The sequence below is a fragment of the Nicotiana sylvestris genome, chromosome 11 (assembly GCF_000393655.2).
Source record: "Nicotiana sylvestris chromosome 11, ASM39365v2, whole genome shotgun sequence".
NCBI classification, from domain to species: Eukaryota; Viridiplantae; Streptophyta; class Magnoliopsida; order Solanales; family Solanaceae; genus Nicotiana; species Nicotiana sylvestris.
Window position 1 is genome coordinate 44,792,876 of NC_091067.1, and position 72,089 is coordinate 44,864,964.

The window sequence follows — 72,089 nt, forward strand, 5'->3', positions numbered from 1 at the left end:
AGAACCACGGAACTCGGGAATGCCTAACACCTTCTCCCGGGTTAACAGAATTCCTTATCCGGATTTCTGGTACGCAGACTGTAATATGGAGTCATTCTTTTCCTCGATTCGGGATTAAAATTGGTGACTTGGTACACCCTAAATCTCCCAAGTGGCGACTCTGAAATAAATAAACCAATCCTGTCTCGATTGTCCTTTAATTGGAAAAACTCCCACGCACCCTCGCGGGTGCGGAAAAAGGAGGTGTGACAACATAGACTACCCGAGCCCTGGCAAAAATCTTGTATACATGTGTAACCTTGTAGCAGATAAGTATTTTGTCCCTTATTTTTTTTATTTTTATATTTAGTCCCCTAAAGACATCGAATCCAAGGGCCACCTTACTTGGGGACTATCGTCCAAGGCAGGCTCGGACGGCCCGGGATATCGAAGCCTGGGGGCACAAAGCCTATTTGGCAGTGCCCGAACTTTAAAGGCTGCGGCCATCCCCATTCGGGGACAGTTGTCTTGGGTAAGCCCGGATGACTTAGGGTAACAAGACCATTGGGGAACACCCGAACTAAAGAGGCTCTGACCACCCTAGAATGGCTCGGAGACGTCCGAGACCCATAACCAAAACATAAGACCTTCAAAATCTCTAAACCAGTTCAAAAGGCTACCCTCGGTAAATTGTAATATAAAATATTCTAAGTACTTTGGGGAAAGATTCCGGTCATACTGAGCCCCCCACGAGTCTTAAACAAAATAATGTCAAGAACGAGGCATGTTCGAACCTCCGAACAAGACCTAATTATTACGTGCTAAGGCATTCGATATCTTTACAATCATAAAAAAAAGAGCAAAAGAAAACAAGCTTGAAAACTGTCGAAGGGAAAAAGAGTCTTATATATATATAAAGATCTTTACAAAGGCTAAATGGCCTCAACAAAAAGTACAAAGGTGCAAAAACAAAGAAAATTCTACAAGGCATCTAAGCAGCCTGGTCTTTCCCGGAGCCAGCTTCGTCATAGAGACCATCGGGGTCTTCTCCGCCCCCGGATCCATTGAAACCCTTAGAATCTTCTTCTTCCTCAGGATATGCTAACTTCTTGGACTCATCCTCAAGCCCCTTTGCATTTTTGATCTCGGCCAATAAATCAAAACCCCGGGTATGAACCTCCTCAAGGGCCTCTCTTCGGGACTGTCGTTTTACATATTCAACGATGTCTTTCAAGCGATCCTGAGCTGCCTCTGCATCAGCTTTGTACTGGGCCACCATCTCATTGGCATCGCCCCTAGTTATCTCAGCCACTGACTTGGCTGCCTTAAACTCCTTGGCAAGGTATCCCGATCGGCAACAGTCGAGACCAGTTGAGACTGAAGGTCCTCAATCTTTTGGGATCGACATCAGCCTTCTCCCCCATCGCTCGAAGTTTAGCCTCCACCAAGGGCAATTGCGCCCGGGCAGTTGCCTTTTCCGAGGCCAAGCAGTCCATCTTCCCTTTCCATTCTTCGGCCTCGACCTTGCTTACATCCATCTTAGTCCGAAGCTGGTCAAATCCAGTCAATCTTCTATTGGACCTGCAGGTTCTGACCATTAGTCACCGTGTCTAGCTCATCATCACTAACTTTAAAGATTTTTACCTATTGCACCAGATCGGCGTGTTCTTTTCGAGCCGTGTCCAACTTAGCTCGAAGGCTCTTAGCCTATCCTTCACGTTGCTCGGTAAGAAGTTTGTATGTGTCTCTCTTCTCAGCAAGCTCTTTGGCTTCGGCCTCAAGTTGGCTCAGCTCATCCCGACACCGGAGGAAGGTTTCATGGTGAAGCACCGAGGCCTGCAAGTACGAGAAGAGATATTAGGATCATCAAGAACTAAAGTTGAAACATAAAAAAAATAAAAAGTTTGGTAACACCTTACCCGATTCAGCGGCTGTTGTGCTTCGTTGAATAGGCATGAGGCATCCACCCCGTTCATCTTAGCCTGATCTTCGTCGGTTACCAGGCACTGGAGGTAGCTAGCTACCCCGACGGGGGCAAAAAGAATCCGAGCATCCTCCAGGATAATGAGGACGATTGACCGCTTCTGGCTCGGATCCGTACTCGGGGCCGGGAACTGGTTGACCAACCTCGGGCTCGAGTGCGGCCCGCCAACCTCTTAGGATGGACTTCTCCTCAACACTTCTAAATCACCTAATCTGGTTAAGTCCTCCAGGGTGGACGAGTGTATGCCGTCAAATAAGTGACGAAGGGGTTCGTCCACTCCGCGGGCGCCCTCGTTCGCTCGCTCCTTCGTCGATAGGTCTTCGTCGAACATTGATTCCGTGAATGAAGGCGATCATATAATGTCTATCACACCGGGTGGGGCAGAGCCGGTATCTCAAGAGTTCTCGGCCCTCACTGCAACATCAGCCTCATGAACTTGAGAAGGGTTAGCCTTCATCGTTTCCTCCTCCACTACCGCCTGTTCTTCGGGGACTAATGGCTCTGAGGCCACTGAATGTTCGTCCTCCTCAGGCTCGTACCTGAGTCGGAGGAGTGATTCCGAGTCAAGCAGTCTGGAGCTGGAGGTTTCCTTTGACTTGTGAACCAGCCTCCTTCTTGATTTCTTTTTCTCTAAGCTTGGGGAGCTCGGAGCCCTCCTCCTTTTCCTCTCTCCGGCCTGCCTCGGAGCAGGAGACTCAAGAGGCAAGTCCTTACCACTGACTGGAGGCCTAAGCTCGACATCTGTAGGCAAGCTTGCAAAAGGAAGTAAAGAAAATAAGGACTCGATGTTAAAAGAAGAAGACTAACACAACCTACTCGGGAAAGAAATACTACCATGGGAACGGGCCTCCCAACGGCCCTTCGAGAGATTGCGCCACAAGCGCTCGGAGTAAGGTATCTATGAAACGATACCTTCGACCCATTCCTTGAGTCGAGTGACAGCATTTGGGACTCGAGCGACAGATGCACCACCACGAATACCAATAAACGAAAGAGAAGTAAACATAAAATCAACATTCGAAGGAAAGTTCTACTTACGTGACATATTTCACTTCTCGGGGAATGGCCTGCATTCAACCGGAATCAAGTATGAAGTCCTCACTCGGACAAAACGGCCTTGCCAACCTCGATCTCGGTCCTCATCAATACTTGAGAATGGGGCTTTATTGGCCCGGCACAAGCTTTATCAGTCCCCCTCGGGATATTTGGGGATTGTACATGAGTAAGTGATCCATAGTAAACTGGTAAAAGTCGATTTTGTTCACAAAAAACCGATGGAGGATCATAATCCTCCACAGTGAAGGATGAATCTGACTGAGGCATACCTTGTATCTCTTGCAAAAATCTATAATGACCGGGTCCACTAGTCCCAATGTAAAGGGATAAGTGTAAACACTCAGATATTCCTCGACATGGGTGGTAATGACCTCCTCTGGGTCGAGGACCACTATGTTTTTATCGGCCTAGTTGTAGTCTTTTCGGACCGTGGGGAGGACCTCTTCGGTAATCGAGCAGATGTATCTCGAGACCTCCTCACATCGCACATGTATGGAGGAAGCTTCTCAACCTTGAAATCGTCATTGACCGAGAACCCCCGGGGATGAACATTTTCAAAGGGGGTTTCGGGTACTGGTTCATCAACAGCCACGCCCGGAGCGATCTCCTCGACCTCAGTGGTCGGCCGCGAAGTAGAAGAAGATTCTTTCTGGGGAACGATTTTGGAAGTCTTTGCCATTCCTTTAGAAAGTAAAAATGGAGGAAAATCTGGAAAAGATGAAAAAATAAAGGAAGTTGAAGGATTAGACTTGTTGGCTTGAGAAGAAGATGGATAAATTTTTTTGCAAAGGGTAGAATTGATGGAAAGTGAAAATGAACAAAGGAGAGGGTATTTTATAGAGTTTCCGCGACGTTTCGCGTCCAGGAACGGTTAACTGGCAGTTGACACGCATTTAAGGCCATTATGACATGATTGACGAGGCGTTTCGCGTTTTTGTCGTTTCTGACACGACGTATCGAAGAAGGAATTGGGGAGCTCATGTCGTTTCTCGTCAACTTATCCTCTGAGAAACGAGGGGACTATCTGTATACGAATAAATTAAGCTCATGGTAAACATCGGGGTCATGGTTCGGATCGGTCCTAGCCTTGAACGACTTCGAAGAATATTGTCGGATAATCAAGCATAGCCAATAGAAGGCCGAAATATTCGTAACCTATCGGATATAGACTCTCCACAAAAGTACAAAATTCGTGGTTCTCACACCTTCCATCGATTAGGTCAAAATCCATTTGAGTTTGAAATTTTCGTCATTTTTGTTCACATCAGTACATTGTCTTTTCAGTTTTTGATATATTATTCTACTTTTTCCAATCTTTAGCTCCCAATATTTAAGCTCATGTTTGTTACGAAATTGTCACCGCTCGTTCCCACCTAAATAACAACAAATAGTATATAGTTACTCGGATCAGTTACTCGTATTATGTTTGCTAACTTTATTTGTAAATGACCATTGGAGTATATAGGTCAACCCTATACTGGTAATGACTTAATCCAAGCCAAAGAAACACACACAGCCTTTCAGTCTCGGAATTTGAGGTTCTCACGCTTCGAATGTTTGAGTGGGTCTTAGTCTAATTAAAAATAGTAGTCGTGATAGAAATTGCTCAAGTTATACCTTATAACCGTATATTACGAAAAATGTTAAGTTTGAAATTCTATTTATACATTTTTTGTAAAACCTATATTAAATTATTTCCATTTCACGGTGCTACTAATTAATTAGCTATGCATGTCGTCATAGTTCATGCTCATGGACGGTATTGCAAAATCTCGTAAAGCCTATTGCATTTAAATTTGACTTATTATTAATTAGTTTCATGTTTCTACAATTTTAGAAAGTTGTACAAACTTTTTAAGTGGCCGACCATATATATCTTATAAATAGTCCACGCTAATACTAGTCCTCTCTTCAAAAAGTTTTTAAAAACGACTTCTGGGATTTATATATACACATTCAAGTCTACTAATATGAAAATTAAGAATGATACCACAATTTTCAATCTCTCTCAAAATCCATAAATTGGAAACCAAATAAGTGAAGGTTTTGGGAGTAATCATCCAGCTAGCTATGATTAGAACCACTCTTCTGCAAGTTAATTTCAACTGTGTCCTGTGCAAGAAATTTGTTCTGCAAGCCATTGCAAGACGTGAAGGTAATTAAATACCCCCACCCCCAACAAAAAAAAGCAGAAAAAAGAGAAATATTAAAACTAAGGCAATAGTTTTTTTATTTACTTCACCATGTAGTTACTTGATATTTAAATATGTTACTTCCTTTTTAATTTATTTATCCCTTTTTCTTGAATTTAATTCTATGATATAACAAATGTCTATAAAATCGACAGGGGCAAATCTAATGTATAAGGTTCAATGAGCTTATCTGAACCTAATAATTTTTGCCTAGCCATTTAGATTCTTTATTGTGTTTGAGAACCATCTAATAAAATTACAAATAATATATGTCAAATTCAGTAAATAAAATGAGATGTGGTAGTCTCAAACACGAATTCGAGCTGGGTTACTTATTAGGTAATTACAAATAAATCTCTTGATAAGAATTTAAAAATGGTAAATAACATATCATCAAAAATTAAAATCACTAATAATATATCTTCAAACTGACAATGTATATTCCTTCCATTTCAGTGTATGTGAACCTTTACTAAGGTCAAATTGACTAATTTTCAATATGAATTCGAACATAGAATTTTTAAAATTTTGAAATAAAATTTACTATATATTTGAAAATTACATAAAAAAGGTATTATAAGTCACAATAATTAATAGTTCAAAGTATTTAAAAAGATTTGCAAGAAACGTGATCAACAAAAATCATATTTGACTCTTCACATAGTAATAGGTAGATTCACATAAATTGAAACAAACATAAATCCTTTACCTTTTTTTTGGAGTCGCTAATTACTTGTCATCGTTATTGGGTTAATAGGTATAGATTGTGTGAGCATAAAAACAGGGGAGAGGAAATTGGTAGTGGTTGGAACAGTACGTCCGGAGTTTCTTGTAAAGGAAATAAAGAAGATTGGAAAGGATGCGGAGATAATACAAGTTAGAGAGCATAGACGGAATGGTGATGATACACAAGCGACAGCGGCAGCGGCAGCTCCGACTAATGATGAAAATGTTGAAGGAAATAATAACGTAAGACAGTTGCCAAGAATGTGTAGAGAGTGCCAGAGTCGAACTGGGGTTGAAATTGGTTGTAGGCCTTAATTGGTCATGATCCACACTACTAAATGATTAATATAGTTACCAGAATTGCTGTTGTTTAATTATGTAAATTGTTTTAGACTGCTAATTTCGTGCTCGAAAAAAGATTGATGTTTACACCAAATCATATGATATTATATATTCATTTAGGAATATTCAATGACTTAATTTATGATAATGAGGATAATTTTTTATTTGTTATTATGTGTTACCGTCCATTTGCCCCGTTATGTCTGGTTACGTAATGAATAGAGGGGTACTTCTTTTTCGACTCTTATACATAGTGCTACTAGGTTTGATAATCAATAAGCTTCTTCATTAACTTTATAAGAATTAAATTCTTTTAAATCAACATAATTTAAATTTATTTTTCTCCTTTGAATTGATGATATATATAGCAATTTTGATTGAATTTATCAGTCAAAGCAGGAAAAAAATATACCATGATATTCTTGATTATTTTTTGATTCAAAGAGTCATTATAATTAAATTATTATTGTATTCTTAAATTCACTCCAATTAGTAACCCTAAAGATTGCCTTAGTTAGTTTGGTATAAATTTGGGTGGAAATGATTTTTTCTGCCCAGACCCTATGGTGCACACCATTATGCGGGAAATACGAGGCTGGCTTTGGTGGTTGTATTTGAGAATATGAACAAAATGAGTTTTTGGTCTTAATTTGGCCACTTTTTTAACTTTTGGAAGAAAAAAATGTGATAAGTTTTTAAAAGGTTGCCTAACTATAGGTATTCACTTTTTAATTTTCTTTCCTTTTTGCGCATTACTCATGCCAAATGACTAAAACTAATTAGCTTATGATTAACATCGTCTTTTAAGAAGACAGAGCTAAAGTTTAATTTAATTGGACTTTGTAGCTAGTCTGTTTGAGTCATTCTCTAGCTAAATCAAAAAAAATATCATTGTTATGTTAAAGCACATATCCGAAATGTAAAACAATAAGAGCTTACTCGACTTTCCGAATAACAAAAAAAGGGAGGCTAAAATACCAACGATCCTTCAAATTTGATACCACCTCTTGGTTATAAATTTGGTTTCAAAATTTCAAATAGTATTTGAAAATTACTTTAAATTTTGCTTAATTGACCAATAATTTCAATTGCAAACTTAAAATATAGAATTTGAAGTTTTAAAAACAAATTTTAGGAGTTTTTTATAACGTTTTTACTCACAAAACTTTAACTTTCATTTTCATGTTCAAATGCAATCAAAATATACTTTTTTAGCTTCAACTTCAAAAAGTAGAATTTTTCAATCTCAATCAAATTACTATGTTTTTATAACTTAGATACTAAGGGGTCGTTTGGTTGCTAAAACGGGATAGACAAGGATATCTCATGATTCTCGGAATTAATTAATCACATGCGAAATAAAATAACTCCGTATTTTAAAATTTTGGCACTGATACAAAATTAAAGAGAAAGTTTATAGTGTTGACAATTTAAAATTCAATATAAAAATATTGTTTTAGCAAAGTATTTAAAAATCCTACTCGGTAAAATTAAAGAGAAAGTTTATAGTGTTGACAATTTATAATTCAATATTCTGAAAATATTACTTTATCAAAATATTTAATAAGGTTATTCGATACTCCCTCACTCCTAACGTGTCTTTCATCATGTATTGGTTTTTATATTTCCATATTTCTGTGTCTACACTTTTTTTACTCTATTCATCTCTTTCCCTTAACCCATGTTGTCCTTGAGTTACTGTAGGAGATGAATTTTCATTGTATTGTCTTTTTCAAATGTCTATTTATTGCATTATCGTGCTGGTGTCATAGTCTTTCATTTCATTCCCCACTATTTTTCATTCTAGTATCAGAGAAATAACTCCGCATTTTATCCCATAATATAATTTTTATCCCTTATCCCACCAACCGAATTAATTTAGTCTGATACCAAATTAAAGAGAAAGTCTATAGTGCCGACAATTTAAAATTTAATATTCTAAAAATATTATTTTATCAAATATTTAACACTCTTACTCGGTACTCCCTCACTTTTAAAGTGTCTTTCATTATGTATTGATTTTTATATTTTCATATTTCTGTGTCTGCTCCTTTTTTTAAGGGATTTTTACCTATCTATATCATATATCAAACCTTATTACCCTCAATGTTTAAGGTTTGTGTTTATTACATTTAAGCATACCAAATTACCATTTCTATACCATAATTCAAATTAGGGATATAATTAAGGGTTCATTTATATTAGGCATAATTATAGGACTGTATCTTCCCACTTTCTCTTTCCTTTCATCTCAACTGTTCACAACACACACACAACTCACGATGCTCCTATGCTTTCTCTCGTTGATCATCCCCAACTTCCCACCACCGTTGAAGAATATCATATTTTCAGATTCACAAGAAAATTTTAAATTCTTTGATCCAACCGCTTGAATTCCCACTGGAAATAATAATGGCAGAGAGTTCGAAATTCTTTGACCTCTTTTTTTTTTGGGCAGTCGTTGAAAGTTACTGGTTAACACAGTCGATTGAAATTCGAAGAAGAAGAAGAAGAAGAAGAAGAAGAAGAAGAAGAAGAAGAAGAAGAAGAAGAAGAAGACATATTTCCAGAATTTGTAGATATTTTGTAGTCAAATTAGAAAAATTGTAGATAAATTGTAGACTGTTTTTTGCAGAAGCTTTAGTCGTTTTGGATTTGTGAAAACAGAAAATAATGCATCTACAATCAGAATACAAATAATCTACAATTTATCTACAATTTATCTACAAGATATCTACAAAATAGATACATTGAATTTTAATATCCAAATTCTCATTTCAATTGTAGCATAATTGGCATTTTCGACATAATTGTAGAAGATTTGTAAAAGTTTTAGTCTTCCCAATCTACAATTCATCTACAATATATCTACAATTTATCTACAATATATCTACAATTCTACAATTTAACTACAATTTATCTACAATTTCTGGAAATACGTCTTCTTCTTCTTCTTCTTCTTCTTCTTCTTCTTCTTCTTCTTCTTCTTCTTCTTCTTCTTCTTCTTCTTCTTCTTCTTCTTCTTCGAGTTTCAATCTAAAATTCAGTCAAAACCAAGTCTAATCTTCACCAAAACCCCTCAAAATTGAGATATAAACTCCTAAACATATTCCGAATTATTTACAACAACACTCAATCCAAACAAATAATGATTTTTGAAAACCCAAATTTGAATTCAAAGCTTTCAAGCTTTTTAATGGCTATCAATGGTGGAAAATATATGGAAGAACAGATGAAGATGAAGAACAGAAATCTCCTTTCCGTTTGATTACTGGAGCTTCAGTAGCTTGCGTTTTTTGAGAATTGTAGTTGAGTGAGAGAAGAGAGATCTCTTTCCGTTGAGGAAGGAGAGAATTACGCAGCAATTCGAATTTGATGTTGACAGAATCACACGCAGATCTGGTGCCTTCATTTTAGCGCGTTTTTTATGGCAAAATCTACCTATTTTTGGATTGGTATATAATTTGTAGTAAAAGTGTGGACTACACGGGTAAATAACAAATTATGAACATTTTTGGTAATAAAGTTTGATATATGGTATAGATAGATAAAAATCTCTTTTTTTTAACCCTGTTCATCTTTTTCTCTTTAACTCATGTTCTTAATTTAAGTCATTTCAAAGTCAAGAAAATACTATTGTCAAAACTTGCTCTTAATTCAAATAGAGGTTATGTTTTGATGGACGTTGAGGAGTCTGGTCTTAATCAAAGTACGTCATTTACATATTGCTGAAAAACTTTGGTTAAAGTCTAATACTTTACTAGCTTTTTAAATGCTTGCTAAATGATAGTAGCAGGGTAAAAAGTGGCTATTTTTAGCAATTTTTCGCGCAACCAATCAAGTGGTCAACATAATAATATCTGTGCTGGAGGCGTTCTTCTATGGGCCAGAATCCAAATGTATTTAAGGATTGGGCCCAAATCCAGTGGCATCTTCTCCTCTCCTAGCTCCTGAACTGAAAACCCCCCAAACCCATCTCCGTATCCACCGTTCTCTCCTCCGCCGGCCGCCACATCAAAGTCCTCATTTTCCTCTATTGAAAGGTGAGAACCTTGGCTTCTTTCACGTTCTCTTTCTTTTTTTTTTTTGTGAAAAATCAATTTAGTTCCATTTTAATGGAAAAGTTCAGTGTTAATTTCATGAAATTAATGGAGATCAGTTTGGATCAGGAGAAGGATGTCGTTCATGAAAGGTGATTTGCTGAGTAGAACGAGAAAGCTTGTCAAAGGCTTCGCCAAGGCCGAGCCTGTCTGGCTCAAGGCTATGGAACAGTGCGTTCCTACTCTCCCTCTTTTTATTTTTCCTTTCGTTTTTGTTTTACAGATTTTTTATTTTTTATTTTTTATTTTATCAGTAAAAGATAATTTTATTAAATAACAGCATTATAAGTAGGTGCTGCAGTGTTACAAACAAAAGTAATTACATTACTTTCCTAATTCTGAAGCTTGCTAATGAAATCCAGCATCCTCAATATAATCATTCTTGCACCAGAAAGACAACACTGTTAGCTAGGAATTTGTATTGTATCCCGACTGATTGACTCTGCTTTGCTATCAAAACTCCTAACATTTCGTATGGTTCCACCAAATACAAGCCGCAATTGTTACCTGTATCTTCTCTTGTGTTGTTTGCTCAAATCAGGTTTATACCAGCTTTCCAGGAAACTATGTTGATGTTGGCATTGACCATTTCACCCCTATATATTCAGGAACATGTTCCATAATTCTGCAGTCACTTCACAGTGAAGGAATATGTGGCTATTTCCTTCACTTTCCTCTTCACCTAAGTAAGCACATGTTGTATCCTTTCCTTTGCTAACTTCTTGGGATGCCAACCATGAAAAACATTTGACCTTGTAGGGAGCATTTGTTTTCCAAATCTTTTCCATCGCCGCTACCTCAATTGTGTATTTGTTAGTGTTAGGGCCTTGTAACAGGATTTGGCAAGGGAAGTTTCCTTCACTTTGATGCTTCCAGAATAACTTATCCTTCTTGGTATGCAGCCTTGGTATCCCTGTAAAAATAAAAGAACTCAGTTTGTCTAGTAGAACCCAGTCATTGACATTCCTTCTCAAAGTTATGTTCCATCCTGTGTCTGAAAAGTATCAGTACAACTTTGCCTCCTTGTGCTAGCTAATTGAAAAACTTCAGGCAATTGCTCCTTCAAAGGTAAGTGACCTCTCGAATTGTCGTGCCAATCTTTCTTCCGTTACCTGGACTTTGATGAGCAACAAGCTTCTAATAGAAGTGTTAAAATGCTTGTAGGATTCTTAGGCATAATTTTGCTATAGATTTTATCCATTTTGCCTTTAAGTATGAAATTGTGCTCATAATGCTGGTTGTTGCTTGGAATTTTGTTTGAAACCAGGGCTCCACCGGCAACATTCCCTCGTGCCGAAAAGAAACTGAAACCCGTCAGTTTACCAGAGGATGTCTATATCAAGAAGTTCTTCCAGAAGCATCCAGAATCTAAACACGAGGATGCTATTAAGTATGGCTTCTAACCTATTCATGGTTCTGAGTATGTGTTTTTGAACTCCTACAATCATCAGATAGTAGCATTATAATGTGCTCAGATAATAAATTACCCTTGAGGTGTATGCCGTGTTATACTGTTATCCTTTAGTTTAGGGTCTCAACTTGAATGTGTAGGCTTTAATCTTGATAGTTTTACATGCAATATGCTGCCCGTCAAGGGAAGAAATAGGGAAAGGTGCTACTAATTACATAATATGAAAAGTACTATATCGAGAAGTAAAAGTAAAAGATCATCTATGGTCTCAGCACATCTTATGTTGTCCACTCGAGGATAGAATCAGTATTTTATGTTATTCGTTATTTTCCTATAGGAGAAGTTGGCATGCTGAATTTACCTTTTTGCACAATAGAGGCTTTATTTTCTTGATACTTCTAACAGGATTTCCGGATTTGATCCTCCTCCAGCCCGTATATTTGGGGGGCGAGTGCTCGATTTAAAGGAGCAGGGGGTCAGTGAAGAGGAAGCAATGGCTGTTGCTGATGTACGTATTTCGTCTTTCTATATTCAAATTCGTTGAGGCTCAATCTTCTTCTAGGATCTCTCGTTTAAAACCGGTGTGGCTTTGTTGTTATAGATGGAGTATCGAGCAGAGAGAAAAGCAAAAAAGAAAGCATATTCTCGACTTAAGCAGATTGCACGACTTCAAGGGAAGAAACCACCTCCTAATCCATATCCAAGTGCTATCAAGGAGATACAAGCTGAAGAAAGAAAGTTTGTGCACGATCGTTTCTATAACCGAGATATTCTTAAAGTTGTGGAGAAACTGAAAGAGGAGAGGCAAGCGGAGTTGCAAGATAGAAGAGGTGGAGGTGGCTGGTAAAAGCACATGGTCTTGCTCAGTTGTTCTAATAGGTTTCCTTTTCACTCTTTTGATGATTCAATTGTCTATCCTGAAATATTTAACCCTCTGTCCAAGTGATTATACTTGATAAATTTATGATATCATTTCATCATGGGTTACAAAGAAAACATTTAATTTCTTGTTTATGTGGTAGGCATGGAATTCCTTTTTCAATTAAATTTGAAGAATAAGTGAGTGTTATCTCTCATCTGCGTTGGACAAATTTTGCAGGTGTAGTATTTTTTTCATCTAATACCTGTCATGTATTGTTTATTGCCTTTTCCTTTCAGAGGAGGTTACCACAGCCTCAGTTATAATAATGGGGGATTTCTTCTCAACTTCTTACCCGGTGTAGTAAATGCTAGAGATCTCTTCTTGGTAGCAATCTTAGGCATTGGGCAGTTCTAACAACGTATTATGCATATTTAATTAGATAAAAAAAAAACTTATTTTGCATGCACTATTTTGCTCAAACTCTCTGAAAATGTCGTTGGGTGCGTGACGGATCCTCCCAAAATAGTGCATTTTTTAATGATCCGACACAGTGCGGCAGCATTTTGGAGAGTCCGCACAACATAGTCATGCATGTATTAGTGAGTCTTTTTGAGATTACAACCTGCTGTAGAACTCTCATGCTACTTAACCTTCATCCCGTGTGACGGGCAATGTGTTCCACCACCGTTTAGCCAATGGTTTGTTGCAGAATCAGTTACTGACACAGGAAAATTCATCTTTCGAAAATGCAGTGTTTATTGCATTATGAGTTTGTTGCCCCACAAATTTGATGGTGGAAGTTATGCAAATTCCATGATGTGGTAACGAATTCATGCTTGGACTAACTTGTATGGAAGTAGCTTTCAAAGATCTACAAGTTTTTACTTTTACTTTCTCTGCACATCGAATTCCTTGTATCTCCGGCTGCTAGTGTAAATTTATACTTCTAGTTATGCTTCAGTGTCACTTCTATAACTATATGGCCGCCATTTTCTTTGTATCTTTTTTTTTGTTTTTTTGATTTGCACCGGGTGTCCGAGTCTCTTCGAGACCCGACTAATCCCGGGGGTGCACAGGCCTTCGGCAAGGAGTTTCCCGCAAGTGCACCACGGTTAATTCAGGTTTTACCCAGTCCGATGGCCCTCAGAAATTGTTTGCATCCAGTGAGTTTCGAACTTGAGACCTTGAAAGGGAGCAAACCCCAGGCTCAAGTCAATTGCCACCAGGCCAACCCCTGAGGGTTTTCTTTGTATCTTTGTTCTGCCCTTTCTTCGTTGCTAAAGTGCAGGGGAGATTGGTCCATCCAATAGCTTTGGCTGATTTAGTGCTGGAGTTAGATTTTAAGTTACTGTTGTTAGAATGGGCGTTGGTGTAGTGGTTGTTATTCATTTGTGTATTGCCAGTGTTAGATGCAAGTAAATGCATCAGAATTGCCTTAGGCAAAGCAAGGCAGATGAAAATCCGTGGTAAAAGGCTTGATTATCTTTAGCTTCCATATTGGGTGTGATTAAGAGAAAACTCCAAAAAATCAATACAAAAAAGAAAAGTATCTTTACCTAGTTGCTAATCCCAACTATTGGGACCACAGTATAGGAATCTATCACCATTAGACGATCTGAATTCAGAAAGCTTTTTCCTTCTATTTTGCCGAAGATTCAATTCAATGTGTTTTCAAGTTTTGCTCTTAACTGTCAACTTAAAGAAGGGGAAAAACATAAAATTGACATATCAAAATACATCTATCAGGACATAATTCATTCCCCGAGCAAGAAAATAACTCTGACTTGCCAGGAAAAGAATCAATCAGTTGACAACTTTAAGATGACCAGGCTGCTGCTACAATCCATATGGACGATACAAGTAGCAATTTTGTTTCTTCAAGAGCTTATTTCACGATTAGATGTCACTTCCAATATAAGTATGTGTTTGCACTGAAAAATTGGTCTACAATTGTCGAATGGAGCTTTAGCAAGTCAAACCTGTAATTATTTCACGATTAGATGTCACTTCCAATATATGGAAGTATGTGTTTGCACTGAAAAATTGGTCTACAATTGTCGAATGGAGCTTTAGCAAGTCAAACCTGTCTATTTACAACATTGGAACCTACATTCCGTGAAAAGAGTTCCAGAAAGAATTTTATAACTGTTGGCTATGTACTAGTGGTATCCAACTAGACTGATGATTTCAACAATCAAATAAATGCAAGCCTAGATGGTTGCTTAGTCAGGAAATATTGTAAAAAGAATGCTGATACAACAGATATGGTGTGTTTCCTCCTAAACTGTCCCCGCAACACTTCTCCAAACATGAGGCATGCCAGTGCTAGAATGAGTTGAAGGTGTCGGCACGTTTACTAACACGACTCGCAGGAAGGCATGAATTACAATGTTCGGAGGCATCAATGACACAGTGTCTCTCCATAGTTTACCCAACGTACAAAGCTATCTGAAAGTTCCTCGACAACTACAAAGTTCTGGGCATCACTACAGGATGCCTCTGCTCCAGCATTTTCGATTCCCTGCAGATAATGAATTCTATAGTTAAATATCAAGCAAAGAGAAAGTAGATAACACTGCCCAGTAACTTAGACATACAACAACAACAGCAGCCCAGTGTAATCGCACTAGTGGGGTCTGGGGAGGGTAATGTGTACGCAGACCTTACCCCTACCCTGAGGGGCAGAGAGGCTGTTTCCAGGAGACCCTCGGCTCAAGAAGAAGACCAACTTAGACATACTAATATAGAATTTATTAATTGTTAATATGGTGTCTTGTAAACTTCACCAAAAACAAAGACTTAGTCGGTCAAAACATGGCTTCATATCAGAAGCGACTACAATCGTATTTCAAGGGTGACTAATGAACCAGCACATCTGAGGAAAGTTGCTAAAATTGTTCAGATAACCTTGTTCTTTTCTTCTTTCTTTTTTATGAAAATAGCACCAACAGAGTGCTGGACATGTACAGGGAGGATCAAGGAAACAGTTATTTCAATCCTTCAGGGAGTTGAGAAAGTCCAAAGTGTCAATGACATACTAGAAATAGTTGTTTCTCCACTAAGCACTACATCAACAACTTTTCCGTTAGTAGCTGCCCACAGTTACCAATGATCACCCCCCCCCCCTCCAAATAAAAAAATAAAAGACCCCTTTATATATTAGAGCCTAACTATGGAAATCCAAGATTTGCAGTTTGACAAATAACTTTATAAACTGTTTCTTTTTTGTCCAAAGCAGGCAAGTAAGGTGAAAAAGCTTTTCTTCAGAAATATCGAGCTATGGCGAAGTCTTTCATTAGTTCTCCAACCTTTATGACACTTATAGTACTCAATTTAATTGCAACAATCATATTAATAATCACATTGACAGTCATCATCAATCTGAAACCAATAACATTACTTCCATTATATGTCGGAGTGACACCCCAAAAAGGAAAGTTCCACTTGAAGCATCCACTTGATCTAGATTTGGGGTCAACTAACACTATCCACGCTAACATGCGATCAATACATCACCTTAGTTAAGTCTTTAACATTATGAATATTTTCGTTTTCTTTTTATAGAAGATATGGTTCACAATTTAACCATATTCCTCAAGAGCTTTTAGAAACAAAGAAAATAGCTGACGGTGGTCAATCAAGTAAATTTCTAGGGCAAACCAGGAAAGACAGTAGGCGACTAAAACGAACCGCCAACTTCCAGATAATGGCCACATCTATGTAGAATTTTTTTTCAAATTCCTGTGGTATTGTTGTCTTCTCGGGTGGAAAATCTCAGAACTAATGTTATTAGGTGGTGGCTGACTAACCCTGACAACAAAGTTCATGAGCTGATTTTGCAACGTTTACCATCAATTTGCTATGGGGAAAAAGGAAGCACATGTGCAATTAAGTATGATGGAACAAAAGTTCAACTAGTATGGTTATAGATCAAGTTTCCAATTTGATTCAACTTTTGCTTAACTCACAATTTCCTTCTTTAGATCTTTCCAGTTCACGGCCATATATACTTGCTATCAAGTTGGTTAGATGAATTAAACCAAGCTACACCGAATGTTGATGGTTGTAGTAAGGGCTGCCATGGAGAAATCACAAAGGACACTCGGGGATAGCATTCACTGCCTATTTTGGCTGCAATAACAATAAAGATGAGATCCAAGCCTTGAAGATTGGACTACAATGGTGCTTTGACATGATTATCACAGGGTAAGAGTAGAATCTAATTTTATTTTTATCACAATCAAGAAGGAAACTAAAGCTTCCTAGCAGCTAAAAGAAGACATCCGGGAGGCACAACAAATGAGCACACAAGGTATTGTTCCAGGGAGGTTAATTGTGGCTGACCAACTTGCAAATTTTGGGGAGCAAATTTGAATTCATTCTTCCCCGAGGACATAAATTTGGCTATAGAAGTTATAGCCACATTGAAGAATGGTGAAAATGGATTGCCAGGTTCCTTGAATTCGTGTGAAGAAAGGTAAATTTTCTTTTGAACCTGGATGGACCACTACTTTTGTCAATAGATAGGTTCTAACATTTAGTTAGATATGGTTTTAAAATATCAAATGCATACATCTTGTAAAGGAGAAGTCCTCCTCATTTAGTTTAACATAAACTTTGTACAGGGATAGGTTTACTTAATTCCGTAACGACACAACCGGTCGTTTTGAACATTTGCACTTTGCTCGGCGATTTGGGGGGCATGAGTAACTCCGTATGATGTATTATGACTTGTGTGAATCCTCGATTTTGGTTTTAAGGAGATCCGGAATTTGATTTGAAAGAATGAATTCCATGTTTGAAGTTTTAAGTTGGAAGAGTTGACATAGTTTGACTTTTTTAGTATTTGACCTCGATTCGGAGTTTTGATGGTTCCGTTAGGTTCGGATGGTGATTTTGGACTTGCGCGTATGCCCGGATCTACATTTGGATAATTCTAGAAAGTTTCGGCACTAATTGGCGAAAGTTAAAAATTTGAAAATTAGGAATGTTCATAAGTTTGACCGAGAGTTGACTTTGATGATATCGGGTTCAGATTGTAGTTCCGAGAATTGGAATAGCTTTGTTATGCCATTTGAGACTTGTGCGCAAAATTTGAGTTTATTCCGAGTTGATTTGATATGTTCAGGCACGAGTTTTGAAAGTTAAAAGATTCAAAGTTCATTAAGTTCGATTTGAGATGTGATTCATAGTTTCGATGTTGTTATGTGTGATTTGAAGCCTCGAGTAATATGTTCAGGCACGAGTTTTGTTGGCATGTTTAGACGGGGATCCGAGGGGCTCCGGAGAATTTCCGGGTGGTTTCAGACCATTTCTAGGCATTTTTAGTTGCTGGTTTTGGCTACAGCAGTGTGCATTGTGATCACGTAGAATTGGTCGCGATCGCGAAGAGTAAATGGGGAAAATGAGCCTGTGAATCGCGTCGCAGAAGGCTTTTCGCGATCGCGTAGAGGAAAATTCTCCTGCCACTGACCCGACTTTGGAAACTTATATCTTTTAATCTATAAGGAATTTGGAGATGATCCAAAAATGAAGGTTGTAGCCCTTTGTGTCTAGTTTTCAGAAAATCGAACCGTTTGTCACGGAGTTTTGCACAAGAAGTTATGACTGTTATACTACATGCTGTCTGGAATAGTTTGGGGAGAGTTAATAGAAGTTTGTTCATCGCGATCGCGGGGAAATGGCTGCGATCGCAAAGAGTAAAACTGTCCTCTAAAATTTTTGTAATCGTGATCGCGAGGTTTTGACCACTATCGCAAAGTGTACCCCTGGAACAACCTTTAAGTACTCTATTTTACGGGTTTGACTTTTTGGTTGACTTTGGGCTTTTGATTAAAGATTCACCTTTATCGATTGGGTTTGTTTCCTTAGCCATTATTTGATGTATTTGGGTTGCTTTTGGCTAGTTTCGAGCCGTTCGAAGGTCGGTACGCTCGGGATGGCATTTTTGGAGCATCACTTGGCTTGCTCGGTATTGAATTTGGCTTGTTCTAAGTAAGTAACACTTCTAAACTTGGTGTTGAGGGTATGAACCCTTGAATATACGTGTTATATGTTGGTGTTAAGGTGATGCACATGCTAGGTGACGGGCGTGCACCGTATGAATTATGACTTGGTTGTTTCTGTGGTACTGTGTAGCTACTTAATTCTGTTTTTATCCCTGAAATCTCTACGTGCTATAGTAATTGAGCTGTGATCCATGTTAGAAACTATATTTAGGCTACATACTTATTATGTTGGGGCCCACCGAGGTCATGTCTGTTGTTGAGTTATTTGCTTAAATTGTACATACTCAGTTCTACTCATTCATTGGCATATCATATCTCAGTCTCTTTTGCTATTTATTGATACATCATATTGGGTTGATTTTCATGTCGGGACGTTCTACTACGGAAGCTATCCACCTTATCAGGAGGTTGGTGGAATAGTACAGGGATAGGAAGAGGGATTTGCACATGGTGTTTATTGACCTAGAGAAGGCGTACGACAAGGTCCCTCGGGACGTTCTTTGGAGATGCCTAGAGGTGAAAGGGGTGCTAGTAGTGTACATTAGATCGATAAAGGATATGTATGATGGAGCTAAGACTCGGGTCAGAACCGCGGGAGGTGACTCAGAGCTTTTTCCGCTGGTTATGGGGTTACACCAAGGATCTGCGCTTAGCCCGTTCTTATTTGCCCTGGCGATGGGCACCCTGACACACCATATTCAAGGGAAGGTGCCATGGTGTATGTTGTTGGCTGGTGATATAGTTCTGATTGATGAGACGCGAGGCGGTGTTAATGAGAGATTGAAGGCTTGGAGGCAGACCTTGGAGTCCAAAGGCTTCAAGTTGAGTAGGACTAAGACGAAATATTTGGAGTGTAAGTTCAGCAGCGTGACGGGGGAAGCGGACATGGTAGTGAGGCTCGACTCACAAGTCATCCCCAAGAGAGAAAGTTTCAAGTACCTAGGGTCAATCATCCAGGGAGATGGAGAGATCGACGAGGATGTCACGCATCGTATTGGGGTGCGGTGGATGGAACGGCGGTTAGCGTCTAGAGTCTTGTGTGACAAGAAGGTGTCGCTGAAACTCAAAGGTAAGTTTTACAGAGCGGTGGTTAGACCGGCTATGTTGTATGGGGTTGAGTGTTGGCCAGTGAAGAATTCACATATCCAGAAGATGAAAGTAGCCGAAATGAGGATGTTGATATAGATGTGCGAGCATACTAAACTGGATAAGATAAGGAATGAAGATATTTGGGAGAGGGTGGACATTGCTCCCGTAGACGACAAGATGCGGGAAGTAGGCTTAGGTGGTTCGGGCACGTGCGGAGGAGAACCACAGATACCCCGGTTAGGAGGTGTGAACGGTTGGCTTTGGCAGGTACGAGAAGAGGCAGAGGGCGGCCTAAGAAGTATTGGGGCGAGGTGATCAGGCAGGACATGGCGAGGATTCAGATTTCCGGGGACATGGCTTTTGATAGGAACATGTGGAGGTCGAGCATTAGGGTTGTAGGCGTGGGGGTAGTCGAGAGTTTTTCCCTTTGTACAGGGTAGTCTGATAGAGTTTTGTCTAGGTCTGTTAGCGATCTATGTTGTGTTCACATTGTTTTTTTCTCTCTTACGTTGTTGTTATTATCTTTCTGGCATCTTTTGTTGCTACTGGCCTTTTTTTTTGTGTTTCCTTTTGTGATATTATTGTCTCTTCTGTTGAGCTGAGAGTCTCCCGAAAACAGTTTCTCTACCCTTTCGAGGTAGGGGTAAGGTCTGCGTACATTTTACTCTCCCAACCCTACTAGTGGAATTTTACTGGGTATGTTGTTTCATGACATTGTGAGCCCGAGAGACTGGAGAGATTGATGACTGAGTGAGGCCGAGGGCCTGATTGTGAGGATGTTTATAGGATCGGGTTGCACGCCGCAACAGGCTTTATTGATTCATGCCATGATTGGCTTATTGTAGCGCTGGAGTTGGATCTGCCCCTCCAGAGTCTGCACACCCACAGTGAGCGCAGGTACCTACTGAGTGCGAGTGCCGAGTGATTAGGAGGACTGAGTGACTGTGAAGACTAAGTGACTGAGAGGACTAAGTCAATTGATACTTTGAGAGTATGCATTTGGTTTTATCACTGTGTTGCATTGCATTCGACAGGCACACTTGACATACAGGCATAAAGATGCATTTTACCTCATATTGTACGGTATTGCGTCATTCATGACTTCACATACACATTGACATGTAGGCATAGAGATATACTTTCCTCATGTCATTTAATAATGAAACATCTTACTTGTTGTCGAAAGTTTTGGGAAAAATCACAATTTTCCAATTTACTCACATTTTGGTGATCTCAATAGGACGCGAGGTTAGAGGTGTGGAAGCAGACCCTGGAGTCTAAAGGCATCAAGCTGAGTAGGACCAAAATAGAATACTTGGAGTGTAAGTTCAGTGGTGAGACTCGGGAAGGGGAAGGTGAGGTGAGGTTGGACTCGCAAGTCATCCCTAAGAGAGGTAGTTTTAAATACCTTAGGTCTATTATTCAAGGGGATAGGGAGATTGATGAAGATGCCACACATCGTATTGGGCGGGATGGATGAAATGGAGACTCGCTTATGGTGTTTTGTGTGACAAGAACGTGCCACCAAAACTTGAAGGTACGTTTTACAGAGTGGTGGTCAGACCAACTATGTTATATGGGGCTGAGTGTTGGCCTATCAAGATTTCCCATATCTAGAAGATGAAGGTAGTAGAGATGACGATGTTGAGATAGATGTGCAAGGCACACCAAGTTGGATAGGATCAAGTATGAGATTATTCACGACAAGGTGGGCGAGGCTTAGGTGGTGGCTTTTCGGTGTTGTCCCTCATTGTCTATCTTTTTAATTAATGTGGTACTTATGTTTTTCTGAGCCGAGGGTCTATTGGAAACAGGCTCTCTACCTTCACAAGGTAGGGGTAAGATCTGGGTACACACTACCCTCTCCAGACCCCACGATGTGGGATAATACTGGATATGCTGTTGTTGTTCGGTGATTTCAGTAAAAGATTTGGGTTTTCATTGTTATACTTGAAAAGAATGCGTATTTTCCGGAACTGTGACCGAGATGAGCATTATATCTCTGAGTTATTTCTTTTATCACTTTTTATTATATTGTTATGAATTGTTGTTGGCTATTGGTGTTGGACTCCGAACTTTGTCTCAGCTCGTCACTACTTTCAACCTAAGGTTAGGTTTGTTACTTACTGAGTACATGGGGTCGGTTGTACTCATACTACACTTCTGCACCTTGCGTGCAGATTTTGTAAATTCCAAATCTTAGAAACTCATGATTTGTACTACTAGTCCTTGGGAATTCTTTGTATAAAAGCTCAGTTGTATTATTATTATTATTTCTCTTAAGGAATCTTATTTGAATTGGTTTATTCTTAACTGGCTTACTTAGCGGGTTGGGTTAGGTGTCATCACGTCTAGCTAGATTTTGGGTCGTGACATCCTCATGCAATCTTTTTTTGGTGATATGAAGTAGCACTCAAGTACATCAGTGAATGGTTTGGCCAAAAAAAAAATGAGTGTAGAAGCCTTACTTGTGAAGTAACTGAAATACCAACATTCATGCTACATCCACCTTCACTGGAGAATGGAGTTGTTGTTTCCCCCACTATGTCACTGACAACATTCTCTGATGATAGTCCACCTATTGGTGAGTTTGTGAACAATGACCTGCATCCATAGAAGGCATCAATGACATCGTTTCTTCAAGTAAACTCTTAACATTTACATCATATGTGCAATCAGTTCTAGATGGAAGAAGTCAACAATTACTCTTCCAGCAGTTCACGATTATAGAACAGCAACTTGACAACACCATTATGAGAAATTTTAGAGCGCGGGGAAAAAGAAAAAGTAAGTGTAACTGTCAACCCTCAACTTTTTTGCAATGTTTGCCTAATTCCTACACAACCATCAACATTAGAAACCACCTTATCATAAACAGATATCACCAGAATAATCACTTGAAGAAAACCTTTTGAACCAAAAAAGAATACAGATTGGCAACAGGAATACTGCCCATAACATATCCAACTGATAGATCATGACCAGTGGTAAATTATACAACCCAAGAAAACTAAAGGCATAGTGGAAAGCCAGTGAATTCTAAAGAGTACTAGAACTGATAGCAGATTAAGAACTTGAAAGCAATTTGATCTCCTACTTCACAAAAAATTAATTTCACTGCACAACACTTTAGTCTTAAAATTAAACAACCACCACTCAATGGGATCCCACAAGTGGGGTTTGGGGAGGGTAATGTGTACGCAGACCTTATCCTCATCATGGGGGTACAGAGGTCATTTCCGAAAGACCATCGACTCGAGAGGAAGAATAGGAACAAGTAAATAACAACCACAAGACCAGGAAAATGATACCAACAATGTAAGAACCAGAGAAAAACAAATGGAAGAAAGCAGTAGCAATAGCAATAGCAAAAGCAAAAGCAACAGCAACAAGTAGTAACACGAGAAGGTACTAGAAAACTGAAGCGGAAAATAGTACTAAAACAACCCTAATACTGACACTCTAAGAAGCGAAGACAATGTACTAGTTAGCTAGCCCTAATAAACCTGGAACATGTCAGAAAAACACACGACGATCTATTACCCTTCTACCTTAATCTTCGATCTCTATACCCTCCTGTCAAGGGTCATGTCCTCGATAAGCTGAAGTCGCGTCATGTCCTGCATGATCATCTCTCCCCAATACTTCTTAGGTCGCCCTCTACCTCTTCTCCTACCTACCAGCGCCAGCCGTTCACACCTCCTCATCACACCTCCTCACTGGGCATCTAGGCTTCTGCTTCTCACATGCCCGAACCATCTAAGCCTCGCTTCACGCATCTTATCCTCCATAGAGGCCACACCCACTTTCTCTTGAATATCCTCATTCCTAATCTTATCCAATCTAGTGTACCCGCACATCCATCGCAACATCCTCATTTCAGCTACGTTCATCTTTTGGATATGAGAGTTCTTGATTGGCCAGCATTCTGCCCCATACAGTATAGCCGATCTAACCGCCGCCTTGTAGAACTGGCCTTTAAGTTTTGGTGGCACATTCTTGTCACACAGGACGCCAGATGCTAGCCTCCATTTCATCTACCTCACCCCTATACGATGTGTGACATCCTCGCCAATCTCCCCGTCCCCTTGAATAACTGACCTGAGATACTTGAAACTTCCTCTCTTGGGGATGACTTGTGAATCCTGCCTCACATCTATATATGCTCCTCCTGTCAGTGTTAAACTTGCACTCTAGGTACTCCGTCCTGCTCAACTTGAAACCCTTAGACTCTAAGGTCTGTCTCCAAACCTCCAATTTTTCGTTGACACCGCCTCGCAGTGGCGGATCTAGAATTTTTATATCGTGGGTGCTCAATTATTCTTAATTTAAAATTTACTTAGACTGGGTGCTTACTAATTTTCTACCTAAGTAGTAGTGTTGTTTTCAAAAGCAATGTGTGCTTAAGCACCCATAGTACATAACATGGATCCGCCATTGCCGCCTCACTTCTCATCAATCAGTACTATGTCGTCAACGAATAACATACACCATGGCACCTCCCCTTGAATATGACGTGTCGGTGTATCCATCGCCAAAGCAAATAAGAACAGTCTTTAGTCTTAAAATTAGATACCAGTATAAAACAAAAGTTGAAATGAAAAGGAAATCATACTAAAACATTTGAAATATCAGTATATAAAGAATTTGGATTCACAAAATTAAGAGTTGCATAGAAGAGTAGTGAACATTTTGGAATGACCTAAGTGCAAAGTTTCCCAGGCTCTCAGCTAACTGAGTTGATGGGAGATATAAGTTTTATGTTTGAAAAATGCAGAAATAAACATTGTTTCATTAAAGGAATCAGATTAAAAGATGGCATAAGCAGTGACTTAGTTCCTCTAAGACTCTAAAAGCCAACTGAACTTGAGAGAATTTAAACCTCAACGAAAAAATGTCATAAGAAAGAAAATATCTCAGATGTAATGTCCAGCCTCACCTTATTATCCAAAAACCTGAAACTTAAGTCAATCAATTACCTGTCCAATAACTCTTCCTCACAGGAATTCCCAGAAGAAGACAACCAATCTAAGTCAACAAAGTTGGAGCAGTCATATGCATCTGCATTTCGGTGTTCCAGGGATTGATCTCTTTGCATTTCTACAAAAAGTTCCCTTGCAGGAACTGTTTGAGCATACCTGCATAAAGAAAGATAAATAAGCAGAGCAGAAGGCGAGAAAGAAAATGATGTATATGGATGTTTTTGCTTTCTAGGATAACAGAAACTTAAACTAGATTTTCATGCTATATCTAAATTCATTTGAATTCTCATAAGTCATATACTCACTTGTGTATGCAGTGAGAAATAGAATCCATAGACCATAGATCAACTAACCACAGAAATAATGGTAGGACAACACACAACTATTGCAGATTGTGGTTTCTTATGGCTTAACTACTCTTTATACTTCAATCAGACCTCAACTTCCAGCTTGACATTCCAAACTTTCACAGCACAGTGCATGTGTCAAATGTCAGCTAAGCTGTTACTGTGGCACTGTAGCGTTGGCAAACTGAAAATTTACACTACTAAGGTTTCACCTTGCTGGAACCTTTTCAGGAAAAGGAGTGATCACGTGCTTCCTTGTCTACTTGGTAAATCGAGAATGAAAGTTGAAGGAACTCAAACAATGGTAAGGTATTGGGGCACATTTCAACTAGTTTTCATCTGACTTACCAAAGATTAGCATAGTTTGGGATGGGCTTGGGATCAAAAGAAACACAATAGGGTAATCGAATAAGGGTTGGGACAGGATCCCTGGATAACCCCAGTACTCTAAATTGTTTATAAGTGACATCATTGTATTAATGAAAAAGGGTAAAAAATATCCTTAAACTATTTGAAATAGACCACTTTAATCCTCCGTTAAATATGGTGCCAATTAAGTCCTTGCTGTCCAAGGCTAAATCTTAAACCCTAATCCCTGTCTAATTAGATGAATTAGCAGCTGAAGGGTAATTTTGACCCTTTTCCGAAATTTTAATCCTCCTCTTTTAAAATTCATTTTAAAGTTTTATAATCTCCCCCCCCCCGGTCAATCTCAGCAAATAAATTCAATCTAAACACCCCATTTGGTTTCTTCAAGCTCTTATTGGTTTTAAAATTCTTCCACAAGCTGCTCCAAAATCAGTTCAATCTTCATGTTTAAGTACCAATGACTAACACTGATAATTTTCAACAACAAACAACCTCAATCTTGTAAGTTTCCAGCACCAGAATCTTAAATCTCAAAGTGAGTTTTCTATTTTCATCACTTCTTTTACACCCAAGCTCCAAATCAGTGTATAACTATGAATCTAATTACACATCAGCAATACCCATCGTATTTCACCTTCAAACATTTTCGGTTTTAAAAGAACCCAGATCCGAATATGTTAGCCCAAAATGGATTTTAAAATTTTTCTCAAGAGTTGTTCACAGTTGTTCGCGCCAACTCTAAATGAGTGTTTAGCGATTAGGTTTCAAGCTCCAATTTCAAATTCGACTTAAGTTCACAAATCAGCACCAAAAGAATGAAACTGGATTCCGAATGAAATTTAAAACGATATCAGTCCAGATCTCGGCTTAAGTTCACGAATCAGCACTCAATAATTCAAGCTCCAATTTCAAATTCGCTGAACTCCCACTTGGAACAAAACCCTTCAAATAGTGGCTCAATCGATACTTAGCACAATGTGGTTACAATCTCCCCAACAGATGCAAATCCACACTTTTCTTTTACTTTTTGTCTAATGATTTTGCCGCAATATTGCTACCATGTATTGGAGCAAGAATCTCACGGGAGGGGGAGGGAGAAAGAAGGAGAAAAGAGAAAAGGAAAAGAGTAGTAAAATTTCTGAAAAAAGGTCAAAATACCCTTCAACTATGCTAATTAATCTAATTAGACAAGGATTAGGGTTTAAGATTCAACCGTTAAAAAATAAGGATAGAAGTAGTCCAAAATTTAGACAACGAGGACTTAATTAGTACCAAAATTTAATGGAGGATAAAAGTGATCTATTTCGAATAGTTAAAGTGTAATTTTGGCCCTTTTCTATTTCATTAGTTCTGTCGAGTGTTGAAGTGCGTGACCATCTCATTTAAAAGCTCAAGCTTTTAGATGAGATGATCACACACTCAACATGGTATCAGAGAAGGTAGAGGTAGTGGGTTCAAGTCTCACCGTCACTCATTATCAAAAAAGAATTTTCACATGCTTGGACCATGAAAAAGAATCAAGCTTGCACGTGAGGAGGCGTGTTGAAGACAACTTATTTTTCACGTACAAATGATATCTATTAGTTGGAAATAGATTTAATTATTGTTAGAGAACTTCTAATACTATTATTGTTACTATATATCAGTGCTATCAAAGACGAAAAGCGCAAAAAAGTTCTAAGGTATGTTGGGGCTTTAAGCCCAAAGCGCAAATAAAGCGTGAGATTTAAGGAAGAAAGACGCAAATAGAGTAAAACTACAAATATGTATGTGTAGTTCAAGACTAAAATCTATAAGCATGAATACCAAATATATGGACAAAAAAATTGAAGAGAATTTACGATAAAGTGAAATATCAATTGTTTAGTGTCGCCTCTTCAGGATTACGCTTATTGGCAAAGAAAAGCATGCCTTTAGCACCTTGATGACAACATTGAAGCGCCCGTAAAGCGAGACGAAGCGCTCAACGTGCTTTGAGCCTTGCTTTAGGGCTTAAGCGTGCCTTTGATACTATATATATATATGTGTTGTATGTAAAACTTATTTTTTGCTTTTATTTTATTTGGTATGATAATGACATGAGTTGAGCTTAAATGGAGAAGTGATTACTCATATAAGCAACCCTAAAGTTGTTTGAGAATGAAGTGTAGTTGTTGTTGGGGAGAAGACAATGGGGTTAAGTGAGAACCCATCTCAGAACGACATGACACGATTTTCAGGTCAAAGTTGGAGCTCCACATATACAATAAGAGCAAAAAAGGAAAAAAGTAGAGAAACAACTAACAAATCGTAATTGCACAATGATGTTGAGAGTAGTCCAAATTAGCAAGTCACTAGATAATACATTGCAAAACAAGCTATGGATCCATAATTGCACAGAATTATATAGATGCATTACTTAATACACTTCCTTCAATCAAATATGCTGTACCTTGAATATGTCAAATCACTTCCACAAGTTGATATTTCTGGTGTCGATTCAGAGAGCACTTTGCTCCCTTCTTTTGACTGATGAGACAGGTTAGACTTAGAAAGACCCTTTCCAATACTGCGAGCCGATATGGGAAATTGGCTTTCATGAAGAATATTCCCATCTGAGAATGATCTTTGGAAGAGCGACCTGTTTATCACCATAAGAATATACAGTTAACCTTTACATACTTTAAAACAGCAATTACAGGAAAAGATCAAGTCAGTCTAGGAGGTGCATTTCTGCCATCTCTTTTGCAACACATTATCTCAGCGTAAATTAATTAAGCCCTGAAAATCCAACGAAATATCGCAGTATTTGGAATGAAAAAGATTCATCAGTAACTTTCACAATATTTGTATCATCCTAATCTGGATGACAAATATCTAATCTAAAGTTAAAGGCATGACACCACAGCTTTGACAATTATACCTTCCATTGTCACCAGCATAGCTCTCCCCATTCCTACCCACAAAGTAATGCTGATCGGAGTCCAGTTCCCATATATCACGTCCACCCTCTTGCGGCTGAAAGTGTCCCAAAAACCTGCTCATAAAATGTCATCAAAATGTCAAGTTGCAGACCACAGCCATTTTTCATATTATCTGAAATTTCGAGCAAGTGGGCAAACAGAATATTGAAAGAAGAGAAGTTGAACTTAAAAGATTGGAACAAACTAGACCACTCACTCAGACTGCATTGGCACATAAGAATAGAAAGAAAATGAGCTTACACATTAATAGCATTTTGTTTTTCTGTATCCATGTAGGCATTGCTGTAATATCTCTGAAGAGTTCTAAAGAACTCCTGCGATTGAATTGCAGCTTTCCACTGGCCCCTCTTCGCTGAAAATATCTACATGACACATCACAACGTTGTCAACTAACCCAAGCTTAAAATATTAACATTGGGTGAGAAAAGATAAAACCTACATGTGTAGATAGCCCTGGGCTTTGTTTCCATTAATATCAAGGAGGCGTATAATAGCTAATAAAAATGACGCAAGAATGACTAAATTTTGGGTCCCTATCATTCTCTCTTAAGTTTCATTCTCTGACTGCTGCATCGTATCTTCTATTTACATAAAAAAGATCTATTAGGTCACTGGTTCTAGTACAAGTCAAAAGGTTCTTTCCTTTCTCAATTTGCAAATGAGATGAAAAACAAAACAAAAGAGAAAACAGAATTTGGATGTACAAACACATGAACTCCCCACCCACGCACCCCCTGAATCGACATTATGGAAGTTGCTTGTAACAATAACTTCTATGATATTTTTCTTCTTATTTATTTTTTAAAAAAAACTTCTATGCTATTGTTATCTACCATGGGAGTAGAGTCAGGATGGTAGTGTGGTGACAACATAATCAGACTCCAGCACAATTCAAACTTCAAAGATGATAACTGAAAGATTTATAAATTATCTACCTCATTAATCATTAACGCAAATGTTTTTCATCACAGTCTAGCCAACCTAATAATGTACAAAAAGAAAATTAGAGAAATGGAAGATTGTTTCATAATAGCAAGAATGATGAAGAAAACCATAAAAGTTCTCTTATTTCATCTGTATTTTGGTGTAAGGAAAGAATCTTATTAATTGATAGTTGGACAACTTAATGGACGATGGTGAATGACTCCGGTTGTGTCATTTTCGCAACTTATACATATTTTTGACACCTATATTTTCTAAATGAAATTATTGATTCATAAAATTGCACAAAAAGAAAGGAAAATGCTAAGCACTAGCTTTACCTTGTTGTGAGCTGCAGAGCCACCATATTGATGAGCAAGTGTATCACCCATCCTCTCATAGAACCCCATTAATTCTTCTGCCAAAGGATCATCAAGGTCTATCTTTGTTGAATTTGTAACTCCTAAAACATGGAGTTGATGACCCAAAGCAGCCAATCCATATGCATATTGTGCCACATTAGTACGATCCAGACAATCTATGCAATTTGTCCTTAGCACCCCCCCTTGGAACATTGGTGGTTTCATTGAAGGATAGCCATTACTCACATTATTACATCCACTAGATTTTCCCTCTGAGTTATCTGAGTCATCGACGTCATTATTATATTGTTTCTCAACATCAGGGTCAAAATGTTTCAAAGGAACCATATTACTAGCAGCAGCATTCCTGTGCCACATCATTGCAACTATTTTTAAATACAAGTCTAAGTGGCTCAAGCATACAACAGAAAACCTAATGTATATGCAATTCAACTTTATCCATTTCTTATTGACCTACTTTAAATGGTAGCTCACATCAACATATAAGAAGCATATTTTTTCGTATCATCTTTGGGAAACACGGAAGTGCAGAAATTCTATGCTGCATCATTGAATATGGTAGAGCTTTTTGACTCTTGTCGTGAACCCAATGACTTGAAAGATAACATATGGAATCAAGAAAATGTATAGCAAGGATTTATATAAGGAAGCAAATGATCCAGACGGTTGTACTACTGCCAAATGAAAGAGGCTGCAGAGAAGCGAGTGCAATTGTAATATATGAAAAGAGTCGTACCAGACGTTGAGTGTTCATCATTTAGGAATAGATGTATTCACATCCCCTATTGGGAACAAGAATCAACGCACAAGGATAGATGATGCGGGCTCCATTAGGAAATGTTGGAAAGCAACTTAAAACCAGCAACTAATAGTCTAAAGAGTCTTCCCCTACGCCTTCGCATTCAACTCAGCTTTTCAACCACACTAGGACCTACTTATGTATAAAACATCTGTCCCTTTGTCCCATCTCATAGGATAAAATCCGATCCCAAGGAAATATTATATATAGAATCTAAATTGATGATGAATAAATACTATAGATTTTAAAAAGAAATCTATTTATATGTTACCTTTTCAAAAAAACAAAATAGATTTTAAAAAGAAATAAAAAATCAATATGTTTCATTCTTATATCAAGTTAGCAGTTTATTTTAAAACTAACTACTTATTCATGTATATTGTATATCACAGTAATTCCTTCAAGTATAAGCCCATCCCTTCATCATGCCATCCAACAATAATGGGGACTAAAACCTAAATCTTTTGCAGCATTCCTCCACAAATTCAATATCAAATCAGCACAAGTTTTCCCTTCTGCAGCGCAATCATATGGCTAGTGAACCTTCGCCTGTCTAGATTGCAGCGGTCATGGGCTTGACCACTTAGCACTTCAAATATGACAAAACCAAATATGTCAAATGCCAAAAATGAGATGTCCCAAAAGTTTCAGCCTATTGCCATCTTAAGACAATTATACCCAGCTAATCAACTGAGATGACTGGCATAACATAATCTATTGTGCTTTAGCAATTCCAAGTATATTGGTTTTCTCGGGGATAATTTATTGGTGTGTGTTAGGATGTATGCTACCAATAACTGATCCAAACTTCAAATACATGAAGTTCAAGAAACGACGGTCATTACCACCCTCTTGATGCAATTTGGCAAAGATTTACATTCATTCATCCATAAAATTTACAAAAGCCTCTAAGAATGGATTAATAAGGGGATCACTACCCGAAGGAGGATAGTTAATGCACACTACGCCAAAGAGGAAAACAATTTTCCTAAAGATTCAATACCATGACAAATAATAATACAAAAGTGATGGGTTTTCTGACTGCTGCATAGAGGAATAACTACCAAAAAGAAGTAAATATGCAAGAAGAGGGATAAACATCATTGAGAATGAAACACCATAAGAAAGATTAGACTTTGCTGAAGATAAGGAATTGAATAACCAATTGGACATGATGTAAATAATCAACTCAATTGTATATATGTGCTACCACATAAACTGATAAAAGCAGGTTATTTGTATAGAAATTATGTCTTACAAGTGCTTGCAGATTTGTCAAATGGGATGAGAAACTTACTCAAATATGGGCCATTTCAGACATCCCTCAGATCTTAAGGCTGGTGTTACTTGACAATAGAAGAAACCAGTCAAATTCAATGCATATGTAGCCACTTTTCCCAGAGAAAACAAGACATTTGTAGCTTTGCTGGAAAGGGGAAATAAGAAAGAGCAAAAGTTATAGCAAATCATATCTTTGAATAAGAAGTTAAAGAAACAGAAATGAACAAGTCAAATACCTTCGTGAATGCTTGTTCAAATCCCAGTGGAGAAATCTAAGTCGATTCTCCTCAGACAGATCTTTATTGATGTATTCAATTGCATTAGCAAATTCGGTGCGAAGGATAGACTCCCGAGGCTTTTTTTCTTGGGTCTGCCAAAGAATTTCACAGTAGTGAGATGCTTTCTTCCTTATTCACCCTTATTTTAGCAAATTAGAATGCCTAATGAGCTAGGGTGGGGGTAATCAGGTTGTTCAGGAAGAAGGCGCTCTGCTCCTAAGAAGAAATGCTTTTACTTACCCCTTAGGACATCATAACAGTATAGTTCTGATCTTCTGTCAGATTGTTACAAGAGAAAACAACAGACTGAGAAAAGCATCCCTCACCTTAATCAGATCCAAAATAATGATGGGGTTCCCATATCTCTTAGCAAGATCCTCGAAATGAAGTCTCGTAGCTTCATATGTCTGGTCCCTCTTTGACACTAAATGACAAACACTAAATTAACCGAACAGCAGTTTTAAATTCTTACAAAGGGAGCATGAACTTGCTTGAACATACATATAATATCGGGCTTGATATTTAGTCGTGAAGTTTCCTGAGACCAAAAGAGCGGGATAGACCCACGATTTTGAACAGCAGAACTAATATGCACTGGGAAATCTTCTGGAACATCCTCAAATAGAATCTGCTCAGTCTCAACATCATTTGCAACTCTACCCTTTTCATTTACGCCTCGTTTCAGATATCTAGAAAGGAAGGGGAAAAAAAGAGTTAGCACCAGAATTGCAGAGTAAGCACCAAGAAGAAAGACAGTTATGATGTCCAGATGAGAAATATAACTAAAGAAGACTGATGGGAACGCCCAAGTAGTAGAACAGAAAACTGAAACCTATAGCATTGCATAATAGACCATGCTAAGAAAGTACAACACAATCACCCATTTAAGAGGTCCAATAATAGAAGCCTGGGCATCTTTGTACAGTAACTCATAAAGTTATGCTGCAACCATGTTTGCTCCTGTAAACATAAGCTATAATAGCTCATTAGTAGCCATGTAGGCTAAGCTATTAACTGCCAACTATGGATTGAAGGCACAGATCATACATAAAATCAGCTAACTTGCCAAAATAGAGTACCTTCTGCAGATGTAGACTAATCTTGAGAAAGTTGAGAAGATAAATTGTGAATACTTTTTGATAGAGACAAATTGTAAGTACTTCTACACACACACTACAAAAAAATTTAAATACAACAACTCCCCCACCCCCAAATATATTATACATATTATCCATGCAGAGGCCCAAAAGCATATGTATATTTTATAATGAGAACAGTACATATTAAACTGTTTAATAGGGCAGAAAAAGGCTAATATACAGTAACCAAACAGAAGATATGACATGTCATTTTCCAGAATGCATGACTGAAATAAATTATAGTCAGTTCTAAAAGTTATCACTAGTGACAAGATTGCAGAAATTGTCACCCCCCAAAAGAAAGATAAAAGATTAAAAAGTAGTGGATGAGAAGACTAGATCCTTCAATATGGGAGGGAGGGTTATGATAAGGAGACTAGAGGCCTTCCATATATCCCTGTTGGAATGGCTGTGGACATCCGCAAATACAAGGAATGCATAAAAGAGAGAGGAGATATTTGATAAATATGGGAGATTGAGTAATGGATTAAGCAACAAGCCCTTACGAAGTAAGCTTCTGCTAAGGAATTATGAAAGGGAAAGATTCTCTCTTAGTACCAGTTTTTTTTAATTAATGAAGTCTTTCTTAGTACCAGATGAGAAGGGCAACTAGTTGGATGAGAGGTTTAGATACTTATTCCTGAATGAAGCATCTCCATGCCACGCGTCTATGCTATAACAAGCAATAGCTTAGCATCACCACTGGTTCTTCATTACATAACCCATCTTGGGAAGTAAGCATCCCAAGAGATATTCAGAAATGGGAGGGGTCAGATTACCCGATCTCTCGGTACGGATCCCTAGGGTACAGAGAAATGTGTGTGTTTTCACTTAGCTTAGGGGTGGAGGTCGGTCGGTTCGGTTCGGTTTTCATGAAATTCGGTTCCAATTTTTTATTTATTGCACCAGTATCCGAACTGAAATTAGTTCGGTTTTTTTTGTTTTTACTAATTTGGTTCGGTCGATTTTCGTTTTGTTCCGGTCGGTTCAAGTATGTCAAAAAATATTCAAAATTGTATAACAGAACGAAGAACGAAGAATTAGTAGCATCAATACTTACTGCACACTAAAATGTCCAGATCTTATCAGTTAAAGCACTTAAGCTTGAGCAATTATAGAGAAAGTGCAGCAACATGCATCAACTGTAGTAAACTCAACAAAATGAAACATAATAGATCTCGTCATTTTATCTTTAGTCAAGCAAAAGAATAGGTAAAGTGTTGGCTAGTCTGTCAAATAACATTCACGGGCATGTTAAGCCTAGGGAACGGAAGAGAACGCAAGGAGAACTGCAGAACAGACGTGTCCTTGCAGGCTTGCAGCAGCAGGATATCCAATAACGCCAAATTCGGCAATTATTACGACTGGTGAATAGGAAAATAAAAAATGGAATTGCAAACCTACTCTAATTATTATCCGTTGGGCTTGTTAGTTTTAGATTTCAGATATGTGAGTAAGAAAATTGCATTGGGCTTCAGCGTTAGACTTCAGCTATGCCATATGTGGTTAAGGAGAGGAGAGCCCACCAGAGCTTATTAAGAAAACTTTGGTTCTTCGGTAAACCGGAAAACCGCAACCCCAAAACCGATCACCGAACTGAACATCAAACTTTAGAAAATTATAAACCGCAAACTGGCCGAATACACCGAACCGAATAAGTCGAAATTATCGGTTCAGCTGGTTTTCCCAGTTCGGTTGGTGTCATGTCCACCCCTACTTAGCTAGCTATGAGTGGTTGATCTCGACGACGGAGAATATGAGAAAGAGGGAGATTAGTTGTGTCAGTTGCTGCTTCATGTGTAAATATTTAGGAGAAGATGTGAATCATCTCCTTTTATATTATCAGATAGTCAACTATCCTGTTTGTGGTGGGAAATCCTAAGATGGCTTGGACTCCAGACGTGATGTCCGGTGAAAGAAACAAAGTTTAGCTGGAGCTTCAAAAGACAGAAGAGAAGCAGGGCATGGGATGTGACTCCTCTAGCACTTGGTACAGAGAGAAACACTAGAGCATTTGATGGAGTATAGAAAGATTCTGCACACTTGAGGAATAGCGTCTTATCCCTTTTTTTTGCGCACCCACAAGGTTCCTATATGTATAGAAGATTAAGGTTTTTTTTTTTGGTAGAAAACCATATTTTTTGTAACTTCTTTTTTTTGGGGTATACTTTTGTATATTACTTTAGCAGAAAAGGAATAGGGTGATGTTCCAAATTGAAAGAAAATTTAAGATGAAGAAAGATTTATGATCCACTTGTACCTTTGGCTCAAACCTCCACTTCCAACCAAGAGGTTGTGAGTTCGAGTCTCCCCAAGAGCAAGGTGGGAAGTTCTTAGAGGGAAGGATGCCGGGGGTCTATTTTGGAAACAGCCTCTCTACCCCAGGGAAGGGGTAAGGTCTGCGTACACACTACCCTCCCCAGACCCCACTAAGTAGGATTATACTGGGTTGTTGTTGTTGTACTTTTGGCTCAAAGAAAGAATATCACTTAGTATAGACTGTTGGTTAGACTTTTTAGAAGATCAGTAGCACACGTACTCACGCCATATATACTTTTGACGTTGCCTTGGTGAATCAATGGAGTTTTGACTTATTAAAAAGAAAATAATAATCTGACAACAATAATAACAAGTTATATCATCTTGAATATATTCAACTGTTTACCTGGTACCAGCATAATGACGTGAACGTCTTGCTATTAGAGTCAACTTGAAGTCCCGCCCAGAGAGAGACAAAGTATCCTGAATTCACCAGAATAACTACATTAATGGCACATCTTAAGTATGCAAAATAGAGTAAGTCACAGAATGTTATTTGGCAGGGCTGCTCTTTGGAAACAAAAAACCAACCTAAGTATCAAACCATCAAAGTAACAGTGAGAATAACTTATCAAAAAAAGTAGCAGTAAGAATAATGTATTATGCTTTATACAAAGCAGCCTCGCATTTCAATCCCATAAACCTTCTTAAGTAGCAAATTATGTGGCAGCATGCTAACAGAGCTACATAATGCTGTGAAGGCTCTTCTGGCTACCTAGATTGCATACCACACTCACCCACCCACCCCCACCCCCACCCCCCAAAAAAAATTTGGAATATGTTTTTACCCTATGAGACAGCTTCATACGAAAGTTGATGATGGGATTTGTCCAGGACAAGAACAATCCAACCAACTTCAAGGTAGTAACAGTAATAGAATTTATGCCCTCTATCCCAATTTAGAAACCCCATTCGATAGGGAGCGACCATAGAAGTTAAGAGTTTCAACATACTTATCAAAAAAAAGAATTTAGAATTTCAATACATTTTAATGGGTGCGGGTTATTTATATAAAAAAAAAACGTAAGAATAAACGACAGAAGTGTAAATAAAGTTGACTTTTGAAGAGCTTGAATATTATATAGAATAAAAGTCCACCAATAGTACCCATTCACTGAACGATGGAAATGTACATAAAGTTGACTTTTGAAGAACTTGAAATTATACAGCATAAAAGTCCACCAAAAGTAATCTCACTATCTTAATCATGCCAATGTAGATTTGGTTTTCTGGTTGCATTACCTAGTGCTAGCTTTGTATTTTCGCTTTGGTTGTCAGATTGGTTTGCTTGTTATTGCCCCTCTCCTTTTCCCTTCCTGAGCCGAGGGTCTAGCGGAAACAGTCTCTCTGTCATTAAAGGCAGGGGTAAGGTCTGCGTACACTCTACCCTCCCCATACCTCACTTGTGGAACTACACTCGGTATGTTGTTATTGTTATTGTTGTTGACCAGCCCTACTTGTCTTATAAGCCAAAACTATAGAAATTTCAATGTGTAGGAGCAACCCTTAAAGGAATAAGCAAGTAGGCAGGCACTTAAAAGTGCCGAGCCTCTGGAGTTCTGCATGAAATTCCTGAACCTTTTTTTTCCCGACTTTTCCCCTTTTCATATCCATAGACCAATTTCCCTCACCATTCACCAGGTGAGAACAGCCTTCTGTTTCCTGCTGTCTTTATTATTTATGCTACATTTAGATAGTTAGTAGTTGTATAAATAAGTATAGTCCCACTTGGAATAGAATTAGTATATGTATTGTGTATTGTTATAAATAGAGGTCCTTGTATTATAGTAAAACGTATCAATAATATAATTTCTCATGTATTATTTCTCACATGGTATCAGCTAAATTGCTCTGACACGGCAGTTTAGGTGCCGCACCCGTGTCGAGACGACACTAGTATGGGTGTGAGAGCGGGATCCGCATTGGATCTAGTCAAACAATTTTTGGTACTTTGACCACGACAGAAGGAAAAATACGAGATGAGATACAATTTGATTCCCGAAAGCAGAACCAAAACTAGGGTAAATTTGAAGAAAATAGCATATCTTATCTAGGAAATCAATTTTTTACTTATCTACAACTTGAGAATAAAAAAGAATCTACACTTTACAAGCTATATGTAAGTATTCCATAAAATTTCTCATAATTTAAAGATATTTTTATATTTTAAATTATTTTTAGCCGGATCCTTGCACCTGTATCCGCACTGGAATCCGTATCCCCGAATCTTAGAATTTACATCTCGAAATTCGACCTCTAAATCCGACCGGTGTCAGGCACTCGCACCCGAGTCCGAGTAACTTACTTAGGGTATTAGAGCCTTGGTGAGAAACATTCGGGAAAGAGAACTCCGCCAGACAGTCGCCGTGAGTCAATTTACATGGTTGTTATTGCGTCACCTACGTTTCCGTCAGTGTTGTGCTAAAACCAACACCACCACAAGGTTCTCCACCCTTCGACGACCAAACTCCACCGGAAAACTACCCCCCACGTGCCTTCACGTGCCTCCCATAAGTGAAATTTTCCGGCGAGATCGCCAGCGCATGAACCACCTTCCAGTCAGAAACTTCTTTTGGACAGCTTACTTGCGAGGCTATTCCGAGTATGTTCATCCAAGTTTCATCAAATTCTGACCTCTTTTATTTTCCGGAGTTGTGCAGATTTCTGCGACTGCTCAGTTTCCGTCGAACTACAATGTCTTTTTCTTCACTGTGAGTTACGATTGTTATTGATTGTCTCTGCTATTTGGTCCAACAATGTTTTTTGGACTTGACGTTTTTGGTTCTAAAAGCACGGGTTCTGAAAACTCAAGTTTAATGATACTTCGGAACCCTTAACGGGAAGTTCAAACTACTTAGCATGGGCTTCTTCTGTTGAATTGTGGTGCAAGGGTCAAGGTGTTCAAGATCATCTATCCAAGAAGGCTAGTGATAAAAATGAAAAGGCCAAAGCACATTGGAAAAATATCGATACTCAGTTATGTAGTATTCTATGGCGATATATTGATTCCTAGTCACACAGTGATCTCATCGCAGACAACTGACTCATCTGTTCTCGCATCCCAGTGGAAAATCGGGCATCTCAAACTATGCACAATAGATGAGGAGGTCGTTTTGGAAGGTCTCGGCCCAAGTGTTCTTATTGTAATAGGCTTGAACACACCCATGAGGTGTGTTACTCTTTGCATGGTCGACCACCTAAAAATGTTCATGTTGCTCAAACCGAGACTGCAGGTAACTAGGGGTTTTCTTTATCTGAAAGGGAATTAGTGAGTTCCTTCAATATCGAGCAAGTAAGCAAACAACTCCACAAGTAGCCTATGTTGCTCAAACCGATACTTCTGTTGCAGGTAATTCCTTTGCTTGTGTTTCCCAGTCTACTACTCTTGGACTGTGGGTTATGAACTCAAGCGCTTCTGATCATATTTCTGGTAATAGGTAACTTTTGCCAAATATTGTTTATTCACTATCTCTTTCCAATATTACTTTAGCTAGCAGTCTCCAAACAAAAGCAAAAGGAGTCGGACAAGCTAATTCCCTAGTTGTCTTTTTAATCTTGCATCTGTTAGTTGGTTGACTCGTGCCCTCCATTATGGTATATATTTTATTGATGACTATTTTGTTATGCAGGACCGCAGTACGGGACATACGATTGGCATAGGGCATGAATCACAAGGCCTTTACTGCCTTGACTCACTCAATCCTTCCACAACATGTCTAGTTACAGATCTTGCAGACCTAATTCACATAGGTTTGGGACATCCAATTTTATCCAAGCTTCAGAAGTGGTGCCTAGTTTTTCTAGTTTGTCTACATTAGATTGTGAGTCGTTTCAACTTGGGAAACATACCCGAATCACCTTTTCGCATAATGTTGAGACTCATGTAGAGTATTTTTTTCTTTAGTTCATTCGGATATATTGGGTCCTAGTAGAGTCCGTTCAACCTTAGGATTTCGTTAACTTGTTTGTTTCGATGATGATTACTCAAGATGTACTTAGATTTTCCTTATGAAAGACCAGTCTTAGGGTGTGTTTGGTATGAAGGAAAACATTTTCCGAAAAATATTTTTCAATTTTCCCATGTTTGGTTGGCTTAAATGTTTTGGAAAACATTTTCCTTATCAATTCATTTTCCTCCAATTGGAGGAAAATGTTTTCCTTATCAAGAGAAGAGAAAACATTTTCCAAAGCTCCTTCTCAACCTTCCTCACCCTCACCAACCCACCTCACTCTCCTTTTCCGTTACCACCCACCCTACTACCCCTCCATCCCCTCTCCCCCCGGCAAAAAAAATATTTTTTTTACATTAATTTTTTTTTGCAATTTCAAATTTCTGTTTTTTCATTTTTCTGCACCACACACCCCACCCCACCCCCCACCTGCCCCTCCCCCTCCCTCACGCACAAAAAAAAATTACTTTTTTTTGTAATTTAAATTTCTATTTTTTCGTTTTACTGCCCCCAGCCCCGCCCTCCGCCCCCTCCCCCTCGAAAAAAAATTTAAATATATTTTTTAGTTTAATTTTATTATTTATCGGTTTAAAGGCTCAAAATTTTACTAAGTTCCAAAATTATGAGTTCAGAGGTTTATGTGTTTGGAAGTTCATGGGTTTAGAAATTATAAAATTTACGGGGTCGAAATTCCGCGGTTTTGAAAGTTTAGCGGTTCGAAAGTTTATGAAATTTGTGGGTCCGGAAGGTTGTTGGTTTGAAAGATTATGGTTTCATGTTTATTATACCTAAATTATTTATGAATACTCTTGAGAAGTCATTTTCCTTAATTTGCGTACCTAGCACCGGAAAATGAATAAGATTACTACTTGTTTTCCAAGAAAACATTTTCCACGGAAAACATTTTCTGTTATACCAAACACACCCTTAGTTACTTTCTATATTCCAGAGTTTTTGTGCTGAAATCATAAATCAGTTTGGCGTTCTCATTAGCATCTTTCACAGTGGTAATGCCTTAGAATACTTATCCTTTCAATTTCAGCAGTTTCTCAATATATTATTCATCAGACATCTTCTCCGTATATCCCTTAGCAGCATGGGGTAGCAGAGAGAAAGAATAGGCACCTCATTGAGACTGCTCGCACACTTCTCATTGTGTCCCATGTTCCATTGCGTTTTGGGACGATGAAGTTCTCATGCCTTATTATTTGATTAATCGGCCGCCTTCATCTTCTATCGAGAGTTAGATTCCACATTCAATTTTGTTTCCTCAGTCACCCTTATACTCTCTTCCCACTTGTGTGTTCGGGAGTACATGCTTCTTTTATAACTTAGCTCCCACAAAAGATAAGCTAGCTCCTCGTGCTCTCAAGTGTGTCTTCCTTAGGTATTCTCGAGTTCAAAAGGGATATCGTTGCTACTCACCCGATCTTCGTAGGTACCTTATGTCCGTTGTCACATTTTTTTAAGTCTCGGCCTTTCTTTACCTCTTCTGACCATTTTGATATATCTAAAGTCTTACCTATACCGACTCTTGAGAAGTTTACTACAGCTCCTTCTGCATCCTCGGCCTTAGAAGCCTTACCAATACCGACCGTTGAGGAATCTAGTGTTGCTCCTCCTAGATCCTCAGCTACTGGAACACCACTCTTAACTTATCGTTGTCTCGCGTCCAGCATCATGCCCAAATGATTCATGTCTGCACTTGACCCTGCTCTTACTGCAAACTTGTCTCCCCCTAGTCCGCAGATTGGACTTCGGAAAGGCATACGGTCAGACTTAATCCAAATCCACATTATGTCGGTTTAAGCTACCATCGCCTGTCATCACCCCATTATGCTTTTGTATTTTCTTTGTCCTCTGTTTCTATCCCTAAGTCTACAAGTGAAGCACTGTCTTATCCAAGATGGCAACAGGCTATGGTTCACGAAATGTCTGCTTTACATGCGAGTGGTACTTGGGAGCTTGTTCTTTTTCCTTCAGGTAAATCTATTGTTGGTTGACGTTGGGTTTAAGCAGTCAAAGTTGGTCTGAACGGCTAGGTTGATCGACTTAATGCCCGTCTAGTTGCCAAAGGGTATATTTAGATATTTGGGCTTGGTTACAGTGATATTTTTTCTCTCGTGGCTAAAACAGCATCAGTCCGCCTTTTTTATCCATGGTTGTTGTTCGCCATTGGCTTCTCTATCAGTTTGACGTTAAGAATGATTTTCTTCATGATGACCTTGAGAATGAAGTTTATACGGAGCAACCACCTAGTTTTGTTACTAAGGAGAGTCTAATGGCCTCGTACATCGCTTGCGTCGGTCACTCTATGGTCTAAAGCACTCTCCTCGAGCCTGTTTTGGTAAGTTCAACACAATTATTCCGGAGTTTGGCAAGACTCGTAGTAAAGCTGATTACTCTGTATTTATCTAGTGATTTATGGTGACGATATTGTTATTACCGGCAATGATCAGAGTGGTATTACGTTGAAGCAACATCTCTTTCAGCACTTACAGGATCTAGGCAGATTAAAATATTTTCTAGGTATTGAGGTCGCCCAGTCTAGCTCACGTATTGTGATCTCATAACAGAAGTATGCCTTAGACATTCTTGAGGAGACAGGAATGACAGGTTGTAGATCCGTTAACAATCATATTGATCCGAATTCTAAGCTTCTGCCAGGACCGAGGGAGCCGTTATAGACAGTACTGGTTGATAAATTAAACGGAAAAAGGGACAAAATTTCCCCTGAACTATTGGCCAAGGGCTAAATATAACCTCTGTCCACCTATCGGTCCAAAAATGCCCCACCGTTATCTTTTCGGCCTATTTTTGCCCTTATGACTAACGGTCAATTTGAATTTTAAAAAATCATTTAAATTCCCCATGTCATTTTATTACTGGTCCAATCCAATTAAATAAATGAAAAGGGGCCAAAATTGCCCCTGAACTATTGGCATGGCTTAAATATACCCTCCATCCACCTATTGGTTCAAAAAAGGCCCAGCAATTTCACTCACCTTAAAAAATGCTCAAACCCACCATAAATCCTTTTTCACCTTAAACAAATCTATCTTAGAATTTTTTGTCAATTTATAAGAAATTAAAAAAAAAAACTAACTTTTCTTTATTTTGTTTGTAATCTGATCCTTTACCAACAATATAATAATACATTTGTGCATATATAGATAGATCTATATACATACATACATAGTAATCATAGAATTACCATATGTTATATAAACAGAAGCAACTAAATATCATAACCGAAAGCAAGCTAAATATCATAGTTCTTTCATAGGTCTTCTAGTTAGAAATACAATAAGGTCAAAGCTGCGAAAGCTAACATCTACACAATATGTTGGCCTCAAATTGAGATTATCCACAAGAAATTAATATTGACCATTAGGAGTAACGAATATGCATAATTTGATTTCTTATTTCTTGTGAAGGATTGGATGTCTAATAACTAATGGTCAGTCACTCACTAATATTACCCTATTAATTTCGGGCTAATTTGACCACTTGGGTGTTCACTAAAAAAACCTAAAGTCTTAATATTAAAAAATTAAGGGAGAGGGGGGAAGTAAAATAAAAATGAGCGGAAAAAAAATTCCGGTGAGATTTTATATTCTTCAGTCGGGTTAGTGTTTGGGTCGGGTAAGGTAGAAAACCAGGTATGAACCGATAGATGGACGAAGGGTATATTTAGCCTTGGCCAATAATTCAAGCGCAGTTTTGACCTTTTTCCATTTATTTAATTTGATTGGACCAGTAAAAAATGATACGTGGAATTTAAATAAAACTCTTTTTTAATTCAAGTTGATTGTTAGTCATAAGGGAAAAAATGAGCAGAAAAGATAACGTTAAGGGCATTTTTGAACCGATAGGTGAACGGAGGATATATTTAGCCCTTGGCCAATAGTTCAGGGGCATTTTGGCCCTTTTCCGAATATTAAATTACCTCACAGTGCTTAGACCTGACATTTCCTTTCCTGTGAGTGTTGAGTCAGTTTATGAATTCTCCCTATAATAGTCTTTGAAATGCAGTTGTCCGCATTCTTCGGTATATACAATCAGTTTCATGCAAAGAGTCATTGTGTGAGGATCGAGCATTGGGAAGGATCGCCTTCTGATAGACGTTCTACGTCTGGGTATTGTGTTTTAGTAGGAAGTAATTTGGTGTCCTGGAAGAGCAAGAAACAGAATGTGATTGCTCGATCTACTGTAGAAGCAGAATATCGAGCAAACGTCTGGGTATTGTGTTTTAGTAGGAGGTAATTTGGTGTCCTGGAAGAGCAAGAAATAGAATGTGATTGTTCGATCTACTATAGAAGCAGAATATCGAGCAATGGCTACGGCAACATATGAGCTAGTTTGGATCAAGCAGTTGCTCAAGGAGTTGAAATTTGGTGAAATCAGCCACATGGAACTTGTGTGCGATAATCAAGTTGTCATTCATATTGCGTCAAATCCGGTGTTCCATGAGAGAAGTAAACACATTGAGATTGACTGCCACTTCGTCAGAAAAAAGTTTGTGAAGTTGAATGATCGGCTTGCAGATATTTTCATCAAGTCCCTCACTGGTCCTCGTATCAGTTATATATGTAACAAGCTCAGTATATATGATCTGTATGCACCGACTTGAGGGGGAGTATTAGATAGTTAGTAGTCGTATAAATAAGTATAGTCTCACTTGGAATAGGATTAGTGTGTGTATTGTTACAAATAGGGATCCTTGTATTACAGTAAAACGTATCAATAATATAATTTCCCATGTATTATTTCTCACATCTACAACACAATGCCATTCCTATTCCAAAACCATCATTGCGGTCCCTGAATTTCTCTTCTATTTTTGTTGCATCGGTAGAGCCCCATAAACCAAAATCACAAATTAGCATTTTTAGATATGTACGTAAGAAAAACACCCCCCACGTTGGCCCAGATAACAGGAGCGCTATTAACATGATAATTCAACAGCTGGAAGAAAAATCAGTTAATCAAACAAGTTTGAGTGTATCCTTAACATCACCCCAGCCAAACAGAAAAGAGAAAAAGAAAGCTTGTGGAATAATATGGTTCTCCTTGCACTCTTTGGGCTATATCAGCAGGCCTTTTCGTGATTGTCTTTGTATATCCGCAAGAGTGAGAAGCAATGTAAAGTAATTTTAAATACCAGATGAATCACCTGCTTGAAGAATCCATAAACCAATGCCACTGTCCAAGTAGTGTTGTGAAGGAGATTTCGTACTGTACGCGTCAGATATTCATTCCAGACAAACATGGTCTCATAAATGTCTGGTCCAGTCTCATTATTGCACATGTTCTTCTGTAGACTCCTCATAATATGGTATGAGTAACTGAAGAAGAAGTCCTTCGTAAGGTCCACCATGCAAAGGAGTTTCTTGTACCTACACCATGAGCAGATCAGGACCAACCAATCATAAAACTAGTATAAGTTGAAGTCAACAAAAACGTACAAAGGCCTATATTCTTGAGGAAACCGACCATCCCTGCCCTCAACATCATAGAGAGAGAGAGAGAGAGAGAGAATCAACATGATAATTTCTTAGTCATCATCAATTCTTTCTTCCAAAGACCAAAATTATTTGTCAAACGCATATAGGAAAAACCTAAGGAACTAGCTGACTAGGAACCTCCCAAAGTAAACTTAGTGAAAGTAAACAGCAGTCAATTTTATAATTCTGCTTTGTTTCCCTTGTTTGGGGGGGGGGGGGAACAAGCTCAAACAGTACTGGTTTGACCGATCGAAAGGAACAATATTTTTCTTTTTAGGTCAAAGTAAGCTTAGGTCGAAGATTATGCTAAAAAGTTAGATAACCGATCGTTTGCCTTGTTGATAACTATAGTTTTAGTGCACTATTTAGTGTTAGTCTTATATTGTCTTATTCTTATATTTTTGTTATTACATAAGGATCTCTATCATATAATGAAATAATTTACTACTACATACCAGATTAAAAATGCAGACCTATTAACAGTAAATCAGAACCAATAATTTGCACACAGGATCGAGATCCCTAATTAATTTTTTCTTGATAAACTGAAATAATTCTATTGGTGATGGGAAAAAAACTCTTGTATACAAGCAGTATACTAAAAAGTAGAGAACTTATGAGGAAATATAATTCTCTAGGAAAGACATCCGGTCTTTTATACACATTAGAACCTCATGAGTGCACCCAAAGAAAAAAAACGGATAAGAGGTAATTCCTCAAAAATGAACAAAATCATTATGTGTCCACTTCGAAAGCGCTCCCAATTTTCTATTTCTGCACAGCCCACATGCTAGTGAGCAACATCACAATTAGCATCCAACTTTTATCCAAGATTAAAGACAAATTGGAGTAGATCCAGATGAGCTTCAAACTAGATTAGATTATATGATTGAATTAGGTCTAGTCCAGATATCTAAGTTCCCAAACAGACCTTTAAACATACGGTTCATAGACAAAGTTATGTGGGGATTATGATGCAGGAATTGCAATACAAAATTAATAATCACTTTTTTTTTTGAAGAAGCAAAATTTAATAATCACATGATGCATATGTTTTTGGTGGACACTTGGTTCATTGCATTAAGAATGGGATATATGGTGCATAATACAAAAGTCCAAAAATAATTTTAACTTAAATAAAAATTAAGAAAGATAAAATCAATGTTTGATGAAGAAAAGATAAAATCAATGTTAATTTAGTCTTTTATGTGTTTTATCCTCGTAAAGCTAATCCTCATATAAGTTATCCCATGTTGAATTCTATATAAACTAATGTCGGCATTGTGGTATAAAATTATACTACTATCGCTTATACCAGAAATGACATGCCAAACAACCACAATACAGATTATCAAATTTTATACGAGATTATTTTTCTAATCCCGATAACCAAATGACACCTTAATGCATGAACTTTTCTCAAACTAAAAATGGCATAATTACATAGTGGCATTAAACAGACTCCACATTCCAGCTGTCAAATAAGCAAGAACAGCTGGAGATGTTAACACCTAAAGCTAAGAAAAACACGCGCATTCGAATTCTACCACACCAAAGCTCACTGTCAAGATAGTAAACATGATATTGCATTGACATATGAACCAATGACATTGACAGATGGTCCGATTTGGACCTGAATCTCAAATTTCTGCAGTCGACAAGGTCAGGAATATCGAGAGAGCGTTTGATGTACAGCAAACTGGGTTAAAATGCAATTAACCAAGGTGTACCACCAATGCAGGGGAACTGAGAAAGGTGGATGGTGCTTAACCTCCAGCTTCACTTGCAGGAAGTGGGAGCTTTCAAACTCATTTCAACATTCTTATAGTTTGCTGCCTAATCTTCTATCATTGGAGTAAAAAAGGGTGATTTCCACCAGTAACGAATCAAACAAAAAACAACCAGAATATATAGATGACTCGAAAAGTTTAAATTGTAATGGACCTTATACAACATCAATATCAGACAAAGAGAACCCAAACATAGAAAAGACAAACCTGTTTTCACTCCTATAATTAACCATCTTTGACCTTGTTGCGGCATTTGGAAGCGGGATCATTTCACTCTTAGTGACAGCATACACAGAGTGACCACAAATAGCGCCAATCTCCCTCCTTTTCGTGATAAGAAGCATGTAATAAGGCCCCAGAAATTTGATGAACCCTAACAAAGAGCATAGAGATAACTGAAATCAGAAGAATGGAACCCTCTTGTATCTGAAAAGTTAAACCCAAGAATTCACATACCGACAATGCCGTAACAGGTAGTGACAAATTTCAGACCTCCTGTAGACCTGTTACCCTCGTGTATCCTTCTCAACAAGTCAGAGCACTCACGTTCAGTATAGGTAGTGGAATCTTCACGTATGTTAAGCTCATAAGGCTCCATCCTATCAATTTTCAACACTCTCCAGTGTGTTCTACTTTTGTCCCTTCCTATCATGTAAAATTTCTGTAACAGTTTTTTTCCAACGAATAAAAGTATGTCAAGTGAGAAAACTTTTATGAGAGAAAAGGAGAAGAATATAAATCATGGACAAGACACTACGGCGGCAAAGGACCCCAAATACACCATACACGCACAATGCCATTGTTCCATCATAGTCACTGCACTTTGAACAGATAAATATGGAAGGCTGTGTTATATTAGCATAGCAAGTTGAAGGTCACCTGACAGGTTATAGAAAGTCATTACAATTATTTGATTAAGAAGAAGGTACTAACAAAACAATACATGTCAGCTTGTGGAGATTTGACAGGCTCATTTTCGAATAAGGGAATGAAACGCCGCATAATTGCCAGGTTAAGACAATATCCTATGAATCAATACTAATTATAATCAAATATAATGCACTATTAGCACTCCATAAGCTGAATAACTATTATTATCCTAGAGGGAAGTCAAAATGGTCAAATATATCATAAGATCTTGATTCGAATTAGCTAAATCAAGTGATCAATCCGCCACATGAGATTCGAACTTGTGCAATGCAGTTTGACTGAGCTGTTAACTTTTGGACTGTCTTTAAGTACTTTCGACAGACTTTTAAGTACACCCTTTGATCCCCTGCAATAAGAAAATGAATTATTACCGATAAAGTTTGATAGAGCCTGAATTTCTGCATAAACCCTTGTCGAATTGGTGAAAACTGGTCTTGTTCCTGGTGATGTTGAGATTCCATATCACAAGTTGCCATTGGTAAAGTTTTGTACTGATATCCCAAAATATGATACAATCAAAACCCGAGCCCCTGGCTCGGGAACCAACTATTCCAGCATTCAAATCCAAGAAAGAACCAAAAACCAAATCCAATTATATAGCAGTACATACACAACTCAAAGCAACAAGAATCACCACACACTTGAGTTGCTTCAAAGCTAGCATATTTTTTTGTTCTTAATACCCACAAAATGAAAAGGGCCCCCTTTGACTTAGATTGAAATTACACAATTCTTCTTCAGCTTCAGCTAAAACAGGAAAAAAACTCAATTTTGGGAACCCTAAATTGCATTTAAATCCCAAATTAGGGAATGATCATGGATCAAAAAGGAAAACGGTCAAATCTTTGATGAAACAAACAAAGAGGAAAGGGATTGAAGAGTAACTTATATGATGGGCTTTATAATTTTATATGTATGTAAACAAAGGAGAAGAGATGGAAAATGTGGGTATGTTCTAGAAAAGCTGAAAAACAACAGAGAGAGAATGAGAGCTAAGAGATATATCTGTCTCTGATGGCGATTATGATGATGATATAATAATGATATTGATGATGATGTTGCGTATTTTCTGGGGTTTTTTTTCTTTTTTCACATATAAGAGTATCATTAATATTAAATTGAAGAGTAGAATAGATCTTGCAATAGCCAAATTGATGGAAACCACAATTTTTTGAGGGTCGGAGCACGTATCACCATATTGTGGACGGTGAGAGGACCATAAAAATATCGGAATATACAAGCATTACTCTATGTTTTATTAGTTAATTAGTTAGCATGCCTTTACATAGTTTGAAGTAAGCATATGAGAGCTAGTAATTCTGTTGGATATTTGTATATCTTCCATCTTTTTCGTATTTCTTATATTTCTTATACTGTTGTTATTTTGTGTTATTTTATGGTATGTATTTTATATTATTTTATTATAAGTCTATTAATATTACTAATATATTGTCTCTTGTTGCTTTCTTGAGCCGAGGATCTCCTGGAAACAGTCTCTCTGCACCTCGGGATAGGGGTAAGGTCTGCGTACATATTACCCTCCCCAGACCCCACTTGTGAAATTATACTAGGATGTTGTTGTTGTTGTTGTTGAAGTAAGCATATGAGAATTTTACAGCATCATTTATAATCCAACTTGGAAGTCACTTGGTGGAAGTAAAAAGTAAATGATCTAACTAAAGTATGTTCTAACTTTCAAAAATATATATAAAATCTTTATAGCAGAGGTAAGATGATATCTTCACAAATTAAAAAAAAAAGTTAAATTTATTATAATAAAGAGAATTTATTCAATTTATATTCGAAATGATTACTAACTATATTTAACTGGAAAAACTAGCTCGTCTACTCTCGCTTTTGGGTATTCCCAATCTTCATAATGTAGTAGTAGCATTTTTACGGATCACGTCATTGCAAACATTGTATCAAATGAAAGTATCATTTTCTCATTGCTTTTGAATTGCTCGTTTCATAGCTTTTTTTATTGCTTGAATCTCAGTATTTATGGTTTTCCCAACTTATTAGAATCCAAAATTTATGGGCACAACACTGCCCTTCACAACTATCCACATAAGTCACATATTTACTTGTCTTGCTAAAGACAATCTATAACCCAATATTAGTAACAATAGAATTTCATCTTTGATATGCTTTTTTAACTCTAGTTGGAACTTCAACATATTTTTCTATACTCTCTACTCTCATTAATTCCATTAATAGTGTTTATTTCTAATGCTCCATTTGAGGAGGACAAACTCATTTAGAGTTTGACAAGTAATGGTTTGTTCTCTACCAGATCAGCTTATCAGTTTGTCCACAATCATGCTAGGGGGTAATGGAGTCATGCAGGACGCTCCAAACCCTAACAAAATCAAGTTCTTCTTTTGGCTTCTCTCACACCTCCAGCGTCCAACCAATTACTGCCTCTACTCTATTGGCTTGAATGTGAGCCCCTTATGTCGTTGTTGCTCTGGCTCTAAGAGTATATTTCACATGTCTTCTTTAAATGAATCAATGCACAGCAATCACGGTACAACCTTTTTCAGGAATATACCAACACTTCTTGTTTCCACCAGCTTAAATTCAACCATATTGATTGGCCTATCACTTGGGATAATATCATAAATAAGGCTTCTAATACATCCATTAACTGGGACACCTCCTTCATTTCAGTTTCTGAAATATCTGGCTTTCCAGAAACAACAACCTATTTAATAAAAAAAATATAATCCAACTTATGTCTCTAACATAGTAGTTAAAGCTATAGAATACTTTTATATGGCCAGCAAACACATCACTAATAATCAAGTAGTTATATTACAAGTCAGATGAAACCTCCCGACAAGGGATGGTTTAAGCAAACACTGATGGGTCCTCCATGGGGAATCTTAGAGTAGGAGGAATAAGAGGTATTATTGAAAATAACGAAGGTTGGATAGGGGGTGGATAGTAAGATATATGAAAGGACTTTCCAACGCGGCTGACAACCACTCAAAGCTACTAGTCTCATGCAGGGATTAAAGTTAGCACTGATAAAGGGCCTCACACTTCTGCAAGTCAACACTAACTCAATGGAGCTAATTAATATGATTACAAATGGACATCTACCTTATGATTCTATCATTTCTGAATGCAAGTTGAAGCTCCAACAACTGGGGAATTCAGTCACCAGACATAGCTACTGTGAACAGAATCAGGTGGCGAATCTCCTTGTGAAGGAAGGTTTTTAGTATAAGCACTTTGAAAGGGCTTCCTTTTTGGTAGTTACTCCTATATTTGCCCCTAAAGCACTTTGGACTAAGGCTGTCTAAGTGGAGGATACCGAGTTCTTAAGGGGAATGAGTAAGGGGGCGATACTAGTAAGGGGGGTTCCTTAAGGGAACTTTAATGGGATTTAAGAGTACGGGGTAAGAATATTTTTACATGTACCCTACCAGTACTCCTACCGGTCCTAAGGAGGGTAAGGGTACTTAAGGGGGGGGTAAGGGTACTTAGGGGTATTTTTAAATTTAAAGTTTAAAAAATATTATATTTAAATTCAAACAAACTTTAATAGATGAAAAAAGTTCAAGGTTATGAAGTGCCTTTTATTTTAGGGAAATTACCAGCTATGTCCATTTATAAGTAGCTCATTACAAAAATTGGTCAATTGATAAAATATTACTAATATTAGCCAATTAGCTATTTGTAGCAAAAAAGTATCAAATTTTTGCTTTGTTTTGAGTGGGTGCTATTAGAATAGATTGGGCACAATTTAAGGAGCTTGAATCTCAATTTTGGGATGATTTGGTGAAGTTTTGAGGTGGTTTGAATTGAAAATTCGAAGTAAAAACTGAACATGAAAAAAATTATATGTGTATCACAGTGTATCATTTGTGTATCACATGTATATCCATGTATACCTGTGTGTGAGATACATGCGTGATACATGTTTGATACATGTGTCGCAGAAGACTTTTTTGAACTCGGTTTAATTACGAATTTTGATACAAAACCAATCCAAATCACCTCCAATCTTCCTCAAATTTTGTATATTGACTTATCAACATATTTTCAATGAATTTCAACTATACCCATTGAAAATGTGCTTTTTCGTTTAGATTTTTGGAATATTATATATAATTTTGTATTTCATCACCTTATTTGCTACCTCATCCATGAAATTTTCTTTTTGTCTTGTATTAGTGTTGCTAATCACGTTTAAAAATATGGAAGGTGATTATGAAGACTTGAATAGATGATGGAAAATACTGTATCTATTATTGAATACCTCAATGAGTTTAAATACAAGTTATAGTCACCATCTTTGTAGAGTTCTATATAAACCTAATAACTAATGAATCTTATCTAAATCAAAGGGATAACTCTAAATACCTAACTATAATATCATCTTAATCTAGAAGATAAAGACAATCTAATATAAAGAGATAATACTAAAAACAAACTGATAACTACTAGTAACAAGAACTGGTGATCCAATAAGCAGGGATCTTGGGAAATTGGAGTTGGAGGATGAGTAGTACACATACCTAGAGTAGAGCTCTGTGAAGGAGGGGAAATCGCATTTTCTGCTGGTGTTGCGCCGGATATGTTGGACTGAGCCGTGTTTAGTGGAGAGAGGGGAGGAGGTATCGTTGGAAGCTGGGACTCAGAGGTTACGTGGGGGGCGGGTGTTTTGATGAGAGGGGCAAATCAGAAAGAGGGGAAAGGTTGGGGTGGATCTGGGTAGATCAACAGTAGTTGTATTTGTCCAATCTAACTTAGTGGGTCTAATAGTAGTATTAGAGAATAAACTTTTGAAAGGAAAATTATTTTCAAGAAATTGCACATATCTTGATAAATAAATTTTGGAAGAAATAGGATCAAAGCACTGATGACAATAATGGGACAAAGAGAACCCGAGATATACACATGGTTTAGACTTAGGTTCAAGTTTGTTTTTAGAGTACGGTTTAAGCCAGGGATAACATAAGCATCCAAAAGTCCTTAGAGAGGCATAGTCAGGTGACTTGCCAAATAATTTTTCAAACGGGGAAGAGTTATTCAAGAGTGATGTGGGTAAACGATTAATTAAATACACAGCATGGTGACATGTGAAGGACCAAAAAATCGGTGGAAGAGCCGCCTCATGTAAAAGTGTTCTTGCAGTTTCAATAATATGACGATGTCTACGCTCAGCAAGAACAACTCGTTGAGGCGTATAGGGTGGGGTGGAAAGATGTTCGATACCATGAAGCGAGAGATAAGAGTCAAGACTTTTATACTCTCCTCCACCATCAGTATAAAGTGATTGAATTTTGGTATCGAAATATTTTTCTGTTAAAGGGTGGAATTTTTGGAACAACTCCTTGACTTCGCTTTTATTTTTTAGTGTATAAAGCCACATGTATCTTGTGTATTGGTCAACAAAGATGCAATGATATAATTTTTTATCAAGGGACAAAACAGGAGAGGGCCCCCACAAATCACTAAAAATAATTTGAAGCGGTTTAGAGCTTTTCAAAGTTAATGTATGAAACGGAAGACGATGGGATTTATTAGACAAACAGGAATTACAATAATGAAACTTATCTCGTTCAACAAATGGTAGCGAGAATTTATTCAAGACATAATTAAGGACTCTAGAGTGCGGATGAGCCATTCTTTGATGCCAAGTGGTCAGAGAGGTTGTAGTGGTAGATATGTGAGCTTGTGGATGTGAATTAGGCCATTCATATAGTCCATGTTTCTTCCGGCCGTACACCAGCGGTGTTCGCGTTTTCAGATCCTTCACAACAAAAAAAAGGGGGGAAATTCAACATATGTTAGATTATCATGACATAGCTTGGATACAGATATAAGATTGCGTTTAATGGATGGAGCACATAGAGTATGATTTAGCTTAAAAACATTATTTGATGCTTGTAACTGTGTAGAACCAGTATGTGAGATGGGAATTTTGTTACCATCACCCATGGATACATCCTCGTTACCGTGGTACGGTTGTAGGTTATGTGGCTCCGTTGTGATATGATGTGTGGCACCAGAGTCAACTATCCATGGGTTAGCAGTAGTGTTGAAGCATGTGATGTAATTGGCTTTAGCCTCAAAGTGATTGTGTGACTTGGATCGGCAAACACTTGCAACATGGCCAAACTTGTTGCATAATTGACAACAAATAATAGTAGTGGTGTTATTGTTTGGGGGATGATATTGGCTGGCATTATTGGGGCGAGCATTCTGGCGCCATGATTGAGAGTTATTGGTGTTGTTGTTGTTGTTGTTGTTGTTGTAGTATTGGCGACGATTATTGCGAATGTTGGAGTTGTTATTTGACTTGTTGTGAGTGGCAACAACTGCGGTGATAGGACCAGGGGTTTTCTTAGCTTCCTCATGCCGAAAAAAGAGCTCATGGTCAAGCAGCTTTTCATATAGTTATTCATAGGTAACTATAATATCACGTGCCCGTATGGCAGCCGAGATCTCACGAAACTCAGGGCCAAGTCCACTAAGGATTTTGATAATGAGTTTGGAATTAGTGACAGGGGCACCGGCAGTAGCAAGCTCATCTGAAAGGGACCGAATACGTTGAAGGTACTCGGTGATAGGAGTGGTGTCTTTGGTGATTCGACCAAGTTGATCACGAAGACTGAAGATTCGGGTCAGGGACTTGTTTGTGTAGGCAGTGTGCAAAGAGTCCCAAGCCTATTTTGATGTGTTAGCAGCGGCAACTGTGGAGGCTATGGTAGGGTCAACGGAAGACATAAGGGCGTTTTGAATAAGTTGATCCTGACGGAACCAAAGTGTGTAAGTAGGATTAGGGGTTGTGTTGGTTCCAAAAGTGATGGGGGCTAGGGTGGATCTATCAAGATGACCATAGAGGTCATGACCATGCATAAATATGGAGAACTGAGCTTTCCAAGTAGCAAAATTGTGACTGCCACTAAGTTTGATAGGTAGTTGGGAAGCAGGGTTGAACTGAACTATGGTGATGGTACCAACAGTGTTGTCGGCATTGACAACTCTGGGTGTGTTTCCATCTTTTGTCATTGGAGGATTTGGTGTTTGAAAAAAAAAGGATCTAGCTCGTTAGAGTAGTATAGGTTCTGATACCATATGAAGACTTGAATAGATGATGGAAAATACCGTATCTATTATTGAATACCTCAATGAGTTAAATACAAGTTACAGTCATCATCTTTGTAGAGTTCTATATAAACCTAATAACTAATGAATCCTATCTAAATCAAAGGGATAACTCTAAATGCCTAACTATAATATCATCGTATTCTAGAAGATAAAGACAATCTAATTTAAAGAGATAATACTAAAAACAAACTGATAACCACTAGTAACAAGAACTGGTGATCCAATAATTTTTGCCTGTGATTCTTTGAGAGAAAGAACCCTATTATTTGGTTTTTTAATTTTTGTTGGCTAGTTTTAGTAAGTCTATGACTAATGGCTAGAGGTTGGTAAGTTGAGATTTATTTGGGACATTTGTGTAAGTTTTCCTTTATTTTATTTAATACAATGTAAATATTAGATTTCAAGTACAAGTTACAAGTATTTATTTGTATTACAACACTTGTAAAATTAAAATTATATATTTCTTCTCAATGATTTACGTAATTGTTTAATAATTTTTCGTGGTTCTTCGCTTGGAATTGGAGCACTTGTTCTTCTGCGTCCCGCTATCTCCGATAGATAGTATCATAGTCATTATATTGTGCTTGTAGTATTTCGTGATATAGTGGTTAATAATTAACATTAACATCATGATAGATGGGTGTTTCATCTATGTGGGTGAAGTCATCAAGAGGAGTAGGACTACTAGAACTAGCATTACCCTTAGTCAAATTTTTAAACACATTTTTTTTACTATTTTAGGAGCCATTTCTAATAATAAATAATTAAAATAAAAAAATAGCAACACAAGTATAACAAAAATAAATGTGAAAATTAATAAGAGTTGGGACAAATGTATCAAACACAGACGTTTAATTGATGTTGATGGAAGAGTTGCTCCAACTAGTAGTGTAGTTCGCTCAAAAAACAATTGTCGAATACTTGATGTTTTTGATGCTTGAAGAATTATACCAAAATAATTGAGTTATACTTCAAAAAGAAAAACGTTAAGGGTACGATTCGGTACTTTAAGGGTACCAACTGGACCGGTACTTTTTCTGGTACCCTCCCATTTCCCGTTCCTTTTAACCAAATCCCTTACCGCTAACCCTAAAGCGGACCGGTTCGGAGCAGTATCGGTTCGGTATTCCCTTCCACTTAGACAATCATACTTTGAGCAGACTTCTTAGGAACTATTTTAAGAAATAATAATGGCGAGTAATAGCTCTAGTAATTTGGTGATAATGCTACATTATTAGGGAGCCCTTGAACTTGTATTTATATATATATATATATATATATATATATATATATATATATATATATATATATAGCCTAAATGACAGGCTAAACAGGTAAGTGTTAGACTTGGTTCTCAATAGTTATCTGATATTCATGTTTATGGTAGTTAGGAGTCTACTGTATCAAACCCGATGGGGTTTTGGGTTAAGGACTATATAGACCAGGCAGTTATTACTCTCGACAGTAAACTTTGGTTAGTCCTAAGCTAACCGATGGTGCTCGTTAACCTGTTTAGGCAGGTGGCCATTGAAGGGTTGTGAAGAGCATCGTGGTTTAAGGTTTCCCTAAAGATTAGTGACTAGGCCAGGACTGGTGTCCTTGTAATTCAATTCCTGAGCCCTATTCGGAAGCGATCCCGTACCCCCATGGTATTACTTATTAAGTAGGTCTAATTGTTGGGGAAGCTCATATTCTTCCTTTCTACTGTTTTTAACAGTATTCTTTTTCCTAATGATATTCATTAAGAAACTAAGTGTTAGACTTAGACTCTAGGTTTTCTACTAAACATGGCTCTGATACCATGGGGGTACGGTATCGCTTCCGAATAGGGCTCAGGAATTGATTTATTTATATATATATATATATATATATATATATATATATGTATATATATGTATATGTATATATGTATGTATATGTATATATACCAATTTACTAAGAAAGAAAATTATATCTTTGAAGCAACTAGTTCAACAACAAGAGTATTCAAACTGAGTCATTTTTAGAGAGAAAAACTCTCATCCATCACTAGAGCAATCCAATGGACAACCCACCCAAAATACCAAACATACCACCGGAACCACCGGATGCCAACAAAATGGAGGAGGACACTCCCCAACTACATTCATACAAAGAAATGCTCCTAGATAAACAAGATACCTCACAAGCAGACTACTTTGTTTATGAGATTGAAAACCCAATAATCCAACAAAAAGGTAAGGAAACAACAGGCCCAATCTTACTCTCCAGGAAGACAAAAACAGATTATACGAACCATGGCGTTACTCAGTCATCATTAAGATATGCCACATTATCTTCTCTTATCCAAATTAATTAAACTATGGAACTCATCCGAACAATTAATTTTGATTGACTTAGGGTGGAATTTTTTCATAGTCAAATTTGGTAAGGAGGAAAACTTGGCAAAAGCTATCCAACAGGGGCCATGGTTCATTTTCGGAAGCTTCCTCTCTGTCAGACGGTGGGAACCAAAGTTTGTCCCACAGGAAGCGACCCTCTCCCTCACTGCGATTTGGGTACGTACTCCCCCAACTTTCCACTGAATTCTATCACATAGAGATCCTAGAAAAAGTAGGCAAAAATCTTGGGAAACTTCTCAAAATTGATACGTGCACCTCCGCAACCCTGAGAGGTAGATATGCCAGAATATGCATTTAGGTACCTTTGGAATCGCCAGTTGCAACATATGTTACCATATGAGACCATAAATAAGTGGCGGTCTATAAAGGTGAGAATGTCATGTGCACTGGATGTGGAAGGATAGGTCACACAATGAAAGGTTGTTCCCACAGGCTGAAACAAACTCAAACAACAACACCACAAGACAACACATAATGCTCAAACTCAAAGCCAAATTGCAAATCTAATTCAAAACCAGATAGTGAAGACGAAGAGGAATGGAAAATTGTTTCCTTTCCAAGAAGATGTAAACAGGGACCCCCACCCAGCAACAATCAACAACGAATCAGAGCAGAAAAGGTAAGCAAATACCCCAACCGGACAACATCGAAGTTCAAATGTTCGACGTTATATTTGGTAAGTTCCTCGAAACTCAAACATTCTGGTACGCTTCTAAAGCTAACCAACTGCAGGACATGAGCCCAACCCAATGCACTAAAACAAACACTACACAAATGGAAAATTAATCAATACTCGGGCAACCCACAAAATAAAGGCCCAACACAAGCATGAAGAGGAACGCGGGCCCAGGCTCTTCAAATCATCAACCCAATACGGAGAAGGGGCCTACACTCAAATGCAAAAACCAAATAGCCCCCCCCATAAGTTAAGCCAAATAGACCCCGCCTTAAACCTAAAGTCAACCACGCCTAAGGGCCCAGGGGCAAGTCTGGAAACACAAACTATGACTCACCCCACCCCTGAACAAACAACTCCCCAATAAACCCCAATCATGACCCCTACCCCTCTACATCTCCCCTACCAATACTATATGTGCAAAATCACTCTATGAAAGCTCAACGAGTTAAAACTGAGAAACCCAAAAAATACAATTGATTTGACACAACCCATCAATTCAACTGGATTTCACAATAATTCCACAATCTTTGTATTAGACACAAATTTCAAAACACATAATATGGGTGTCGATCCACTTCCACCCCTCCCAAAACGGTTGATTACCCCCAATAACCCACCCTTTAATACCAACCACAAAAAAGTTAGACAAAAAAATGCCAAAAATAAAACCCAACACCAACCCCCTAATCTTTCTAACTTCCGTTCCACCACCACCAAACCACATGCCGGCGTAGTGGTTGGTATTAGCCCTCCATGGTCAAGTCCTATGCTACAATTCTCAACTGGGCGATCAACCCATATCACTCATCATCCAGAACTTGGCTCACCTAGCCAGAGTGACTGCAGAGGCCCTAAATAGGAGTTTGGGGATGTTTGGTGCTCAACTATTGCAGGTGATGATGATGCAAAGCAACCTAACCACATGAAACGAACCAACAACTCACCCTCAGTCCACAACATGATGCAACAGATATTTAATACCATGAATTTCTTCCCGGACCCAACAGTGGCGAACCTTTATGCAACCCCCCAGTTCAAACTCCTTCCCCAGGGACCACTACAGGAAACTTCATCTTCAACGCAGGAGAAACAACACTCTCCACCACTGGAGAATATCTCGAAAGGGATATCAAAGGCCTTGGAAATACTGAAGAACCACGAAGCCCCAATGGCAAAGGAAACAACACCAATCGACAACCAAGTGAGAGTAGACTCTCTCTGGCTGGAAGTAGTTCGAGCTGTGGAATTCAGTGTGGACCATAGTGAGACATTGATACTCCTATGCCCCAAGAGCCTAGTCAGATGAGGAATGGGCATCTCCTCTCATCAAAGTCAAGGTATCCTCAAACCCCTCCTTACACTAACCCCAGTGATAAAATCCCAACAATCTCAACACAAGGGAAGAGAAGTGATGCAAGCCCACGACAGGGACAAAACATCAATGAGCAACAGTCCTCCAAACCTGAACCCTCTAATGAATTTCATAATATGTAATGTTAAAGGGGCAAACAATGTTGAATTCAGGAGGCATTGCTCAGAGATGTTTAAAATATATAAACATGCGATGTTGGTACTTCTAGAGACTAAGATGGCTGAACATAAAAAGCTCACCGAGGAACTGCAATATGACTTGCATATCCAGTTCCCTGCAGTAGGCCACTCAGGAGGTATAGTGATTATGTGGAAGGAATCCTTCCTCCAAGTAGATGAAGTAGCTGTAACATCTCAGGGCATTCATGCAATGGTTAAAGTACTCCCCTATAACCCCCTTGGTTAATTTCTGCAATTTATGCTAGCAATTACATAGAGGATAGGAAAACTCTCTGGGATAACTTAATTGATATCTCAAAAAACTTCAAGAGGAGTTGGTTTGTGGGTGGGGATTTCAATGAAGTCTTAAAAGCTAGGGAAAAATTTGGGGGAAACCCCAGTAACACCCAAAGGAGTAATTTATTTTGGGAATTGCATTAATAGTTGCCAGCTTGTAGACCTAGGATTAAAGGTAGAAGGATTGATATGTGCTTTGCTAATAACCTCTAGATAAATGAATACCATGAAGCAAACATTACGCATCTCCCTAGGACCCACTCTGACCACTGCCCCATGCTAGTAAAGCTAAACAATAGCAATCACATTCTCTCCAATAATCCCTTTAGGTTTGAATCAATGTAGTGCAATCACCCACTGTTCCAAAACCTAATTAGGGACCCTTTCCCACCACAATCATACCTAATACCCTCCACCATAGTGTTCAAGGAAAATGCTTTAAAATTGAACAGAAATATTTTTGGCAATATCTTTCACAAAAAGAAGAGGTTGTTTGCCAGGATAGTAGGGATTCAAAAATCCCCACACTATCCTTCTAGCCTCTTTCTCCACACTCTTGAAAACACTCTTATTGAGGAGCTTGACTCAATCCTAAGGAATAAAGAGGACTTCTGGAAACTGAAAGCTAGGATAAGATGGCTCTCAGATGACCATACTTCTACCCCTAATAGAAGGAGGAGGAACAGAATCATATCCCTCAAGGATGATTTAGGGCAATGGCAATATGAGTACAAGGAAATCAAAGATTCAATTTCTAAATTTTTCCATGAGCTATACTCCACATCTCATTCCCAATCCCAAAGGTGCACATCTACTCATGGTATCCAGGCGCAATGCCTCTCTAACACCCCAAAAAGGCATCATTGAAATGCCCCTAAGGGACAGTGAAACAAAATGTGCCATGTTCTCCTTCAAAGTCCCAGGCCCTAATGGCCTTCACCCCTTTTTCTACCAAAATTACTAGGACATAGTGGGGAAGGATGTCATCCAATTCTGCAAAAAATGCTTCTCCACTTCAATAATGCACCCCTTCATGAATGAAACATTTTTTTGCCTAATCCCTAAATGCCCTCAAGCGTCTATGATAAATAACTACAAGCCCATAGGTTTATGCAATACAGTGTACAAAACAGTAACCACAATCCTTGTTAACAGAATCAAGCCTTATCTGTCCCACATTATTGGCCCTATCCAAGCCAGCTTCCTTTCTAACAGGAGAGCCTCTGACAATGTCATCATAGTACAAGAATATATCACACATTTTGGAAAGATGAAAGGCAAATATCCTAACATGATACTCAAGATTGACTTGGAAAAGGCTTTTGACATATTGGAATGACCATTCATTAAAGAGACCCTCCATGGATTCAATTTCCCAAATACAATCACTAATTTCATTATGTCATGTGTCAGCTCTTCCACCATCTCTGTCCTTGTTAATGGAGAGCAAACAAGCCCCTTCATGCCCACCAGAGACATCAGGCAGGGTGGCCCACTATCACCATACCTCTTCATCTTGTGTATGGAAAGACTCTCTAAGGACATTGACCGGAATGTCCATCAAGGAGAGTGGTCCCCCATTAACATTAGCAGAAATGGTCCTAAGATATTTCATCTCTTCTTTATTGATGATCTAACTCTATTTGCCACAGCTAATCATGCCAACTACAACACAATTCTTAGTACTCTTAATTCTTTCAATTTGGCTTAAGGGCAAAAGATCAATTTTAACAAGTCCAAAGTTTGCTTCAGTGGTAATTGCCAACCACACCAAATGAAATCCATCTCCAGCACTCTTTCCATACAAGCATCAGCTAGCTTTGGAAAATACCTTGGCTTCCCAAATTTTCACAAAAGGCCTACTCACTATGACTTCCAATTCATCATAGATAATCTCCATACAAAAATGGCAGGGTGGAAAACAAACATGCTCAATATGACTGGCAGGACTACCTTAGCAAAAGCCTCACTCAACACTATCCCTAATCATATAATGCAATACATCAAACTCCCTGCTAAAACAACCAAAGAGATTGACAAAATTCAAAGGAATTTCATTTGGGATACCACAACTGTTAAAAGAGATGCACAATATCTCCTGGGACACAGTCACAAAGACTAAGGCACAAGGTGGACTAGGAATCCAAAAGGCTGAATTGAAAAACAGAGTCATCCATTCAGACCTGGCATGGAGGCTCTACCAGAATCCATCATCTCTCTAGGCAAAAACCCTCATTGCAAAACACTACAATTGGAGGAAACCCCCAAGAAATCTAAGTCAAGTACCTGGCAATGTATCCTAAAAGAGTGGGAAACATGCATGAAAGCAAAAGATAGGTTGTTCATTCAGGGAATAGAGTCAGCTTCTTCAATGACCATTGGCTCCCTAATCTCCCTGCAATCAAGTCCATAATTGAAGGACTACTGACCAGAGAAGACATGGCCAAAACTGTGGCATCAATTCACAATCATGGGAATTGGAACTTTTCCAAAATCTCCTTAAGCATCCCCCAAAATATCATAAACTCCATCCAAAACACTTTCATTCCAACCAATCCCATTAAGGAAGACAAGATGATCTGGGGAATCACCACAAATGGAACCTACACCACAAAATCAGTATATTCCCTTCTGGATAATCTTCAACAACAAAAAACTGAAAACATGAGTAACAATTACTTGTGGATTTGGAAATTAAAAGTTCCAAAAAAAATTCAATCATTCTTTTGGTTACTATTCCATGACAGGCTCCCCACTGGAGCCTTCCTTCACCATATTGGGATCCACTTAGACCCCACATACAGTTTTTGCAACCAGGGACTTGAAACATCTGCACACTTTTTCTTTGACTGCCCAAACTCAAAGCTATTTTTGGCATCCATTGTCTCAGAAAGCACCAATACTCTTCCAAGTCATGTCACATCCTTCACCAGTAGGGACTTGCCAAAGACATGGGCCTCACTCAAGAAAGAACCTTTCAACAACATCATCATATGGGAAGAGCTTCTTCCATTATGCTTTTGGCAAATTTGGCTATAAGAAAATAACAATCTATTCAACAATAGAATGGATATGGTTAACACCCAAGCTGCTTTAGCAAAAGCAACTGAATATGTAACTATACTGGTCAGCAAATCCCCCACAAAACATAAAAATAATTGGATTAAATGGACACCCCCACAAATCAACACTTACAAGCTCAACACTGATGGAGCTGCAATGGGGAATCCTGGAAGGGGAGGACTAGGAGGAGTCTTCAGGAATGCAAGTGAAAATTGGGTCCTGGGCTATATGGGATCTATCCAACACACCACTAACACTCAGGCTGAGCCGCTAGCACTTCTGAGAGGACTGCAAATTGCAGAAGAAAGGCAGCTAACACCCCTGGAAATAAACACTGACTCAACTGAGGTAATTAGAATGCTAATCAATGAAAATCTTATCTTTGACTCAATTATTTCTGAATGCAGGTCAATCATCCAAAGGTTAAGCATCGTGGTGGCGAAGCACAGCTACAGGAAGACCAAAAAAGTAGTTGATCTAATGGCAAAAGAGAGCACTAAGAAGTTTTTTTGATAATATTTTTGTAACAGCAGTTCCTCCGATGTTTTCCACACATGTATTTTGGGCAGACATCGCAAGAACTGCTTTCCCAAGACAAATTTTCGAATGTAATATTGACAATTATGGCCATGCTGAGGGGGAATTAGTGTACCCCACAAACAATGCTACTGTTTTTACGCCCTAATGAATAGTTTTCTTTAATGAAATGCATTCAGTTAACCAAAAAAAAAAAGAGTATTCAAACTAATAACATAAGAAGAATAATAAACATATGATCTTCAAATTTATAGTCATTAAACAATGACTTGTAAAAAATGTTGGTTCAAACATCTCTTAATTAAATTATCAAATATTTCTATTTTTCATATATGCTACAGAATATTAACACTTGATTTGAGTAACTATACAAATTTAGGACATTATAAATAACTATTAATTTTCGAGATCTCATCAATTAACATGACTCATTGTCCAGAACAGTTGAGATCGGTGGTATCAAAACTAGCATATGTTTAACATTTCTAGATAGCTAAAAATTCATTAAATTTAAATCCATAAAGCGTGTTTGAATTTATTTTTAATCAGAAATTGCTCAAGATTTAGGAAATGAACAATAACTTGATTAAACATTTAAGTTACTTTTATCCCTGCAATTACGTAGCTTTCTGGCTACGTAATACCATGATTTTACCTCATAAATTTTAAATTCTGTAGAATATCTAGATAATCTCGTAAATTAAATTAAATAGTGCAATAAATAACGTGAAAATGCACGTCCAAAATCTGTGGTGATTATTTTTACTAACGTCCAATTTAGTGTATATTAAATTCAAAAACTGAACTTTTAGAAATGATCTCAGGCTGTATGTGATTTGTGTGGATTGAATTTTAAAATTAAGTCATACAATCACATCTTTCATGCATTACAAAATATGAAAACAATTAACTCAATTTTGTATTGTATTTAATCTAACGAATTGTCAATTAACATAGTTTAAAGCGATACAAAAACATAGAATGTGTTGAGACAATCAATTAAAAAATATTTAGAACAACAAACGTTATAGAGAATCTTAATTTATATAGTGCCATATAAAGTTTATTTGATGAAACATGCTCTAAAAACTATTTGCAGCAGCTGATAATAGTGGACATCATGAGCGAAGTTATGTTGGCCCAAAGGTAGTCAACTAAATACCCTTTTGCCGAAAAATTATAGTACGTATAAGGGTAAAATATTACTACTTGTTATTGATAAAGAAAAAAAAGACTTTGAACACCCTTGCATAACCCACTAGTAAATGATGTTCAAGTTTGAACAACTTTATTGAATTTTCTGGCTTCGCCATTGGTGGACATAGGTGATGATAGTCATGAGATTCATAGCTAATAGTGGTAATTGTTAAGATTTAAGATATAAAATGCAATTTTTTTTTAATTTTAATGATTTTAGATTTTTCCTATTTCAGTTGGATGTGATTAGTTGACCAATTGTCTTATCATTTTCTCCTTTCTTTCTTTTCTTTGTTGGTAATCCATCTAAAAAAATAGTTTATTTGTATTTTTACACATCCTAGTGGCGTGGAGTGTTTTGTTTTGTGTTGCTTATTTGATAATAATAAGGAAGCAGTCAAAAGGATTCTTAGAAGTTATTAGTTTACTCTACAATAATGTGTTGCTTTTTCTAATTGATAACCTTCGATTTTCATTTTTCTTTTAAAAAATTCAAGTTTTTATTCTAGCAATTGTTTTAGAAAAGTTTTTACAGTGATACTTGAATTACAATATTTATATTGGTTTCTAAATAAGTAAAGTTATTTTTCAAAACTTTAAACAACTCAAACAAATAATTTCACAAAAAAAACTAAAATAGAATCTCAAAAAATAAAGCAAAACCCATTTTTTTCATAAAAAAACAAATTCAAATGCCACCAAGGACTTGTCGAAAAGAAGAGATGCTGACCACAGCAACACTACATCGAACTCAAACTACCAAATCTTCAACGATCCCATTTTTAATAAAGCTTTTTGTTGGTCTAATTTTTAGTTTGTCATCCTCATACTTCAATGGTGATATAATAAGATCCATTTATCCATTAATAAATATATTTAAAATTTAAACTTTGAAAATGAAGAAACTTGTCGTAAAAACGGTTTCTCCTTTATCGGGTACCGTATGATATGAATTTAAATTAGTTGGATTTATTTTGAACGAAGGATTACATAAACAAAAAAGAAAAAGAAAAAGAAAAAAGAGAATGTGACTTGTAATGGAAAATGGGCAAATGGAAGACTTGAGCCCACGACTTATCAATGACTCACAATTCTTTTTGTTTTTTTCCTTTCCATGACAATTCACATTTGGTTTGGTTCAAGTATTTTAAAGGAATTTTCACACCCTATAGAAAACCTTAGTATCCTATTTATTTTAAATAAATACCATTTTAAAATATTACATCATATAAATACCTTTTATACTTTATAGCCAAATATCTAATTATAGTTACATCATACATTTAAGGCACCATATATGTTAAATAATATTTTTCTCTCTCCCTTTTAGTCTTTTCTCTCACATAATCACAGTAAAATTGACTAACCACGTTCTCTCTCTCTCTTTTTGCATACACTTTACTCTTTCTCCCTCAACCCACGATTCATACCTCTTCTCCCACACAAATTCTCTAGTTCTCCTCCATTATTACTCCATTACAATCGCTTAGGGTAACTTTAATTTGTTGATTTTGATAGACGAAGAGCAATTGGTTCAACTGTAGCGGCTCGATTCTGCTTGGCAGTGGTCGTCGAAGTAGGGTTCACAGCTTTTGCGTAATTCATGGCTTCGTTTGTGGGATTTGAGGGCTGGGGATTGTTTGTAGTTGTTGTAGGAGGTTGGGCAGATGTGTTAGGGGGCTGACCAGCCAGAATTAATGGCTGGCCGCCGGCCGACGAAGCCATAAGGTTGTTTCTCTCTTTAGATCGCCCAAATCGCCTATTTGTATTCAGTTGTATTCGAATGTATATTTCAGCTGTATTCACGTGTATTCAGTAGCATTCATTTATATATTTTAGATGTATTAAAAAGTTATGCGTATTCTCTTGTATTCAATTTTAATCAGTTGTATTTAACTATTTTATTCAGCAGTAGTTAGTTGTATTCAAGTGTTTTATACAACTGTATTCAGTTGTAGTTAGTTATATTCAACTATTTTATTCAGCAGAAGTTAGTTGTATTTTGTTGCATTCAAGAGTTTTATTCAGCTGTATTCAGTTGTATTTTGTTGTATTCAAGTGTTTTATTCAGATGAATTAAGTTGTATTTTGTTGTATTCAACTGTATACAGTTCTACTCAACTGTATTATTCATATGTATTTCTCTTTATTCAGCTATAATCTTTATTATGTATCTTTCAAATACAGATTAATGAGGGATCGTTTTAGTTCGTTGAGTTAAATTAGGAGAATATCATGTGATTTGATTTCCTTCCGTTTTTAACCAATTTAACCTTCCAGATTTTGCGCAGATACGTTACTATATTTTAACGTTAATGCCGCTTGAATACAGCTAAATACATGTCAAACTTAGCTGGAATTCCAGTTTTTACGCCTATTTTTTTTTGTTGTATTAATGAATACAACAGCTTAAATACATGAAATACATTGTATAAAAACATAAAAGGTATCTATAACACGTAATATAGCAAAGGATATCTATAAATGGCTAATTAGACCTAAAAGATGGTGCTTTATGAAAAATTCTCTATTTTAAAACATGTGTTTACTTTAACGATTCAAATAAATATTATTCAACAAAACTTATAAGTACATCAAGTAAATTCGATTAAGTAACAATAAGAGTAAAACTCTTTAACCATATTAGTGAAAGTCATTATAATTTAAATTGCTGTTACTTAGACGATGAAACTTAGCTTATTGTTTTATTAGATTTCAACATTGTTGGTGTGTAGTACCAACGAAGTAAAATACGGTCTTAGTTATAATTCGCGAACGCGATGAGCAACCCTGGGCAGGCAGAATATCAAATCGAGGGTTAGACCATTTTATTCATATCTTGACTTGTGGAGCTCGGTTTTGAGCGATTCTTTGAGGGTTTTTAACACAAATCGATTGGGTAAATGTTCTTCATCTAGAATCTAACATATTCCATGATTTTATCTTCTTTTTCATCATTTAATTTGTGTTTTGGGTTGGGAGAAATGTTGGTTTTTGAAGGAAATTTCAAAAATAAAAAAGCATGATTTGAGGGACCAAATGGTATCGGAATTTGATAAATTTTGTATGGTTAAACTCGTATCGGAATGAGTATTTGATTTTTGTAAAATTTGTCGGGTTCCGAGGTGCGGGCCCGGGGGGTCGACTTTTGGACCGATTTTTGGATTTTGTTAAAGATTGAGACTTTATGGTTCGGAATAGTTTCTTATGTATTTTATTTGTGCTTTGAAGTTAATTTGGTTAGATTTGAGCCGTCCGGAGGTCTTTTCACCTGAGAAGTGCATTTTAGAGTATCGATTTGTCATCTTTGAGGTAAGTATCTTGCCTAACCTTGTGTGGGGGACTTCCCCTTAGGATTTGAGTCTTCTATGCTAATTGTAGTCCATGCATGCGAGATGACGAGTGTGTGCTTGGACTTATTTGTGGGAAATTTGCCTCTAGGGTTCTTAGGTCCTTATTTCATTATGTGGAGAGTATCCCGTTATGGTTGAGTTTCCTAATTGCTTAAATTGCCTCTATATGCTCTATATGAAGTTATTAGCTTTCCTCTAATTCTTACGTGTTACCCTGACCCTTTATTGAAGTGATTGCCTTCCTTATTGTTTTGATACTTTTTGATTGTGAGTTCCTCTATGACTTCGTGAAAATATGTTACATGTTCAATTGTTGTGGTTACCGGTGTAGTTATCGCGTGCTTATTATGTCTTGTTGTTTTGTTGAGGTTATCGTGCTTCATGGTTGTTCCGTGACCCATATTATGTACTTGTTGTTTCCCTTGCCGGCATATTGTTGTTATACTATTGTTCCTTCGCCGGAATTCTCTTGTGATTGGTGTTGATTTGTATTGGGATCGGGTTGCACGTCGCAACAATATTATATTATTTGGATCGGGTTGCACGCCGCAACAATAAAGAATAAAACTGAATATTGATTCTTATGGTGAGAACGAGAGTAAAAACACGAAGGGTGATGTCATGCACTTTCTGTTTGCTATGCTTATTTGTTGTTACCAATTCAAGTGTTTTAACTGCTCAGATTCCTTTACCGTTGTGATCCTTTGAGAAGGAACCCCATCGTGTTTTCAACACTTCGTCGTATTTATATACATATTTTTCAATACTTTGAAATTTCAAAAATTGTTTCATCTTCAATTCATTTAATTACTCAATTAAATTTTCTTAAATCGTCCGAGGTTGTATTTTACTTAAAAATAGAATTTCTATTAAGTTAATTTATTAAATTCCTTGTTAAAGGTAATAACTCCTTCGATGTTGTACTTTAATTGAAAATGGTACTTTCTTTATTCAAATAATTTCTAAAAATAACTTCATCTTTTCTTGCCGAGTTCCTAATTAGTTTAGAAGTTATACTCCACTTTATGTTATGTAAATCAAACTCCTTGAACATCTTAATTGCACTAGTTATGGACCCTATGAACTGAGTAACATGAGAACGTTGTTGTGTAAAGTGAGACAAAAATATGTGGGCACAAGGAGTTGGGTTGTGCTAAAAGTTTGGTAATTGATGTTATGATATGAGATATCGAGTTTGAGATGGCTGGAAATAGTGCATCAGAAACGATATGTTTTATTGAGCTGACATTGCCTTCCTTGTTTGGGTACATTTTTGCTTGTCTGTGTTCCAGCTATGTTGGTATTAATTTATTTGGTTATCTTTCGTTTCCACCCGTGTTTCTCTTTATTGTTTCTACTGATTGTATTTTGTTCTTTCCCTGCTGTTGATATTATTATGTCATTTCTAGCTTGATAGTTTATTATCAAATCCTGTTCAATTTAATTGACCAGTAGGTGTCTGGACTGTTCCTTGTCATTATCCCATCGAGGTTAGTCTTGATACTTACTGGGCACCGTCGTGGTATACTCATACTACACTTCTATATATTTTTGTGTACAGATCCAGGTATTTGATCGGTAGTAGCTGTGCGGGTCGTTGCAGTGGAGACTCAAGGTAAACCTGCTACAACGTTCACAGGCCTCAGAGTCACCTTCATTTGTACTTATTTCCATACGTTCCTGTTGTTTCGGAACAGTGTTATATTTATTTTGTATAACTAATCCTAGAAAGGCTTGTGACTTGTATCACCGGTTTTGGGAATTATAATTTGTTCAGAGTAATTTAATTTAAAGTTAGTAAATATCAATAAAATTTCAGTTAATGTTAGGCTTACCTAATTTAGAGACTAGGTGTCATCACGACTCCTTCGGAGGAATTTTTGGATCGTGACAATATATGGTCTGGTGAAAAAAGTTGACCAATTTATATTGCTGTTACTTAGACGATGCAACTCACTTCCCCAAGGAATTTGGACATAGACTTTTTTTATGAGACAGTTTGAATTTAAACATAAAAAATATTTCAATTTTACTAATAAAATGTCCTTCATTCAAATTATTTTTTGAATATTTTTTAATTTATGAGAATATGAAATGGTAAAAGCTACAAAAATGAGCATGAGCCATTATTGTCATGCTTTCTAGGTAGACCCGTTCTTGATGTATTAGCCTTATGATTCTATATCGTGCCAAAAATAATTTTTTTTGAATTATTGGTCAAAGTAGTACATTTTAAAGAGGCAATTCTTTCAAATAATGTTGGAGAATCATCCCTTTGCTTTCTAGAATATCCGTGAGATGATCTACCAAACACATTTGCCACCAGAACTTTCTATTGGACAAGACAATTATCGGCTTGGTTCTTCATATCAGCCGGCATACCTATTTTATAAATTTTTATAATCAAGAGATCTTCGTGTGTATTGGAAAAAATTGAGTTTACATATTGAAATGATTGAAAGATGACGTGACATGACATGGAGGCAGGTCAAAGGATGATAATTAGCAAAGAGGCACGAGTTGCAACAGATATGAGCAGAGACACAAGAAGAGGCACGAGCGGTTATTCAAAAGGCTCAACGCTCGTACTTATTTAAATCCAAAAATCAAGGAGAATGAATCTGACAGCACAAGAGAGTACAAATACAGTATTTAATAAGCATTAAATACTAAAAACGTTAGAGAATCTGTATTGAATTACAATGATTATGTAACGTAGCATTTAATGCCTTTAATTGTCTATAACGTCCTTATTATGACAAAGATAAAACGTATATCTTGAAGATAACTATAAAAGGAAGAGAATGGATCATTTGTAAGGACAAAAAAATTATCTGAATACAATGGTTTACTTTGTTTTCTTATTCTTACCTGATTGTTAGCAAAATCACTTCCTTTTATTTATTTTTTGATTATCAGTAGCCCGAGTTCTTCTAAGTTAAAGCTTTGACCGAAATTCTAATTTTTGGTTAAACAAATTGGTTTCGTTATCGGGAATCTGGTAATCTATTCTTTCTTAGCCTAACCTTTTTTGCTGCATCAACCATGTCAAACATTAATGATAACACCCAAGGAACCCAAGGAAACCAAGGAAACCAACAACTCCAGGGAAATCTACAGGATGATCACACCCCGGTCCCTTCTCCACAAAGCTCTCCTCGGCGGTCTCGAGAAGGCACTCCTGATGGATCTCATGCAAATGAAAACGTTCAATTTGAAAATGATGATGCAATCAATGAGGCTTTGCAAAAACTAATCGCTCAACAGGTCAATAAAGCTCTTGAGGCCTTTGTTAGCCAGCTACCTGTTGCACCTACAACACCTACTCCAAATGACAATACTTTGGAGAACCCTCGTTCTGGGCTTGCCAATTCAGGCAGTGGTGGAATCCTCACCGAGTCACGAGATGGAGAACCAGGTAACTTAGTCAATTCTGATTTACAAAATTTAGTACTAACATTGCAGAAATAGCTCAAGGAGAAAAGTGACCGCATAGAGCAAATACCTGGAGTACCGCCTATAATCAAAGGGATATATATGGATAAATATTCACAACAACCCTGGAAGCCAAGTGCTGCTCCCCTCCCAATTCCAAAGAAATTCAAAATGCCCGATATTCCAAAGTACGATGGAACAACTGATCCACGAGACCACGTGATTGCATTCACAACAGGCATAAAAGGCAACGATTTGACCAAACAGGAGACTGAATCAGTACTAGTCAAAAAATTCGGTGAAACACTCACTAAGGGAGCATTAACATGGTATTCTCTTTTACCTGAAAATTTCATAAATTCTTTTGCTGAGCTTGCAGATTCATTTATCAAAGTGCACTCGGGAGCTCAAAAAGTCGAAAAAAGAATGGAAGATATTTTCAAAATCAAGCAAGGGGCTCAGAATTGCTGAGAGAATTCGTGGATAGGTTCCAATGGGAGAGAATAACGTTACCGCGTGTACCTGACAATTGGGCAGCTATAGCCTTCACTAGTAATTTGAATGAAAAAGCTCCGAAGCCACGAGACGACTCAAGGAAAGACTTCGTGAATTCCCAGCAACAACATGGAATGATGTTTACAATAGGTATAGAACGAAGCTGTGGATAGAAGAAGATATTATCTCATGATCTCAAAAAGAAAAAAAGGTAGGTTCAAGACGGGCGGAGACCGAAAAAAGGTCCGGTAAAAATAGGTACAAACCATATATGGGTCCAGTGGGAA

The 72,089-nt window shown here is 37.5% G+C and overlaps 2 protein-coding genes across 3 annotated transcripts; one reads left to right on the plus strand and one right to left on the minus strand.

The window, feature by feature from the left end:
• Nucleotides 1–10,162: 10,162 nt before the first annotated feature.
• Nucleotides 10,163–12,866, plus strand: LOC104225558 (uncharacterized). 2 transcript variants are annotated; one of them, XM_009777382.2, is made up of 5 exons: nt 10,163–10,322; nt 10,449–10,550; nt 11,647–11,769; nt 12,196–12,298; nt 12,392–12,866. In XM_009777382.2, exons 2-5 carry the CDS (start codon nt 10,456–10,458, stop codon nt 12,635–12,637), a joined length of 567 nt encoding a protein of 188 aa, XP_009775684.1. In that variant the 5' UTR covers nt 10,163–10,322; nt 10,449–10,455; the 3' UTR covers nt 12,638–12,866. The 2 variants fall into 2 exon arrangements, with proteins under 2 accessions (XP_009775684.1, XP_009775686.1); XM_009777384.2 differs by having other exon boundaries at nt 10,209–10,322; nt 10,439–10,550.
• Nucleotides 12,867–14,616: 1,750 nt separating this feature from the next.
• Nucleotides 14,617–48,894, minus strand: LOC104225557 (phosphoinositide phosphatase SAC3-like). Its single transcript, XM_009777381.2, has 16 exons — nt 48,079–48,894; nt 47,234–47,438; nt 46,985–47,150; nt 44,657–44,879; nt 35,877–35,953; nt 32,574–32,761; nt 32,399–32,496; nt 32,031–32,164; nt 31,811–31,939; nt 29,673–30,060; nt 28,651–28,772; nt 28,350–28,463; nt 27,879–28,067; nt 24,729–24,887; nt 22,218–22,353; nt 14,617–15,173 (listed from the first exon to the last, which is right to left on the minus strand). The coding sequence occupies exons 1-16, from the start codon at nt 48,181–48,183 to the stop codon at nt 15,054–15,056; spliced, it is 2,553 nt and encodes an 850-aa protein (XP_009775683.1). The 5' UTR covers nt 48,184–48,894; the 3' UTR covers nt 14,617–15,053.
• Nucleotides 48,895–72,089: the final 23,195 nt, after the last annotated feature.

Bases quoted from the DNA above. Each gene is read 5' to 3' on its own strand.
- LOC104225558 (XM_009777382.2), top strand. From the start codon at position 10,456: ATGTCGTTCATGAAAGGTGATTTGCTGAGTAGAACGAGAAAGCTTGTC. The intron at 11,770-12,195 runs GTATGGCTTCTA...TACTTCTAACAG, and splicing joins AAACACGAGGATGCTATTAA to GATTTCCGGATTTGATCCTC. The intron at 12,299-12,391 runs GTACGTATTTCG...TTGTTGTTATAG, and splicing joins AAGCAATGGCTGTTGCTGAT to ATGGAGTATCGAGCAGAGAG.
- LOC104225557 (XM_009777381.2), bottom strand. From the start codon at position 48,183: ATGGCAACTTGTGATATGGAATCTCAACATCACCAGGAACAAGACCAG. The intron at 32,497-32,573 runs GTATGTTCAAGC...TTTGTCATTTAG, and splicing joins TATCAAGCCCGATATTATAT to TGTCAAAGAGGGACCAGACA. The intron at 22,354-24,728 runs GTAATTGATTGA...CTATGGATGCAG, and splicing joins GAGGAAGAGTTATTGGACAG to GTCATTGTTCACAAACTCAC.